The 72,089-nt window shown below is 35.5% G+C and overlaps 3 protein-coding genes across 3 annotated transcripts; 2 read left to right on the forward strand and 1 right to left on the reverse strand.

The window, feature by feature from the left end:
* Positions 1-21,382: 21,382 nt before the first annotated feature.
* LOC114185971 (trypsin inhibitor A-like) lies at positions 21,383-22,155 on the reverse strand. Its single transcript, XM_028073961.1, has one exon. It carries the CDS (start codon positions 22,110-22,112, stop codon positions 21,516-21,518), a length of 597 nt encoding a protein of 198 aa, XP_027929762.1. The 5' UTR covers positions 22,113-22,155; the 3' UTR covers positions 21,383-21,515.
* A 5,082-nt stretch (positions 22,156-27,237) lies between these two features.
* LOC114184423 lies at positions 27,238-30,417 on the forward strand. The gene has a single exon (XM_028071733.1). It carries the CDS (start codon positions 27,238-27,240, stop codon positions 30,415-30,417), a length of 3,180 nt encoding a protein of 1,059 aa, XP_027927534.1.
* Positions 30,418-31,028: 611 nt separating this feature from the next.
* Positions 31,029-32,332, forward strand: LOC114184424. Its single transcript, XM_028071734.1, has 4 exons — positions 31,029-31,067; positions 31,149-31,385; positions 31,460-32,122; positions 32,207-32,332. Exons 1-4 carry the CDS (start codon positions 31,029-31,031, stop codon positions 32,330-32,332), a joined length of 1,065 nt encoding a protein of 354 aa, XP_027927535.1.
* The last annotated feature ends 39,757 nt before the right edge of the window (positions 32,333-72,089 follow it).

Genomic DNA, 72,089 nt, shown 5'->3' on the forward strand with positions numbered 1-72,089 from the left:
AACATGTTATGGTACACAGATGCTTAAAACAGATCATAAACATACAACAAGATAGGCAAACAATCATATTAGCAAACAAGCAAGACTCTAAGACTCAATTATCCGAATACGTATAATCGGTCGGATTCACTGGATGCTTGCACTTGTGGTGGCCTCTACTGCTCTACAGAGCCATTGCAAATGGGTTTCACCCTACCACGCACAAGGTTAGACTTCAAACATCTAAGGCCATTATCCTGCCAAAGGCTAGGGCCTCCTACTTCTCTCATCACTTGAGTCAGTCTGCTCACGTGAGACTAACCGACCCTTTAGAGTTTTAGGATGCAATCCTTACTTGAATCCTTACCTAATTATATACACTAAGGCACCACCACGAAACCTTATTAAGAGGTTCGTGGAATTATGTCCATCACACAAGGCATCACCATGAGGTCTCACCAAGAGGTTCATGGAATTACGTCCAACACATACCATAGTCATAACCAATTCCTTCCTTATATTGTGCATTACAATTAAGGCTGAGATTGCATTGATATTGCAAGGTGTGAGTATAAGTACGCACTCTGTCATGACCGAAAAAAAGGAGATTCTCTACACTTCTCTAATTCTTTCCCATCACCACTCCCACATACACACCTCCTTTTTTATCTCTATTTAAAAAAAAAAACATATTGAAGGAGGTAGAAAAAAGGAAGAAGAAAACATTCTCTACACTCTCTTTCTCTCATTACCACCCACAAAGACAATGAAAATTTTTTAAGGTACGTCACTCTCAATTCTTTCATCTTTTGATTTAGTTTTTTTTTTCAATTTTCATTCTTTTTTTTAAATCATAAAAAATATTTTTCCCCCTTTTTTTATTGTCTGCCCGGCCGCTCGCGTCGCATGACATCCAATTTAGACTTTCGATTTTTTTAATATATACAGATGATCTAAAAATAAAAAATAGCTTTCTTTGTTTACTCTTTTATATCTATTTGGTTGCTCACGTCGCAATGACATACGCAACTACTTTAAAATAACTTTAAGAAATATATTAAAAATTTATAAATGATTAAAAAAATAAAAAATAAAAGATTAGAAAAAAAGAATTTATTACAAGTGTTTATCCGGCCGCTCAGGTCGCATGAGACCAATTTTAAAATAATACTAAAATTAAAAAAAAGGTTTTCAAAATTATTAAACAAATTAAATCATTTTTCAAATAGTTTTCCAAAGAGTTTTTCATAAAGAACTACGTAACCCTGATTCTCCATTCACATGGAGATACGTAGGAGCGAGGATTAATCCTCGTCGGGCCCAAAAAATCAAAAAAATAGTTTTGTTGTTTTTTGTACATTCTTTTATTAATATTTTTGGGGAAAATTAAATATTTTGAAAAAACCACATAACTTTTGCACATTTAATTAAAGGTACCGTCTTAGAACGGGCGTTGTGGAGTGTTAATACCTTCCCTACGCGTAATTGACTTTCGAACCCAAATTCTGATTTTTCGCAGACCTTGCTTTTTTTTATGGTTTTCCATAGTTTCCTATAATAACTATGGTGGCGACTCCAAACTCTATTTTTTACAAATTTTATTTTTTTGGTTCGTCTGATCGTCGCGATTTCAGTTGCGACAGATGGCGACTCCACTGGGGAAGTTAGAGAGTTAGACCATTTATTTATATGTGCAAGATTGATATGGTTTTTCTTCATATTTTTTATTTCTCATTTTTTTTTCTTTTTGGGTATGTGTATTTTTATCTCTTTTTATATTTAATAATAATTGTATGTGTATATTCTTTGGTATTTGGAATAATTATCAGGTAGGGGCTTGGGTATACATTGTATTATCCCTTCACACACACACACATTTTGTTCATTACATGAGTGAGGCCCTATACCAGGGTCTGAGTTGCTTAGAATTAGAGGGGATTGTGTAACAGTGTCACAATGGATGTACTTCCCAAGTGGTCATTGTGAGAACCCCAGCTAGAGTTTGTTTGCTTCATTGGTACTTCCACTTCTTGTTGTTTACCAACTGTTGTGGGAAATTCCATGAAGTGGACCATAGCTCTAGTGACCTTGATATTTAGGTATTAGGGAACTATCCTTGTGAGCACATATACTTTCCCTTAGAACTTTAAGCATCAAACCCATGTTAAATAAAGAAAGGCATTAAAGGGAGACTATTTGCGTCCTTTACCCTCACCTTTCCTTGTATATAATAATAAATTCATCACAATCACACCATTATAAAAAGAAAAGAAAAAAGGCCTTTAAAAGTTGTACCGTACCTGGCCAACTTAACCAAATAGTAACAATAAACAATCACCACATATATACCGGAAACAACCCAGGTACCCGGCTCAAGCCGACATAGGCCTAACCGGCCTAAACCCATAACCAAAGTTGCTAAAGGAACGACCAACCTAGGACAATACACGAATAAGGATGACATAAGCCAACTAGAGAAGTAACCAGATCATACCATTCTAAAAGACTTAATGAAATCAAAGCCCACAACAGTCGATACTAAGGGCCTGGGCCAAAGTCTAGGCCCACCTATAGCGCAAACCATGGCCCAACCCATGGAATAGGCAAACATAATTAATAATCTATAAATACACATGGACCCCACGAATTAAAGGTATGCATTCATTACTCCATTAATCACCTGATTTGACTTTTTGAGAGCTTTGGCTGACTTAAGCTTCAGAGTCCCTTCTGTAGGTAACCCCTCCCGGGTCCAAGCCGATATATGCTAAAGGGGAAGAAGCCAACCGAGGAGATAGCGGATATGGGTAAGGTCATACTTGTGCCTAACTGATCTTATTTGTTCTCTGCAGGAACAATTGGCACCCACCGTGGGGCACGAGATAACACCTTACTACCCGTTTTTCTCCGAAGATTGTTTCAACCCATAGTAGAGCTAGAGTTAACAAGCAAGTTGACGCTGGCCCTTCAGGACCCACTAACATCAACCCGGATCTGGCCGCCATCCTCGACGGTCAAGCCAAGATGCAATAGGAGCTGGCTGATCTGAAGAAGCACAGCGCTAATGAGATGGAGGCACTACGACACGAGAACTCTCGCCTCAGGCGAAAGATCGAGGCCGATCCCACTCAAAAGGGAAAGGCCAAGGAGGCATCTGAAGCTGCAAGGTCCCCAGCCTTCCAGCCCACAGAAGAAGAGAACGAGTACAATCCTAACCCGCACACTTTCACCACCACCCAACAAACTCCCATTATCTCAGCCCATCTCACCTACTACCCCTCCACCCTCCCAGGACACGCCGCGACCCCCACCCCTGCCGCTACCCTCCCCACCACTCAAGCTCCATACAACATGCCCACCACCCTACATGCTACTCATATCCCACCATACAACCCACACTACTTCCATACAACCCACATCCCCCCTCACAACTTCACCTCCACCTTTCCCACCCTTGTCCACCATCCTATTCCCTCCCACCCACTACCACCCCACCAACCCAGACGTCGCCACCCCTTCACCGACTTCGCCAACACCCCCCTTCTTGCCCAGTGGGAACCCTTCACACTGGACCGTTACACTGGTGAAACCAACCCCGACGAACACCTTAAAGTCTACATCACCCATGTCGCCCTGTACACCTCCCAAGACGTAGTCTTTGCAAAGCCTTTCCCACCACCCTCAAAGGCCCTACTCTCGAATGGTTCACAACCCTCCCACCCTACTCTATCGACAGCTTCGACGCCCTCTCACACATGTTCTCAACCCATTTCGCTGGCAGCCGCACACATCAAACTACTACAATCTCCCTCCTCGGCATCAGGCAAAAATAAGGTGAGCCGCTCAGGGCATTTATTGATCGCTTCAGTAAGGTAGCCCTTCGCACCCCACACCTCAACCAAGATATGATTCTCCAATGCATGGCTCTCACCCTTCAACCTGACCCTTCGCCAACAATGTCTACCTTCATCCATCTGCCTCTATACACGAGCTAAAGTTGCGTGCCGCCGACTACGTTCGCATGGAGGAAATGCAGACCCTCCATACTAAATTCTGCAATGATTATGCACCCACTACTGCCAACCCCACCCCACCACCCTCCCGCCCTGATCCGAGACCACGGGAGCCCCGGTAACCCCGCTTTACCATATACGCTCCCCTCAATGTCCCCAAATCTCGTCTCCTTGATGAGGCCTTATAAGCCGACCTTATCCCGTCGCCACGCAAGACGACCACTCCCCCCAATGCTGATATGTCAAAATACTGCCGCTACCACCGCAATCATGGCCACACCACGGAGGATTGCAAAGCACTCCAAGATAAAATTGAAGAATTGGTGCGTGTTGACCACTTCCGTCGCTTCATCTGCAGAGAGGATCATCCCTCTCGATCCCGCTATCCTCCTCGTTTCGACCATAGACGCCTTTCCCACGACTCTCGCCATGATAGACGCCCCAACCAACCCACCAACCAAGATCCCCAACCGGTTCGCACCGATGTTACCCCTGTCGACCCCTCCTTACGCGGCACTATCAACACCATCTCTGGTGGTTTCGCTAGTGAAGGATCCACCTCTTCCGCCAGAAAGAAACACCTATGCCATATCCAATCCATTAACCACATTACCCATTCCCATCATAGACGCCGCATGCCTCCCATCACCTTCACGGACGACGACTTTCACGGCCTAGACCACCAACAAGACGACCCTATGGCCATTACAGTCAAAATAGAAAACTACGCCGTTAAAAAAGTCCTTGTAGACCAAGGCAGTTCTATTGACATACTCTACTGGGCAACATACCAAAAGCTCTAACTCCCAGACACAACCATGGTCCCATATTATGAACCAATCTATGGCTTTTTTGGCGAACAAGTTTCCACCCGCGGCTACATTGACCTTCACACAGTCTTCCGTGATGGAGCCCAAACCAAAACCATTCTTATCCACTTCCGCATCGTTGACGCACCCACATCTTATAATGTCCTCCTTGGCCGTCCCTCGCTCAACACCCTTGGCGCCGTCGTCTCCACCCCTCACCTGGCCATGAAATTTCCCTCCCCTTCTAGCGACATCCTCACCATCCATTGCGACCAATGCTTGGCACGCGAATGCTACATGGCCAACCTACGCCCACAACTCCCTATCCAGCAAACCAATCACATCGAGCGGCCACCCGACTCTGGGATCGCTTTGCCGGGTGACGATCTAGACCCCAGAGTGGGCCGAGATGCCCATCTCGAACCTGTCGAAGAAACCACCCCCTGGAACTTTCGAATGGCCACTCCATCAACCTTGGCACCGGATTAAACTCTGACGGGCATGCCATCATCACACCCGTTCTAGTTGGCAACACAGACCTTTTTGCTTGGTCAACTACTGACCTACCTGGAGTAGACCCTCTAGTAGCATCCCACAAGTTATCCATCTACAAAGAAGCCCGTTATATCTCCCAGAAAAAAACGCAAGCTCGATGAGGAACGACGCCTAGCGGCTAAGGCTGAGGCCGATAAGTTACTGAGCGCAGGATTCATCGAAGAAGCTCATTACACCACTTGGCTTTCCAACGTAGTCCTGGTGAAGAAAGCCAATGGCAAGTGGCGGATGTGTGTTGATTACACAGATCTAAACAAAGCCTGTCCTCGAGATGCCTTCCCTTTTACCTAACATTGACCGACTTGTTGATGGCGCAACGGGAAACAAAGTTCTCAGTTTTCTCGACGCGTATTCCGGTTACAATCAAATCCCCATGGCCGCATCTGACATGAACAAGACCGCTTTCATCACAGACGATGCCAATTATTTTTACAGAGTTATGCCTTTTGGCCTCAAAAACGTCGGAGCGACCTACCAACGGTTGATGGACAAAGTTTTCAGTCACTTGATGGGAAAATGTGTCGAAGTATACGTTGATGACATGGTTGTCAAATCTCCAAGCCATCACCAACACGTGCAGGACCTCTCAGCAGTCTTCTCCGCATTACGCCAATACAAACTTCGCCTCAACCCCGACAAGTGCGTATTTGGCGTCGACAGCGGTAAATTCCTCTGATTCATGCTAACCCAGTGCGGCCTGAAAAGTGAAAAGCAATCATCGAAATGCGTAGTCCCACCAACGTCAAGGAAGTCCAACGCATCATAGGATGCCTTATAGCCATTTCTCGCTTCCTCCCCAAACTAGCTGAACAAACCCAACCCATCATACAACTCTTTAAAAAATCTGCCAGGTTCACGTGGACTGACGACTGTGAACAAATTTTCCAAAAGCTGAAAACCACCCTTACCTCACCACCTATCCTCCACAAGCCGGATACTCATCAACCCTTGCTGGTTTATATCACAGCCACCGACCACACCGTCAGTGCCGAGCTGGTTCAAGATGTAGGCGGCACGCAACATTCTGTTTACTTCGTCAGCATAACGCTGCAAGATCCTGAAACCAGATATCAAATGGTGGAAAAGTTGGCCCTATCCTTGGTACATGCAGCCCGCCGCCTGCGCCCATACTTCCAAAACCACAGCATCATCGTCAAAACTGATTACCTAATTCAGAAGATATTGCAAAAACCATACCTGGCAGGACGGATTTCATCTTGGGCCGTTGAGTTGTCCGAATTCAACATTCGTTATGAACCTCATGGCCCCATCAAAACTCAATGCCTCCTAGACTTTGTCAATGACCTCCAATAGACACCCACAGAGGACCAGTGGACACTTCGTGTAGATGGTTCTTCAAATCCAAAAGGTGTCGGCGCTGGCATTGTGTTGGAAGGCCCCAACGATATCCTCATTGAGAAATCCCTTCACTTCGCCTTCAAAACATCCAACAACCAAGCTGAATACGAAGCCATCCTCGCCGGCCTTTCCCTAGCCCGCAAAGTTGGCGTCAAATCCCTAACATGCAAAACCAACTCCAAGCTTACTGTAGGCCACCTGAATGACGAATTCCAGATCAAGGACCCCACCCTTTTACAATATTACCATCTAGTCCGTGCAGTCATTCAATCCGCTTTTGATCAAGTCCGCATCGAACACATTTCTTGGACCGACAACATCAGAGCCGACATCCTATCCAAATTAGTCTGCACCAAATTGAAAAGTCGCCACCGATCCCTATTGCAACAGACACTATCCACCCCTTCCATCACAAACACTTGCCACAACCTAATCCACACCTCAGCCGACAATCTAACCCATTCCCAAGCCCACAACTGGACCACTCCTTATATCCAATATCTCTGAACTGGCAACCCCCCACCAGATACTGACAAAACTTGGTTGGCTAAGGCCGCCAGATATACCATGATAGGCGATGATCTTTACAAACGTGGATATGGCCAACTGCTTCTCAAATGTGTCACTGTAGAACAAATGTTCTTGGAGAACTTCACGTTGATCTTTTCGAATCACCTTTACAACACGTGTGCCTTACCTTCATTCCTTCCATCATGTCTAGACTTTGGAATGCCAACCTCATCTAACATATAGTCTATAAAAAAACTCAATTGTTTCCTCAGCTATATATCTCTCGATAATTGATGCTTCTGGGCAATATGGAATTTTCACATACCACTTCAATATTTTCATGTATCTCTCAGCTGGGTATATCCACTTAAAAACATTGGTCCACATATTCTAATTTCCTTTACCAGATGAACTATTAAATGGACCGTGATGTCAAAAATGAAGAAGGAAAATACATCTCTAGTTGACATAAGATAATGATAGCTTCATTTTCCAAGTCATCTAATGTGGTAGGCTCAATTACTTTGTGAAAAATACTATTAAAAAACATACAAAGACGAGTGATGACATATCTAACACTTTTAGGTAAGATGCCACAAATAGCCACAAGGAGAAGTTGTTGGATGAGAACACGACAATCATGAGATTTTAAACAAACAAATTTCAAATCTTCCATTGACACAAAATTTCCAATACCTGAAGAGTATCCTAGTGGTACTTTCGTTCCTCCTAGACTATCACAAAAGCTTATTTTCTCAAGTTTAGACAGAGTATGACAGGCAGGAGGTAAAAATGTCTGTTTACCGTGACCTTCTAGTTGTAACTCCAAATGAAGACCCATCTCAACTTGATATTTACGAGAATTAATATTGTCCTTGGTTTACCTTTGATGTTTAGCAATGTTCCACATGCATGACATCTATGCAATGCTTGACATCTAATATAACTGATTCTTTCTTCCAAATGCTTCTGCCAACAACTTTCTTCTGTGTTTTTCCAAACGCTCATAAACTTGTTCTCTAGTTAAGGGTGGCAGTAGGATTTTTTCCTCCTGACATCCATTGAAAGCATTTTTCAATCGACGATATGGGTCATTACGTCTCAAAAGTCTTTGATGACCAATGTAACAAGTCTTCCTCCCATGTTTTAGTTGATGATAACTTATGTTTTCTTCACATATTAGACAAGCATAATGTCATTTCACAGTATAATCGCTCAAATTTCCATAATTTAGAAAGTCATTAATGGTGCAAAATAATAAGGCTCGCAAATTCAAATTCATTTTTCCATATGTATAAAAAACCTCAACTCCTTCATCCCATAACAATATCAAATCTTCTATCAACGGAGTTAAATAAACATCAATATCATTTCTAGGTTTCTTTGGTCCAGATATTATCATAGATAACATCATGTATTTTCTCTTCATAGCCAATCAATAAGGCAAATTACAAATGATTAGCAAAGTCAGCCATGAACTATGCTTGCTACTTAAATTACCAAAAGGATTCATGCCATCAGTTGCAAAACTTGGCCTCAAATTTCTTGGATAACTCCCAAACTATGGGTAGAGGGTATCAATTTTCTTCCATTAGGGTGAATTAATTACATGTCGTAACAATCATCACCTTTTCTTCCCTTTGCATGCCACTAAATGTTTTTAGCATTATCAGCATTAGTAAATAAACACTTAAATTGAGGTATGACATGAAGATACCATAACACTTTTGTAAGAGGACTCTTTTTCATGTTATCTTCATCATCGCCATCATCCTTAACTTTGTATCATGATACTCTTCATCTTCGACACTTAGTCAATGTTTCAAACTCTTTTTTATAAAGAATACAATCATTGGGACAAACATGAATTTTTTGGTACTTCATACCCATTGGACATAATATCTTTTTCTCCTCATATTGACGGGTTGGTAATGTTTTACCCTCTGGAGTATTACATGCAACTCACTAAAACTTCTATCAGTCCACCCATTTTTAGCTTTAATGTTAAATAATCTTAATGTCGCTGACAAACGAGTGAAACTCATACAATTGGGATTTAAAGTCTTTTTTGAACCATCTTTCAATGAATCATAGACGCGTGGTGATATTAAATTTTCATGTCCAATATCTTAATCATATCTTCCATGAGATCCTCACAGTATGGATTAAACACTTGACTTTGAGATATGGTTGGAAGGTGTAACTTCACCATGCTATGTCCACGTTGTATAACTCTTTAGGATACCATCACATAGAAGATGTTCTCGTATCAACTTAAGTTCTTGTCGTCTCCCGTTCAAACAATTAACCCAGGGACAATAATATTTTATTTAAAGCAGCCCCATGTCGTTCAACAAATTGTAGAAAATCTTCAACGCTATTCTCATAGACATCACTTATTCAAATTGCATTCATCCAACTTCAATCCATTATTACACAACATGAGAACTTGGTTTAAGAAAATATTCCATATCCCCAAACTACTTAAAGTAATCATGTTGTTTATAGGCATTCACTTTATGTAATGTAATAAATTCTCATTCTCCAAAAAATATTATTCTAGAAAGTAATCTAATACTTTCCAGACAAAAAATATTCTTCTCTAAAAGTCTTGATTTGACCTTCCAATTCTCCTTTTCTACAATATTGTATATATTAGAATATTAAAACAAATCTAGAATGTGCCAAGTTACGGTCATTTTCCAACTCGACATTCCAAAGTTTTTCTTATTAAATCAACTCTTTTTAAGGTTTTAAGGGTGATAAGTCCCTTATCTCTAGATTTTCTTAGCCAATTGCATTGGTTTGGATAGGTTTAAGTGGTTAATTAGGAGTTATTAGCATAGAATTAGTTTAGTTTGGTTTTTACGCTAGTTTTGCAAAAGTAGCTTAATTAGGTGTTTTTAATGCATTTTTAGTGTATACCTTAGAAGTAACAATAGTTAGACCTAGTTTAGCATATATGTCTTAAAATGTAGAAGGGATTGTGAGATGAGGTACTAATACACTAAAAATGGTTTACATGTGGATTTCCTTAAAATAGAGCAATGGTGATACTGTTATGCAAAAAGTATTGGGTGAGTCACCAATTAATATGTCAGTGGTCACTAGTAATTAAATCCAAAGTTTACATATATGTGAACTGAATTTGGTGGACCAATTATCTCGCATAAATTTTTATTATGTTCAATATACCTTCCACATATGTTATGAAGGTCATGTAATTCACTATAACTGGTTTACATGTTCAGTACCTAACAACAGGCTACAGTTCATATTGTTGTGCAAAAAGTAATGGGCAAGCCACCGTGTAATACGTCAAGGGTCATAAGTTAATGAATCCATAATTATCATGTCTATGAGATGGGATTTGTGGGCCAATTAAGCCAGAACAATTTTTATTAGGATTGAATATACCTTTCGTAAATATTGTTAAGGTCTTCTAATACACTAAAAATGGTTTCCATGTGGACTTCCTTAATATAAAGAAATGGTGATACTGTTATTCAAAAAGTATTGGGCAGGTCACCAGTTAGTATGTCAATGGTCACTAGTAATTCAATCTAGAGTTTATATATATGTGAACTGAGTTTTGTGGACCAATGCTCTCCTACCAATTTTTATTATGTTCAATATACCTTCCACATATGTTATGAATGTCGTGTAATTCATTGTAACTGGTTTACATGTTCAGTCCCTAACCACAGGACACAATTCATATTATTGTGCAAAAAGTAATGGGCAGGCCACCATGTAATACGTTAGAGGTCACCAGTTAATGAATCCATAGTTATCATGTTTGTGAGGTGGTTATACTTTTATTCAAAAAGTATTGGACAGGTGACCAGTTATTATACCAGTGGTCAATAGTAATTCAATCCAAAGTTTACATATATGTGAATTGAATTTTGTGGACCAATTCTCTCCCATCAATTTTTATTATGTTCAACATACCTTCCACATATGTTATGAAGGTCATGTAATTCAATGTAACTGGTTTACATGTTCAGTCCCTAACCATTGACCACAATTCATATTGTTGTGCAACAATTGATGCGTAAGCCATCGTGTAATACGTCAGGTGCACAAGTTAATGAATCCACAATTATCATGTCTGGGAGATTGGATTTATGGACCAATTAAGCCAATGCAAGTTTTATTAGGATTGAATATACCTTTCATACATGTTATTAAGGTCTTCTAATACACTAAAAATTATTTACATGTGGACTTCCTTAAAACAAAGTAGTACTATTATTCAAAAAGATTGGGTATGTCACTAGTTAATGTGTCAGTTGTCACCAGTAATTCAATCTAGATTTTGCATCTATATGAACTGATTTTTGTGGATCAATTCTCTCCCAATGAGAAATACTTCACAATCCAGGTAAGAGAAATTAGATATAGAAATTGAAACATTCAAGTAACTATTTACAAAAAGTGTTTGTGTTTTACAAAAATGAAACTTGCCACCACACACAACCACTAGGCTAAATTGAACTAATGGAAAGCAATGACAACCCTAACACCACTCCAAGGACAACATAAATCTTATAACAAAATGGGATTTTTTTTAGGTTTCATGAATAACACCAAAACTTGGACATTTCGTCTTCCGTTTAAGGCCCAAAGCCCATGTCAGCAGCTCCTCGCCATAGAAATCACCGAGGGTTGATGTGGCACAAGTTGAAGAAACTGGTGCGGCCTCCGTTGGGCGTGTAAGAATCGAGGTGGCCCTCGCGAACTACGTACGTGTTCTTTGTGTTCTACATAAGAAAGAAACCCTAATTGTTTGGGTGTGGGTGTTTGTAGTCTGCACGATAGACAAACCCTTTCTCCTTTAACTTTTCATCCGTTGCCATAGTGTCTCTTGCAAAACAAAACATAAATTAAAAAATTAAATCCAAAACAACTACCAGGTCAAGTAATAAGAGAAGGAGTTAAAATATTGGGAGTCAGAAGATCATTTTCCTTATCAGAGGTCGAAGGCATCAAATTGAAAATAAAAATAGCAAATTTGTGAGTCAATGCATAACATATGCTAATTTATTTATCTGCATGGAAACTTGAAAGCCTCCCTTTGTAGGAATGATGCCAAAATCTAGCAACTAAATAAACCGCTGAAAGGTTCATGAATGAGACTATGTCGTGCCTGTAGAGAGTGCAAGCAATTGAACTTGAAGCTTCTTATATTGTTTATGATGAGCTACTGGCCCTTGTAAAATCCATAAACCATTTCGAAAATTGATGTTTATATATGTAACCACGTTAGTCAGAATGAAACGACTTTATTATTAACAGAAAATGAAATGTGATGTTTCCTAAACAATAAAATTGCCCCGTAGCAAAATTCTAAACCTAACACAACCCTTTTTGCTTGAAAAGGATAAATCATTGGAGACACCAAGGAATCTAATTGCATCTAATGGATCCAACATTAATATTAAACAAAGAAAAAATGTTTGATTGCCCATTTAAGAGGAGTGTACCTTTGACAACGACCATACATTTCCTTTCCAAGTAAACAGTGCATGGATTTGTAATACTCTAGACGGATATTACTTGATAGACCAAAATATAATTAAAATAAATTTTCATCATCTTATACATTTTCCAAGCGCGGTAAAATTTAAATTTCATTAACAACTTATAAAGCAACAATACTTCATAATTCATTTAATACAAATCCAAAATCCAAAATCTCTTAACACAAAATACGAAATATTGCAAAAAATTATTTCGCTAATAAGATTCTTCAAGCTAGCCCTCACTTCGACTTTATTGATAAATTGAACACATGTTAGTCATAATTGTTATATACTAATTGTGTGTTAGTTGTAACACTACGCTTGTACTAAGGTATTTAGTTCACTATTGGGTTTCTTATAAATAAAAAGAAGTAGACAATTACAGACCCTTCATGAATGAGGACTACTAAATTCTAATGGGACCTACAATGAAGGAGAAATGGTTAGTGATAGAGGTCGTGCCCCAACAAATTAAAAAAATTAAATGCAGTATGCGAAAGTTCAATTCCCAGATTCAAAAACAACACTATAATACAAGGGGGGTTTGGCAGATTCAGTTTCAACACAAAATTTAATTCACAAAATTGTAGAGAAATTTAACAGTGATATGAAAACATAATGATTCCTTGATTCGATTGAAATTCCACCAACCACAGATTACCAACTTAATTGTTCTATTCGAATTTGCTCTCATGAACCCTAACTAATCAACTAAGCGAAAATTACCATGGATTCATTATGTCATTAAGCACAACAAGTTTCAGGCAGTTAAGACCCACAGATTGAAGCAAGCTATGACAAAACCATAAGCATTAAGCATGAATACGAGCCATTAATGTGCACACATGAACCCTAACTAATCAACTAAGCGAAAATTACCATGGATTCATTATGTCATTAAGCACAACAAGTTTCTGGCAGTTAAGACCCACAGATTGAAGCAAGCTATGACAAAACCATAAACATTAACCATGAATACGAGCCATTAATGTGCACACATGAACCCTAACTAATCAATTAAGCGAAAATTACAATGGATTCATTATGTCATTAAGCACAACAAGTTTCAGGCAGTTAAGACCCACAAATTGAAGCAAGCTATGAAAATACCATAAACATTAACCATGAATACGAGCCATTAATGTGCACACACGAATTTGAGATTAAGCATGCATAAAAAGCGTGTTTATCATCAAAACGCAACCTGAAAACAGATGCAATTTCGAATACAACCCAAAAACGACCAACAATCTCATGGTTTCATTTAAATTTCATCAAGGAATCAATGTAAAATGTAAAGTCCACTATTATTTAGTGCCCTAATGTTTAAGTGCTACCACACTGTTGGGCCTAAAGGCTAGCCCATAGGGTGCAAAGGCCCCTAAAGCAGCCAAGTCCCTCATTTGCTGCTCAATCTGCAAAATCAGTACCCTAACTCTTCCTTCATTCTTTTCATAAAGCCTCTGATAGGGTTTGGTCCTACGTCCCATTCGAGCTAGCCCAACCTCGTTCTCTCTTCACTTAAGTTTTTCATGAATCGTGCTCTTCTCTTTCTAAGTTGGTTCTCGTGGTTCTGTTGAGCTCACTATAGTAATCTCGTTATTTCTTTCTTTGTCACTGTTCTCAACTCTTGAGTTCACTCTTGAAGCTGCTGGGTTCGTTGAGTCTAGTGTCGAAGTAATTTGCTACACCCTTTTTAGGTAAGGGAAGCTAGGGTTCACTCTTTTAATACGTTTTTCTACTTGAGTTACTGTTATTTCACCATGGTATGTCTTGTGTGTTGTTGTGAACTTGTGAAATGCATTATTGGGTTGTTTGGATCTTGTTCGTGGGGCTGTGCACAAGAGAACAGTGGTGAGCATTGGTTTTCTCGCCCAAACGAGCACGTCTTGCCTAGGCGAGACTAACAGGGGCTCGCTCAGGTTTTCTGCGTGAGCTGTCGCTTGAGCGACGAGTCTCTGTTTTGAATGAGGCATAGTCTCGCTCAGGCGAGGGGGGCTCGCCTAAGCGAACGCATGAAGCCACTATTTCCCTTTTCGAGCCCTCGCCTAGGCGAAGGGAGCTCGCCTGAGCGAAAGGACTCTCTCGCCTGAGCGAGACCCTTCTGCCTGAGCGAGGAGCTGGGCGAGGAGTGCGTTTGTTCTGTGGTTTCTTTGTTTTTGGATGTTGGTCATATGTTTGGACTGATTATACATTTTAAAGCATGAATTGAGGGATTTGGTATGAGAAAGATGAATTATGGTTTGTGAGTTGTGAGTTTAACATGATTTGGGTGTGATGCATGTATGGAATAATTCATGGGCTAAAGGTGATGAATTTGGCATGGTTTTGGAATGGAAAATGATTGAAGGGTTGTTATAAATGTTGGCATGATAATTATATGCATGGCCAGTACATATTGGATGGTTAAACATGATTGGTATGTGGTTAGGGCGTAATTCCATAAGTCTCTAAGTGAGACCTCATGGTGGTGTCTCAGTTGGTCGGGACGTAATTCCATGACCCCTGTTAGTGGGAGTTCATTGTGGTGCCCTATCTATATAATTTAGTAAGGATTCAAGGTAAGGTTGCATCCTGACGCTCTAAGGAGTCAGTTAGTCTCACATAGAGCATACTAACTCTTGTGGTGAGAGTAGTAGGAGGCCTGAAACCCATTAAGGGTTAACCTTGTGTGTGGGGGTTGGGACATTGTAACATTTAGCTTGGGGAAGAGCAGTTCGATAGAGTAGGGAGTGTCCACCACAAGGCAAGCATTCGCTGAATCTGACTAATTATATGTATCTGGATGAGTCGTGTCTAAGTCTTAGTGTATTGTTTGCAAGTCATAACATGATTGATTGGCACATGCATCATGAACTATAAAATTGTATGTAACTATATGATAAATCGTTTTCTACTCTAGCTTACCCCTTTTGTTTGTTGTATGTTCTGTGGTGTGATTTTCTCTCTTTGCGATAATCATCAATTTATTGATGTGAGCAGATGTGAGAGCTCCTCGTGGTTGGGAGGAAAATGATGATTCTGCTGCTTAGCTCCTTTGGGATGGTCTTCGTTTCTCCGAGTCTTGTTTAGGGCTATGGCCCGTGTACTACCTTGTTTGTTTTTAGTATCAATTGTTTACTGTCAATTCTTGTACTTTGTCTTGTATTGGCATCTTGGTGTGCCGTGGATTCCTCTAAGTATTTCTGGATATTGTAAGGAGTGGTGTTTATACTCCAGGACTTGTCTCTTATATTATCATTGTGACATGTCATTTAAATTAAAGTAATTATTTAAATGGGGTGTTACACAAAAAGCTTAGCTAGACATGAAAATGGAGCACACAAGCCCTTCAAAATGAGATTCACAAAAATAGGGCATCAAACCCTAACTTACAAAATCTCCAAACGCGATTTCAACATCAAAAGACAAATTTTAGAGCTTCAATTGAACGAAAAACATTGCTATGGTATAAAAATCGAAAACCCTATCAAGGAGTGTTGTTCCAAGTCAATACAATCCACAAAATGAGATGCCTAAGCTACCAAATGAATTCAAAACGTAAATCTCACATTGGGTGTTGTCAAATATGCATAAAAACGGTAAAAACTAGTGCAAAAACGTGAAAAACGAAAAATGCAATGTATCCATAAACATCATCCAAGCAATTCAAAACATGTCAAGTACTCAGTTCAACTCAAAGAGAGAATTGAAAGCAACATAACCTCACAAAATATGCACTGTATCACTTAAATCTCTAGGCTACTATTTACTCTCAAAGCACCCCTGAAAAACAAACATCAAACAAACTTGGCGAGCCTCTAGAACCAACAACTAAACCAAAACAAATGCAAATCAAGATCAGAAGGACTTTTCAAGGTTGCAATGGGGCTGAGGACAAGGTGTGAATCATATGGATAAGTAGCTAAGCAACAAAGGAAATACAGGAGCAATGGGAAATAAGTCACAATCAAGCATGAAAGTAATCCCAAACGCCAAATCTTCCGAATTCGGTTCTCACACAATGCTCAAATCCAAACTCCTTTTTATTTCTTTTCTTTCTTTTCTTTTCTTTTCTTGTCTCTTTTCACTCTTTTTTTTATACAAATAACATGCAGACAAACAACAATTTTGAAATCCCATCTGGGTATACAAATGAGAAATTCCAAGAATCAATAACAAGTGTGCGCACAACCACACTTATTGTGCACGACCACACTTAATTGAGCACCCATTCCCAAAACAATTCCAAAGCTCTAAAATTTCCTAAGGTAGGAAGAACATGGTTTTTTAGGCTAAGGGCTTGTAATGAGCTATAAATCAATGAAAAAGGGTACGCAGGCTCAAAAAGGGCTATCAACGGAAACAGTCCAAGGTAGGCTCATCTAGCTGTAGGCGTATCAGAATAGAATTGCCTAAATTATATCAAAACATGCATGTGAATCATAAAAGCATCAAAAAGAGTCAAGCCAAGGCCATTGTGCAAGCATTCAAGAGGCATATATCACACGACAATGAACAGAGAGTGGCTCAAATCCTCACACAGGGTAAAACAATTCAAAAGCAACTTGACATGCAAAGAGAAATCAAGATTATCAGTCCACAGAACAACTAACAACTCATCCTCCAAAAGTGAGGGAAGTGTCTCAAACAGAAAACAAAAATATAACACAAATTAACAAAAAGGAAATAACAACAAACAAACCCCCCACACTTAAAGTACACATTGTCTCAATCTAACTCAAACACAATATCAAACAATAAAAAATCATCAGATGGACCTAGACACATGAAATAAAAGTAAGGAAGGAGAAATAAAACTCCTTAAATCATGGTGAAACAGAAGTGGGGTCAAGCAGGGAAGTCTCTTTTACAACAATATCCACCAAGGCAGGGTTGCTGAGGAATGGCTTCAGATGATGCGCATTCACTTTGAAGCTCTTATCGGTGGACTGGATTTTGATTTCAACTGCACCATAAGGATAAATAACAATGAAAAAAAAAGGACCAATCCACTTTGACCTTAACTTACCACCCATGAGTCCAGGTCTGGAGTTGTACAATAACACTTGCTGACCAACAATGATTTCTTTTCTAGTTGTGGAGCTATCATGGAATCTCTTAGTCTTTTCGTTATAGATAAGAGATTATTGTAATTAATGTGCACACACGAATTTGAGATTAAGCATGAATACGAACCATTAATGTGCACACACGAATTTGAGATTAAACATGCTTCAAAACGTGTTTATCATCAAAACGCAACCTGAAAACACATGCAATTCAGAATACAACCCAAAAACCAACAATCTCATGGTTTCATTTCAATTTCATCAAGTAATCAATGCAAAAAGCTTAGCTAAACATGGAAATGGAGCACACAAGCCCTTCAAAACGAGATTCACAAAAACAGGGCATCAAACCTTAACTTACAAATTCTCCAAACGCGATTTCAACATCAAAAGACAAATTTTAGAGCTTCAATTAAACGAAGTCAACATCAAAACCCTATCAATGGGTGTTGTTCCAAGTGAATACAATCCACAAAATGAGATGCCTAAACTGCCAAATGAATTCAAAACGTAAATCCCACATTGGGTGCTGTCAAATATGCATAAAAACGGTAAAAACTAGTGCAAAAACGTCAAAAACGAAAAGTGCAACTCCATGGACAACCACCAAAGTTTAAAACGTGAAAATGGAGGTTGGAGAAGAAGCTATGCGGTTGCTGCATGCTAAAAGACCTAATTCTCATGGTCAAATAAATTATGCCACTAGTATTTACAAAAATGTCATTCTGCCACTCATAATTACAAAAATGCTACTATGGGATGAAAATGTTGGCCCAATGACGTGGACGGGCTGACTGGCATGGCGTAGACGTGGCAATGATGTGGCAACTCTCTTCAACTGAATATTAATGTCCAAGCTCCAAAATTGCTTCACCCAAATACCTAAAAATAATTAAAAACGAAAATTAGGCTAAATAATGTGAAATTAACCCAAATTCGGAACAATCACCCAATAAAGCCCAACAGATGAAAACACACTACAGATAAACAATTAAGCACTGAAAAATATCAAATGGGTACACAAAAGCTAGTGGAATGGAGGAAAATAATGACTCATCAGTTAGTTAAGCATAACTTAAAAGAAAGTTACACTAAGTATGACTAATGCTTCAATATATGGAGCTAAGTAAACATGTCTTAGTGAGATGGTCATCCATGTTGTAATGTGAGCCTTTATGTTTCCAAATCTTTGAATACTTTTAGGTTAAAAAAATTCATGCACCACTGGTCGACTTAGCTCCACACTTGTTGCATCCATTTACCTAAGACAATAAATTATAAATTAAGTGCAATAATTTTAATAGAGTAAATGTAGAAGAAACATTACTACTTACATACACCAAAGTTAGATTATCTATTTATTAATTATAAAATAGGGCCATACGTAAATTTATGTTTGACATGTAGGTAACAAACATATAATTACATCTTAAATGTAGTTAATAGACAAAAATTTACATCTAACCTATAAAAATTAGATGTGAAAACCTAATTTTACGTTTGGCACTTACAGGACAAACATAAATTTTAACCACTTAATTACAAAACTGTCATTGTACATTTTTCCCGTTTATTTCCCTTATGTCAAACGTAAATTCAATGACTAAAAGGAAGAAGATTCCACCTAGTATTTTTTTTTTTATTTCTTCTTCATTTGGTAAAACTTATAAAGGTGTACATTTCCTTGTAATTTTTTGGATTTTGTATAGGCATTATTGTGCTTCCATTTTGGCTAGCTTAGGGCCTCAATAGAGCCATACCTGAGATAACCAAGGCCTTGGAGTTAGGCCTCTACAAGTTGAAGAAGAATTCGAAGAGAGGCATGGATGGAAGTTCAACATCCAAAATAAGCCATTTGTAGGCTAAAATAGGCACTAGTTTTAGACCTTGTATGTGACGCCTTCAATCTTCTTAGTCATGCATCTCTTAGATTGATATGCAAAGGGAGCTATTGATAAGCACCTAACTCCTACCAATGAAAGAAAGTGTTTAAGGAAAATAAGTAGGATTAAGAGGAAGGTTTCTTTATTTTTTTCTATTAGTTTGTTTAGTTTTTATTTTAAACAAATTCTAAACTCATGTCTGTGTCTTGTGTTGTGTATGTTTGCTAATGACACTTTTTTTTTGAAATTGTTAAAAGAATGAAGGGCTTAGGAGGAGCTAGTCCAAAGAAAGTGCACTCACCACATTTTAGTGTGCATGAATGTTATGCAAATACAAATGACAATGAACGAATGAGTTTCAGAGATGAAATTACAGATGAAATTAAAGCCTTATAAAAATGTAAACAGTAGAAATAATGGTATAGATGAAACTAGAGGTATATTTGCTCAACTTATGCAACAAATAGGAACGGTGACAGTTCAAATAAAGAAAACCACCTCTCGTCGGCACCATCATACGCCTATAACCTAAACTTATCCCAAGGAATCTCCGATTTTGACAACTTCTATTATTTGACTTGATATAATTTTATTATAATAATGTACTATTATTATAATAATGTAATAATATACCTCTAAGTAAGATAGTTTTAAATTTTATCAATATATTACTAGAGGAGAGTTTTAAGACTAATGATTGATGGACACTTAATTTCTTTTCTATATTAATTTACTTTACAACTTTATGAATTAATATGTTATTAAAAAGTAGTTGATAATAGACATATTTTTTATATATTTATTTTGCAAGTTATAAAATAATATTTTATTGATATATAATATTTTGTTAAAAGATAGTTGTATAATACATTTAGGAGAATGCTAACTAGTGCCCTTAGGACACTGGTTAAGGAATCATTAATGTGCATTGGTACTATAATTTTTACATTGAAAACTGAAATAATTAAATACATTAATTAAAATAGTATAAATGTATATTACATTTTTTTTAAAGACCAAAATATCCTTTTAATTTTTAGACAATATGTTTTTGATACAATTAGGACTTTGGAATTTTTAAAGTCTCTACTCAAAATTGATACTTTAATTGTTTTTTTTTTATAATTTTAGATGTTTAACACATTTTTTTTCCTGATATTTTTGTTAATTTCAACTTTTTTATGTTTAATTATATTTAAGCATTAAAATACATTTATTTTATTATTTTTATTAATAAATATTAAATAAAATATTAAATACATATGTACATCATTTATGGGTATTTTTGTCCTTTAATTAAAATAAAATTACATTAATAGTTGTTAGGTCAGATTTTAATTAATATCACACTTAACTGTGTACTTTTGTAAAATTTCGTGTATATTAACTATCCTTAACCGGTGTCTATGGACACCCTTTAACAAGACCCATACATTTAATAGCAGTGTTAAGACGTATCCATTTGAGTTTTAATTGATTGGGACGAAGAAAACGAGTTGTCATTTCTCATTTTAAACACTGCTTTCTCTGTTGAACAGAGGGACGACAATACGCGAGGAACTATATAGACCCGTTCGCAGATTTGTAAAACAAAGCATGGCATTCCCTACCTCAATTAAAAAGAAGACTTTAATCAGACCATTGGCTTTAGAGCGAAAGGGTGAAATTAAAACAAATTCTATGGACTTAGAAATATGAACAAGTTAAAAAAGCAGAGACATAAGTTCAGGATGTTTTATTTAGTCTGGCATTTATTTATTTATTACACCCAAAGCATAAACACTTCTCTCACAAGGAGGAAAGTGCGGGATTTTTGGTGCACAGTTGTTCATTTAGATGCAGCAGATGAGGATGGAAGTTGCTCAAGAACAAACTCGTATGGGTGTTTCTGATTGACAGCCAAAAGCCTGTTCTTTGCTTCATCCTCAACAATCGCAACATTACCGCAGAGGCTGCTGCCAAGTGTACAGAACAAAAGCTTAAAGGTATTGTCTCGGACTCTGTGAATAGAGAAGGAACCTGGGAGTGTATGTGGGTAGCCTCTAACTTTAACGAGGGTTCCTTCAGGCAGACCCGGAACAGCGGTCCACTCAAGAGGGGATTCATCGTTAGGAATTAATTCGAAGCTAATGGACACTGGAGAGCCGTTAGGGATAAATAAGGATTTGAATGGGGACGTAATGGTCAATGGAAGCCCTGGATCGACCTCGATGAGAGATTGCACAACACTGAGTGGGGTAGTTTCGTTTCCAGTTTTGGTTCGTCGAATTCCACCGGCTACTGTAAATGGCGGCAAAATAAAGAATCTGCCACCATTTCTAACGATGTTACCATGCAAGTCCGTGACAGGTTGAGCAGTGGTTGAAGGAGGGTTGAAGGTTAGGACTGAAAGAAGGAAGAGAGCTAAAATGGTTGTACTCGCCATTTCGCTATGGAACAAATTAAGTCTTTTCTCTTCTTTGTTGAGTTGAGTTAACTTGTGAGAAGAAGCGAAGATGGGAAAACCCATTTATAGACCTACGATGGTGGTAAGGTGAACATATTTTATTGATTGAAATAATTAAAAAATCCTAAGACTTTTAAGCATGTGAAAAAGATGAAAAAAAGAAATAATAGTTATATTTAAATATATGTTTCGATTTTCTGTAAAATAAATTTATTAAGGTTTGGTTCTTTAAAAATAATTTATCTTTTATCTCTTTAAATTTTCAGTTATATTTATATAAAATGTCAAAATCTTTTTCTTTATTATTTACATAAAAAATTATTTCAAGATGAAATATCTATTTTAAATATTTAAATTTTATTATAAAAATGAATAAATAAGAAAGACTTATTTAAAATTTTTATTTTTTTGCTAAATATATCAATTTTGATATCAAACCAAAAACATTATTCATTTTCACAAACGATATTAATAAACAACATTTGACGGCTTTTAAATAGTAATTGTAACATCCCAAAAACTGGATAACCTCAGATTAATAAAACCTCACATACATGAATATTCAGAGACTATAGAGTTTAGAGTATGAAGATACATAGTACACCAAACATACCCATTTTACATGAAAAGAGGCCCCACATGGCCTAAAACAAAGTACACTAGTGAAATAGTAGTTTTAGGTCTTGTACAGACAAGAGAATCATAACTAGTCAACTTCTTCAGCGATGGGCTCCATAGTGAGCCCAATACCCGTCCGTAACCATCAAGCTGCAGCATCCCTATTATTGATGATCATCGCAAAGGAGAAAAACCACACACAAACATACAAGCAAGCAGAAGGGTAAGCTAGTGCACAAGATTTTTACATCATAACACTCAACATCCAATCACATAGTCAAGCATAAATAACGAAAAACCACACATGAGGTACCAAACCATTTAAAACTCCAATACTAGACTATCCGGATACGCATAATGAGGCACCACCACGAGATAGTGGAATTATGTCCTAGCAGTGAGGCATCACCATGAGGCCTTCGCAGAATTACATCCTTACTTTAGGCACTACCACATGGCCTTCGTGAAATTACGTCCTGGCCTTGAGGCACCACCACACTACCCTCGTGGAATTACGTCCTCCCGTTGAGGCACCACTATGAACTCTCACCTCGAGGTTCATGGAATTAAGTCCAATAGATGAGGCACCACCATGGACTCCCCCTAGGAGGGCCCATGGAATTACATCCACTGGGTGGGGCACCACCATGAGCTCTCACTACAAGAGTCATGGAATTACGTCCTACTCACACTTTGTACATGTTTCACCAACTAATCAGAAAGTTCCTATAATACCGACATCATGCATAAGCAACAAATCATACATCTCATGCTTCCCAATTCATACAACAAGCAACCATATCAGTGGGCCATTCACACCATAGAACAAAAATTGCCCCAGTCTCGCTCAGGCTAGAAGACCTCGCTCAAGCGAGAGATCCTCTCGCTCAAGCGAGCCCCTCCTCGCCTAGGCGAGAGCTCGAGCAATAGAATAGTGGCCCCTGCGGATTCTCGCTCAGGCGAGATCACGCCTCGCTCAAAATAAAAGTCAGTCGCCTGAGCGATAGTTTGCGCAGAAAAGCTTGGGCGAGCCTTTGCTAGTCTCGTGTAGGCGAGACACGCTCGCTTGGGCGAGAAAAACAGTGCTCACCACTGTTCACTCACGAAAACGCAGAACAAAAAAAAATCATACTTTCACCAATATCAGACAATCAAACCACGAGCATACTTCAAGCATATGATTCAAACTCAGAAAGCATACCAAAAATGCAAATAACTATAAACCCTAACTTCCCTTACCTGGAAATAGCTAGAGAAAAGGTTCGACTTCAACAGCAGGGACACAATAGTTCCAAGAACAGATGAACGAGCTGGAACAGAAAAACAGAGCGAGTTTTAAAACATCTCACAACGAACCCTAGCTAGAAACACGAACATACGAACTGAAAAAGGGATGTAGGAGTGGTAGAACACTTACACGAATCAAGAAGATGGGACATGGCTCACTGGATCGAGATTGGGGTTAAACCCTTGCAGAGCTCTGGGGAAGGAGATATGGGCTTGACGGCTGCGATTTCTGTAGAGTGAAGTGAATGGGTGAGACTAGGGCATATTAAGTCTGAATCCCCTTTTTGGGCCAGCCCTTAGGCCCAATCGATTGGGGCAACCCTTAAAATAAAAGGCAGAAAATAAATAGGTCTTACAGTAATGCTTTGGCATGACCATGACTTGCATGTAATGAATAATTTTGAAGAAAATAAAGTTTTATTTGCTTTATTTTGGTTGGTATTGTTTTTTATATATATTTTGGATTAAGTTGATAAGATCTAAACTTTTGAATACACATATAATAAGATTGTCTTTAGTTTGGTCTAACATTACTAAATGGTGTGATATTATTTTTGATAATATACTCTTTGAACCTTGAGAAATGAGGAACATGGTTAACTTAACAATTTATGTTTTAATTCATGTTTCCGAGTTAAATGGAATTTCTTATAATTAATAAGAATCTACGTCTTACTTCTAAAGTTGTTCATGCTTAGAATGATAATTCTTAGTCTTTGTCATTTTCTTAACAAACCATTCCAGATTTGGAAACCATTCAAAATTTGATTCTCACACACTTGATGTTTCTAATTGAACCTTGGATGGTTGTGGTACCCTTAATAAGAAAGTGGCTAGGAATTTCTTTCACGCTTCTCATTATTTATCTGATTGCAGAAGTTTGATTTGGAGGATTATACTCCTTTCGCAAAGATCTTGTTCTTTGGAAACTTTTACATCATAAAACTCCCTTAGATAAAGAAATTCAATTTAGAGGAAATAATATGTGCTCCATGTGTAGCCTCAACAAGTCTTTTGAGGTTCGGATATTGCAAGTAGCCCTTCTCTGAAACAAATTTGTGTAAAGTTATCATTTATATTCTTTGCAGGATATGAAAATTAGTTATGTTTGAACAGAGTCTAAATTTAGATTTTACCATACATATAATTTAATTACTGCTATATCAAAGGTTATAACTAATAGTCAGGACATGACGCTTTCTACTTAAGAGTGTTGCAACTTGACTTTGATACAAATTTTTCGATTAAGCATTTACCACTAGGTAAAAAGATGTAGTTCATAATAACACATGCATTATGATTCGATTGTGACTTGATTCACCTAACCTTTACTATGGGACAATCAATGAACCCAACAACAATTTCAGGATGTCAAGTAATTCTTCTAAAACAAAGTATGAGTAATAATCTTTTACTAACATTGTTATTTTTAATAATTACAACCACTATAACATTGAGAAGCTCTAAGAATAATATAATTGATTATACTAAGATCTAACTAATAACTTTGAAAGCTTTTTAAGCTTTTATTGTTATAATCGATTAGTAATTAGTGACTATGAGTGTGCTTAATTGATTAAAAGCACATATAACTGCTATAACTGTTATATAATTGACGTAGCAAGTGTTTTTCAAAAAATAGTTATTGTACTACACCTAGGCGGCTTAGCCCGACTATAGCCATAAGATTCGTCTACATAGCTGCCAAGGACGCAAATAATCACCATACGTATGCCGAGCAAATGAAAGTAACCAACCTAAACCACTATAACAGCAACCGGCCTAAGCCGTTAAAGAAGTAACCGACCTAAGCCGGTAACTTAAGGAAACTAAGCGAGAACTTGAAAAAATCTTAACATTACCAGCAAAACCCCTAAGGCCCGCGACAATCGAACTAAGTGACTTGGACTAAGGCCCAAGCCCACCTACCACTAACACAAAAAAGGCCTTTAACGTCACTCCAATAACGTCTGCCTAAAAAAAGCCCAACGTTAAAAATGCGCGGTGGCATTTTTGTAAATAATGAGACATTTTTAACGTCTGCCCGCTCCACGTTAGACGTTACTTAACGTCTGTTCAAAAACGCCCCGACGTCACTTAAAAAAGGACGTCGGCCCCCAGCTCGACAGACGTCAAGGGACGCCGGACCAGCGCGCGCCAGACGTCACTTAACGTCGGCCTCCCCCACCCCGGACGTCACTTAACGTCGGGCATAACACCCCCGACGTTAAGTTTTGCTTTATCTCTACGCGAAACGCAGAACCTTCGCGCTGTTCATCGTTTTCGCGAGAGTTCCCGCCGGCGACGCCATATCCGACCCCCTCCAGGTGAGTTTCGAAAGGTTTTGGCCATCAAACTTGTTAGGGTTTAATTATGGGTTGATTTTACGCGTTTTGAACCGATTATTTTCCGTTTTCATCCCCATTTGCAGCGTTTTGAGATTCGTCCCACTTGCTCTTCGTTCCCATTTGGCCAGCAGTGTGCGAAGACCCTAGACTTCCTCTCAAAGTTCGTCTTTCAATTAGAGGAGGTTAGTTTTTCATTGTATGTATATATTTGTTCATTGTATGTATAGAATTACTTGTATTAATTTATAAATGTCATTATAGTTTTAGTCTTAGACTATTTTTTTGTTAATTTTTTTGGCCTATTTTTATATTTTATTTAAAATTTTATAATAATATTTGTAAAATTAGTAAATAAAATTATATTTATTATTAGATATATGCATTTTAAATAATTCTCATTGCATTTTATTTTTGAATATTATTATTAGATATTATAGTATACAGTGAGCGAAACTTAGTTCCCGTTTGAGATTTAATACAAATGATTAAATTTTTAATCGTTTGTATTAAATCTTGAATTGTCCGATTGGACAGTTTGAAAAAATTATTTTTCATAATTTGCTACAATGTGTACATTGAAGTTTACGCATAAATTTCATAAAATTTCGATTGAGACTAATTTGTGTTGTTCTCTGGATGCATACTTGATTGTGATCATGATTAATCACTTTCATTTCGTGTACTTCAGAGACCAATGCGAAATGCTGTCGAAATTTTGTGAAATTTATGATGTTTGACTTATTTGTACATGTGTTAGCAAATTATGAAAAATAATTTTTTCGAATGGGTAGGGCCTCACCTTGTGAGAGTTAAAAGTTTGAGATTGATTGAGTTTTTTACGAACATATAGTATGGATCGAAGCTGGATGAATGAGCGTCGCATAAGTGAAGAGTATGAAAAGGGGGTTTCTGAGTTTTTGCAATATGTTCAAGAACACGCAATCTCAAGTAACGGGACATATTTTTGTCCTTGTGTTCGTTGTCTTAATCAAATACGTCATGACTTAGGAACAATGCGTGATCATCTATTCATCTTTGGTATAATGAGAAGTTATACACTTTGGACTTGGCATGGAGAAGTATTAGACAAGCCTACAACGTCACGAGGAACAGATTATGTAGATGACAGGATGAATGATCATTTAGAAGATATGGTACGTGATGTTGGGGAGGAGAATTTTGGAAAAGTTCATTTATATGATTCTCTTAAGTCCGATTCAGAGGAACAATTGTACCCAGGATGCACTAACTTTACGCGACTGTCAGCAACTTTGAAATTATTCAGTTTAAAAGCAAGGCATGGATGGACGGATACAAGTTTCACAGAATTGTTGGAGTTGTTAAAGGAGATGCTTCCAGAAAATAACACGTTACCTATCCGTAATTACGAAGCGAAGAAAGTTTTATGTCCAATGGGTTTGGAATATCAAAAGATACATGCATGCCCAAATGATTGTGTTTTATACAGAGACGAGTTTGCTTCACTGAAGGCGTGTCCAACATGTGGTTTATCGCGGTTTAAAAAGAAAATTGATGGAAATAGTGGCGATGAAGACAAAGATGGTCCACCTGCTAAGGTGATGTGGTACCTTCCTATAATTCCTAGATTCAAACGACTATTTTCCATTAAAGAAGATGCAAAAAACCTGAAATGGCACGTTGATGGAAGAAAGTGTGATAATCTTCTTCGACACCCAGCTGATTCTCCACAATGGAAGAAGATTGATGAAACATATCCAGAATTTGGTGCTGAGCCAAGAAACTTAAGACTTGGACTTGCTACAGATGGTATGAATCCTTATGGGAACTTAAGTAGCAAACATAGTTCGTGGCCAGTTTTGCTGATGATTTACAATTTATCTCCTTTGTTGTGCATGAAGAGGAAATATATGATGTTGTCTATGATGATATCGGGTCCTAGACAACCTGGAAATGACATTGATGTGTACCTAAAGCCGTTGATCGATGATTTGAAACTATTATGGGAAGAAGGTGTCGATGTGTATGATTCATATTCTGAAGAATTGTTTTGTTTGCGTGCAATGTTGTTTTGCACCATAAATGATTTTCCAGCATATGGAAACTTGAGCGGTTACAGTGTTAAAGGTCATTTTGCATGTCCCATTTGTGAAAAAAACACGAGTTATATTCAATTGAAGCACGGTCAGAAAACTGTGTATACAAGACATCGAAAGTTTCTTCCTCGAAATCATCCTTATCGTAGAATGAAAAAAGCATTTAATGGAAGTCCTGAGGATGAAGTTGTAGCGAGACCCCGCAATGGTGAAGAAATATACAACCAAGTGGAAAACATTGACATTGTGTTTGGGAAACATCCAAAGAAAAAGACCACGGAAAAAAGCATTTGGAAGAAACGATCAATCTTCTTTAATCTTCCATATTGGTGTAAACTTGATGTACGACATTGTATAGACGTGATGCACGTTGAAAAAAATGTATGTGATAGCGTCATCGGGACTTTACTAAATGTAAAAGGAAAGACTAAAGATGGAGTTAAAGCACGACAAGATTTGGCTGAAATGGGCATCCGTTCTGAGTTACATGCACAATCAATTGGAAGACGAACCTACCTGCCTCCAGCTTGTCACACTCTTTCTAGAAAAGAGAAGCAAATTTTTTGTGAGTGTTTAAGAAGTGTGAAGGTTCCCCAAGGTTACTCTTCAAATATTAGTAGCCTTGTTTCTATGCAAGATTTAAAGTTAGTCAGTTTAAAGTCTCACGATTGTCATGTGTTGATGCAACAACTTTTACCAGTAGCTTTTCGAGCCATCTTACCTACTTTTGTCAGAGGTATTCTAACACGTTTGTGTATGTTCTTCAATGCCATATGCAAGAAAGTTATTGACCCTCGAGTGTTAGACGATTTGGAAAATGAGGCCATTAGACTATTGTGTCAATTGGAAATGTATTTTCCACCTTCATTTTTCGATATCATGGTTCATTTGATAGTTCATCTTGTGAGGGAAATTCGATTATGTGGGCCAGTTTTCTTGAGATGGATGTACCCAGTGGAAAGATACATGAAGATCTTAAAGGGATATGTCAAGAATCAGTATCGACCAGAAGCTTCTATTATAGAGCGGTACATTGCAGAAGAAGCCATTGAATTCTGCTCAAGTTATATGCCAAGTTGTGAACCAATTGGAGTTCCTAAGACTAGACATGAAGGTAAATGTGAAGGTAAGGGTGTGCGTGGAGTGAAGATTCAAAGTGTTAGTAGAAAATTAGTTGATCAAGCCCATTTGTACATCTTAAACAACACTGTAGAGGTCATTCCTTACATAACGCAACACATTGATGAAACGAAATCAACACATCCACGAATGAGTGAAAAATGGGCACTTAATGAACATAACAAAACATTCTTATCATGGTTTAAGAAAAAGGTTTACGCGACTCCAAATGTTTCTGAAACTCTATTGAGGCTAGCTCGTGGACCGAACAATGATGTCATTACATATGGCGGGTACTACATAAACAATCATTGTTTTTATTCAAAGATGGAAGATGACAAAAGTAGAGTTCAAAATAGTGGGGTTACACTTCAAGCTGAATCTATACATTTTGCCAGTTCTAAGGACAAGAATCCAGTTACAGCATCCATGAGTTACTTTGGAATAATACACGAAATATGGGAAGTTGATTATGTGACTTTTAGAGTGCCAGTTTTCAAGTGTAAATGGGTTGATAGTAATTCGGGTGTTAGCACAGATGACTTTGGCTTTACTTTGGTGGATCTTAACAAGATGAGTGATACAAATGAACCATTTATTATGGCTAGTCAAGCAAGACAAATTTTTTATGTCATTGATCCAGCCAATCAGAAATTGTCAGTTGTATTGGAAGGAAGAAACATGCACGTAAATGATGATGAAGATTGTCTAGACATACTTGATACAACGTCTTTCTCATCAAGAACCATTCAAGACAGAGTTGATGATGTAACTGATGACATCCATGCTATTCGAAGTGATCACAATGAAGGCATATGGGAGAACACAATTTCTTGATAGGTGTTTATTTAATAATATTGTCACATTTACTTTTTTTTTTATTTTTCTTCCTGTTTTAATATAATAGAGGTTAATTGAGTATATTTTCATTGTTAACATTTCCTAATGATATGTTTCAGGTATGACAAGCTCCGGATCAGACCAGGAGGGACCTGGTAGATCTGTGACTCGGTTGCCGGATGTCACAAACCGACGAGAGAGGATGCCAGTCCACATTGATCCTCGATCGGGTGAACCCAGTGGCTCTTGGGAAAAAAAGTACCGTAGCTACATAGGAATGTTGGCCAAAACGAAAGTTTCTATTGCAATTGCATGTTGGGATGACGTCGCGGAGGTCGAGAAGAACCTTCTATGGCAGGATCTTGTGGTATGTTTACTTAAACCAACTATAGTATTTTTTTATGTTACTGTTAACATAACATATTTTATGTTTTAAACAGCACAAATTTGAGATTACTCCGAACACTGAGCGAATTAGAAAGAAAGTCTTATCTCACATAGCCACCAGATAGAGGGACTTCAAGGCAAGGCTCACACGTTTATATGTGTTTGGAGATAGACAACATGACACTCCTTGTGAGAAGTACAAAATCTCGGAGGAGGAGTGGATGCAATTTCGTGCATGTAGAGAGTCTGGAGACTGGCAGGTTTGTTTGTTAAATTTGTTTATAGTGACACTAGTCATACATTTCTGTATTCAAACTATTAAATAATGTTATGTGTGGCAGGAAACAAGGACAGCAGCCCAACAAAGACAAAGACTTAATGATACACCACATGTACTCTCTCGAGGTGGTTATGCATTATTGGAGAAAAAATTGAAAAAGTCGCGTGCACAGACTCTGGGACTTGAGTCCCCTGACCTAGTGGATGCAATTCCTAGGTACGAGATGTGGAAGGCTGCTCGGACTAAGTCCGATGGGCAAATGACATCACAATCAGCTCAAATCATATCTCAAAAAATAGTAAGTACAAATCTTATTTGACTATCATAGTTCATATGTTTCTCCTTTTGATTAAACTTTCTTTTGTGGTGTAGGATGAATTAATTGAGCAAGAGACTCAGGGTTCGTTTGTTGGCCATGGTCGGGACGATATACTCACAACGGCAATTGGAAGGCCAGAGCACCCAGGACGTGTGCGTGGTGTTGGAGGTGCCATTGGTCTTCGAGATTACTTTGGTCCTCCACAAAGAAGTAATGAATCGTTGAGTCAAGAGGCCTTGAGGAAGATGGAGCAACAAATGGAGGAAAGATTCAACCAACGCATGGGAATTATGGAGCAACGTTTTATGGAACAACTTCAACAGCAACAACAAATACAAAGAACACTTGAAGAAAAGCTTCAGTCCATGCAGCAACAGAACATGGAATTACCCACTCAAGCTCCAATAGGACAACGTGTGAGTACAAAAGGCTCATGCTCTGGTGTAGATCATACTGACTACACAAGTCAGTATGAGCTATTGGTTGATGAAGACCCCCCGCGCGTAGTGGCCATAGGACGACAACTTCAGGGTGGGGAGACTATCCATGGTGTTCCTCTATTGCCCCATCATGTGCGTGTGATGATTGATGAAGTTCGAGATCCCCATGCCCAAGTGCCTGTGCCAACTTCAGAAATCCAATTTGTTGGGGAAGCTTTAGGCACATTTATTGCTTGGCCTAAAGCATTGATCATGCCATACTTTAGCCCACCAAAGGTATTATGACATCATGTTTTTAGTAGTTCAATCTTACAATTTATAAAACTTTTAACGTCAAACCTTTCTAAATCTTTATTTCAGTCCACTCGTCCTGAAAAACAGCCGGTCCGACGTCCACGTGTTATACGTGAAGATGATGAAATGGCGGAAGCAGAAGATGATCCTCTAGGAAAGCTGCTTCTGAAATTACACAAGTTGAAAAGATGACCGGTAGAGCTAGAGTGGGAGTTAAGAGTATTTGGCCTCCATTGTCATGTCCCATTGTACATAAACCTGAATGATGCACTAGAGATCATTACAGGAGACAAGATGTTAAATATTTCAGTCATACAACTATGGTGCATGTAAGATTTTTTTTATTGTATTTCATATTTAAAGCAAGGAATTGGTACCTTTTAATATTATACCTAACTGTCTTCTTGTAGGTACATGGACAAAGTCATTGTGGACCAAGGTCGATCTTCCGTCTATGGATTCATTGAACCTCAAACAATTCAACCTTCGGGAAACTCACCTGACCAAATCAAACTTTATTTGCAAACATGGATGGTTGAGTCAAATAGAGAGATCTACTTTGCGCCATACATTGATTCGTAAGTGTTTTTGCTAATAATATTTTGTGAAGTATTATTAATTATTTTGGCTAAGTACTTGTGATTGATGGTAGGTATCATTGGCAACTTTGTCTCATCATTCCAAGACAATGCCTAGTTGTATGGTTTTGTTCATGCCATAGGAAGATTCCACCAGCTTTTAAAAACATGTTACAAGAGTAAGTATTATTTTTTTTCAATCCTAACCTATGTATCTACTTAGTTATAAAAACTTATATATGTTTTATGTTTCCAAAATTTCATTAGAATTGTGGGTAAACCTAGAGGCCAACAACTTAAAGTCATATATCCAAAGGTTAGAACTCATTCATTTTAAAGTTATTAATTTCTGTATGTCAACTTATGACTTTGATGTGTTTATTTTATTTGTAATGTTCAGTGTAACAAGCAAGAAGATTCATGGGAATGTGGATATTATGTCATGTCTTGGATAAGAACAATCATTCGAGCTGCAGTTAAAGATGAATGGATAGAGGTAATTATATATATCTTTCACATATTATAAATCATATCAAACTTTAAAGAATGATATTCATACATAATGAAATTGTATTACTTTTTTAGCGATTCAAGAATCCATCACCTCTACCAAATGACATTATCCACACACTAAGACAAGAATGGGCAGCATATCTATTGGAGAGATGGAGTTGATACCACATGAATTAGAACTCGTTTTAAAAACTTTATTGTACAAGAATTTCATGTTGAAACTTTTAGTTTGTTGTTATTTATATTAGTTTAGAATATATATTGAAACTTTAGTTCTATTATATATAACTGTAACTCTAAAATTGTGCTGAAAGTTTTATGAAATTGTTCTGGGAATTTTCTGATTTTCAGGTGTGTGGATATTGTAAAAACAGTCAAATTTTTTTAAAAAAATGGTGCAGTTTGACGTCTGGTGTGCCCTGACAGACGTAATTTAACGTCGGACTGTACCAGGGCCGACGTAATTTAACGTCTGCTGTTGCAGGGCCGACGTTATTTAACGTCTGACAGTCTTTGACAGACGTTAAATTGCTCAGTTTTTTCCCTCTTTCTGGTGCAAAAATTGACGTCTGCTATTACTGGCCCCGACGTTGGATAACGTCGGACTCCCAAAAGGACCGACGTCAAGTGACGTCTGCTATTTTACCGACGTTATTTTGACGTCACCCGATACGACGTCGGTGTTTGGGCAGACGTCAAAGGTCGAAAATGTCGGACGTTAAAAGGCTTTTTTGTGTTAGTGTACAACCCAAACAGGGGCGCAACCCATGACGTGGCCAGACATAATTAATAATCTATAAATATGCATGGACCCCAACAATTAACGGTACACATTCATTACTCCCCTAATTACGAGATTTGACTTTCTGAGAGTTTTTGCTGACTTGAGCGTCAGCATCTCTTCCGCAGGTAACCCCTCTTGGGTCCAAACCGAGATACCCACAGATAGCATACGCCAGCCGAGAAGAAGCCTACTAAGGAGATTGCAGATTGAGATAAGGTAATGCTTATGTCTGACATATCTTATTTGTTCTCCGTAGGAACAATTATAATAATCAATTATTGTCTAACATAATTAATTATATGCATTAGTTTTTGTGTTAAAAATTGGGTTTTCAAATCTCTATAAAAGGAATATTAGTAACTTTTTAAGCAATAATGGAAGTGATATAAAATTGTTTTCTATAATGCTATTTCGAAGTGCTCAAAGGATTTAAAAGATTCAAAAGTGTTATGTTGAGTTGTGACAAAGTTTGAAAGTGCTTGTATTTGGTAGCTTCTTTCTAAAGTTTGTTTATGGATTGTATCAAGTTTCATTTATGTTATGCAATCTACTGAATGTTTTGTATGATGTTTTGCATGTTGCTTTGTACAAAGCTAATAAGGATATACACCTTATTGGATAGTCAACCCTACAAGATAAAATGTAATTATCCATAGTGAAAATTTGTAAGTAATAATCAAAATTTGTAGGTAATTTCGATTTACCTTCAACAAAAAATTTGCGATAAATTCGTTATAGATAACAATTACTTGAGTATTATTATATCTGTAGATATTTCCTATGGATATTGTAACACCTCATTTAAATAAATATTCTAATTAAATGACATGTCACATAGATAATATAAGCGGCTAAGATTCGGAGTATAACGTCACTCCATATAATTATCCAAAATACTCAACGAGGAAAAAGACACACCAAGATGCCGATATAAAAATACGTACAAGGATTTAACAGTAGTTGATAATATACCAAAGGCCAAAACAGTACATGGGCCATAGCCCTAGGGAAAAGCCCAAATAATAGGAAGTCCAGTCCAGGTAGACTATGTAACGGAATCATCCCTTCCCTGTTGACCTCGAGTACCTCTCGCATCTGCTCACATCAATAAATTGATGATCATCGCAAAAAGAGAAGAACCACATACAAAGCAACCAAACAAGCAAAAGGGTAAGCTAGAGTATAAAACAGTTTATCATATATATACATGCTAAAATGATAAAATTCTAACTGTGTTCCCCGGCAACGGCGCCAAGTTTGATAACGCTGTGGTTGACGCAATCAAATTAATACTACTTATCTATAACAACTTCATTATTGTTAAGAAAGTAGTCAACAAAATAGAAAGGGTAAAGTAACCCAAAGTCGTCTACCAACGAACACGGAATTGATTTTTAACAAATTAGTTCTTATAAAACTATACAAATGAGTTTTAGTCAAATAAAATAAAAATAGAAGGGATTAAGATAAACAAAGATAGAAATAAAATTTAAAAGATAAAAAGAAATAAAAATAATAGTAAAGAAAATAGATTGATTCCATTGCTTTTTCAAAATAGATTCATCATCTGTTATCTAAAGATTATTGCTCAATTAATTATTGTTGTAGATTTACAAATTAATCAATGTAAAGTCTCAATTAATTTGTTGGCATTCTCACTTTTAACCAAAGTACAATCTCAATTAAAAGTGAGAACTTTTAGATTATCCACAGTAAATTCAACCAAAGTACAGTCTCAATCAAATTTACTATGCCTAATCATGTCTATTCTTTTATCTCCTCACCAAATAAAAAGCTTAATTAATCAAAGTAAAGTCTCAATTAATTGTAGTTAGAGTAATTACCTTTAACCAAAGTAAAGTCTCAATTATTGGTAAAAACTCATTTAATCATATCAAAGTTTCTAAATAAGATCAAAGTAAAGTCTCAATGCAATTTAAAACCCCTTGGACTCATATGACCAACATGCATATAGATTTAAAATCATTACTTCTTACGTGATTTAAAGATAAAAGACATAGATGAATGAAAACCTCAAAAATAATAAAAAGAACAAAGAAATTAATTGATCTAACCTCAGAATCCAATTAAGAAATTACAATGGAATCAACCCAAGAATGTTTAAAACTCCATGAATGCAAAATAAAAATAGAAGAATAGAGAGAGAAAGGAAAAGAAATTAGGACCCCCTAAAGGGTTCCTAAACTCCGAAGTCCCGAGCTTGTTCCTTCTGCTTCTCCCTTGGTGTCCTTATATAGGAATTGGACTGGGCTTTTCTGTTGCTAAAATCTCTCAAATATCTTTTAAAATAAAGATAAAGATAAATATTTAAAGATACTTGGAGAGATATAAACTATTTGACAAATATAGTTGGTTAATAATTTATGATATAATTAAATAAATTAATTATTTAAAGATATCTGATAAATTATCACCAAATAATAATTGTATTAATTTTCTAAATAACCCATTTTCAATCCTGTAGTCCAATTTTGCAGAGACATCCAAAAATATCAATATTTGGAAATAAACCCCTTTTCTTTGACCGGTTTTTGACTGTTTGACCACATTTGACCAGCTTTGCTGCTCCATTGACCAATTTGACTTGTTGACCAGTTTGACTGTGCAATGAGAAGATGACACGTGGAAGCCTTCTCTTTCTCTCATATCAGAATCAGGGTTTCCTCTCACACTCTTCTCCCTCACTTGGCTGCGCGGCTGACGGTGGCTGCTCTGGCGTGGCTGCTCTGACGCGGTGGTGCTGCTGCTATGGTGGCCGTGACTGCAGAACGCTGGTGGTTGCAGGTGTTGCGCGAGGTGCAGAGATGGCTCGCTGTCACGGTGCAGTCGCGCGTCGCAGGTTTCATTGGTGTAGATGTGTTTGCAAGGATTAATGCCATGTGGCTTGTTCTGGTTGGCCAATTTTAAAAGTTGAGGATTGCCACATGGCAGTATCTGGTTGAGTGGAGTTTAAGTGGTAAGAGGGGTGTAAATAGACATATTAGGGGGTGCAAAATTAGTTTTTGGTGAGACCCATTTAGAAAGAGGGGAGTGTATAAGTAAAAACTGGGGTACAAAAGTGATTTTTCCAGAACTTGCTGATTTTAGCCTTATTCAAAGGTGGTTTGTAACTTCAATCAATTTATTTTCCCACCTTTAAATGAGTTTAAAACTTAACTTCAGTTGCATCAACAAACGTTCAAATATCCAAAAATAATTTATGTAGCTAAAAATCACTTTTTAGCACATTTTTATCGCACAAGTTCAAATAGCCTAATTATCAGAATTATCAATTAAATCACTCTTTAAGCACATAAATTCAATTAAATACCCAGAATTAAACACTGAATGAGGGTAAAAATACGCACTCCTCATACCCACACACTTATGCTTTTGCACTCCTGGGCAAAATTGAGCAATTCCAAAACTTGTTTTGAGGTATTTTATTTCATATCAACAATGGATCAAAGGAAAGAACCTTACTTGAGACAAATCAATATCCTAGAAATCAAGTTACCATGCATAAACAAACGGAAAGATTCTATTTTTCACACATGAGTTAATCTTTTGAATTCACAAGACAATCAATTATGAAAGAAAGCACTCAAGTTAAATGTGTATTTTCTCACCAAAATTCTCTCAACTGTTTTGGCTTGTGTTTTCACTCAAAATACCCATGCAAGTAAACACTCCTAATACTTAACAAGACTCTAATATTCACAAACTTTCAGAAAATATGCAATCAAAGATCATGAGGATTCTTCACAGGTTATAACGGGGTCAAGGCAAAGGTAGGAAAAATTTTAGGACTCTTGGCTTTTTGAAATAGTAATGTAGGGAGAATAATGGAGCATAATTTCAAAAACAACTCTTTTTCGATTATTGCTTTGTTGCTCTCTCTCTCTTTTTTAGAAAGCAATTATTTCAACACTTTTTAATCAACAATTTTTCCTTTTGCCATTTTTATTAATTTGTGGGTGAGGTACTCACCCACACACTTTATTCCTCAACCATTCCTGAACATAATCCATTAGCTCCTTCTTCCTTCCTAAGGTAGAATATGGTCTTTTTTCTTTTCAAGGTTATGCAATAGGCTTAAAAAAAGAAAAAGAGGTTTAAAGCTCAAAGGGGATACCAATGGATTAATATCAAGGGTGGCTTATTTGGCCAAGTAGCTAAAAACAAGAAATGCCTCAGTCATATCAAATCATGCATATTTGCCTAAGATGCAAAACTAAAGAGTCAAGCTAAACATTTAAGTATAAACAAACATGAGCAAGTCACTCAAGAAAAAATAGGAATGGCACAAGGCAGACCATCCTTTGCATTAAGGCTCAAGACTTACAAGGTCAAAACTCTTTCACAAAAGATTTAATCAAGAAATTCTCAAATTAACTCAATTAGCAAATCATAGAAAAAATCCACTCATATCAACATGACTTTTATTTTTCCAGAATTATGATCATCCCAATTATTGAATCAAATCCCAAATCCCAAATCCCTAAATCCAATGTCAATATGTTTTATTGAAAGCAGAGAAATATTTTTGGTGGATTTCTTATGAGACATATTGTTTAAAAGTTTCACTTAGTAAAAAGTTAATACTTTCACAATTTTCTCAAAAAGAAATCACAATTTTTTTTCTTTCTAAATGAAAACAAAAACAAAAAATAGAAAAATAGAAAAAAAATCCTACCTACATTTTGTCTCCCCCTCACTTATTTGAAAAAAAAATGTCCTTGATGGACTTATTTTGGGGAGGAAACGAAAAATTGTGACTTCTGGCTCAATTTGGCCACATGTCAAAATTTATTTTCTTTAATTTTATAAAGTACAAGTCAGCTTGTACAATTTTATTAAAGAAAACAAAAACACATATTTTTGAAACTTTTTTAATATTTTTAAAATTAAAAATAGAAACAGAAAACAAACATGCATGCAAATTAATTTTTTTATCAACAATGTTTTCAAAAGAATTTGAATCTAAGCTTTTTACCTGTTGCAACAACCTTTCTTCTTTTTCTGCAGCCATGTCAACAAAGATAACCACTGAAAACTTATTTGCATCATTCACATCAACAAACTTGATGTGTGGAGTGTGTGGCTTCAACTCAACTTGAGCATCATCAGGTGCATTCGGATGGTTAAGCGGATCATCAGTAATCCTCATAATTTCATCTTCTGAGCAAAAATTTTCACCTGGTGTTGTTGACTCTACTGCTTCATCATTAACCAAGTCAGTTGCAATAGTAGATGCTTTAGCTGCATCTTCGATTACTGTTGGCTCTTCAACTTCACTTGGTTCCTCTATTGTATTATCCTCACAACTTTGCTCTTGAAAATGATCACTTGTACTCATATCCTCATCAATGGGTACACTTTTATATTTACATTGAGCAGCATCAACATATCCATCAGTAGATATGTTTGTGTGAGAATCTTTAATTTCCTCATCAGCAACATCTTTGGCAAAATTGATATGTCCATCAGTAGACATATTACTATGAGCATCATTATATCCATCAGTAGATATATCAATGTGATGTGATTCCGCTATTGGTTTTTCAGACTGACTCTGTAAGCTTTGTGTGGCGGCATTCATCATCTCTTTCTGATATGTCTGATTCATCTTCATCATTTCAGTCATCATTTTCATCATATCTTCCAAAGTGACCTTTCTCACTGCATCATTCATTAGCTGACTCAAATCTTCAGACATTTGTTCAACTCTGATGGCCAACATCAGAAGCACATATTTGATTTCATGACGAAGTTCGTTAAAATCTGGATTTTCAGGAAATCTCTGATGGGGTTGAGGGGTAGTATTAACAGTTACAATTAATTCTATGAAGTTGTTCTTACTTGCATCCCTCAACATATCAAACAATATTTGCTTATTTTCATACCACTCTTGCTCAATATTTCTGCATCGTTGATCAACTCGCAACCTTTCATCCATGGACTCTAATTTCTCTATAACTTCACACGATCAAATTAATACTACTTATCTATAACAACTTCATTATTGTTGAGCAGTTTGACTGTGCAATCAGAAGATGACACGTGGCAACCTTCTCTTTCTCTCATAATAGAATTAGGGTTTCCTCTCACACTCTTCTCCCTCCCTTGGCATGCACGGCTGACAGTGGCTGCTCTGGCGTGGCTGCTCCGACGCGGTGGTGATGCTGCTATGGTGGCCGTGATTGCAGAATGCTGGTGGTTGCAGGTGTTGCACGAGGTGCAGAGATGGCTTGCTGTCACGGTGCAGTCGCGCATCGCAGGTTTCATTGGTGTAGATGTGTTTGCAAGGATTAATGCCACGTGGCTTGTTCTGGTTGGCCAATTTTAAAAGTTGAGGATTGCCACATGGCAGCATCTGGTTGAGTGTAGTTTAAGTGGTAGGAGGGGTGTAAATAGACATATTAGGGGGTGCAGAATAAGTTTTTGGTGAGACCCATTTAGAAAGAGCGGAGTGTATAACTAAAAACTGGGGTACATAAGTGATTTTTCCAGAACTTGCTGATTTTAGCCTTATTCAAAGGTGGTTTGTAACTTCAATCAATTTATTTTCCCACCTTTAAATGAGCTTAAAACTTAACTTCAGCTTCATCAACAAACGTTCAAATATCCAAAAATAATTTATGCAGCTAAAAATCACCTTTTTAGCATATTTTTATCGCACAAGTTCAAATAGCCTAATTATCAGAATTATCAATTAAATCACTCTTTAAGCACATAAATTCAATTAAATACCCAGAATTAAACACTGAATGAGGGTAAAAATACGCACTCATCAACGTCCCAAGCAACTAAAGCACCACCATGAGGTATCACTTAGAGGCTCATGGAATTACGCCCTAACCATACTGATAACATATTCCATCCAATTATATCACATCTCAGGCTCATGCCAAACCCATGTCACTTTTATGACCAACCATCCCACTCAAGTTACATACTGAGATCATATCAAACTTATCATTTCAAAACCATAATTCACTTAACACATTTATACTTAACCCATTCATGCTTTAACACGATAACAAAATCATACAGTAAATCATCAATCAAAAACACGAGGCATAACATGCACGAAACAAACACTTGCGTTAGTCTCGCTTGAGCCAAGAACCCTCGCTCAGGCGAAAGGGTCCTTTCGCTCAAGCGACTGGCTCTCGCTTAAGCGAGACAACCAATTGTGGGGGTTACTGATCATGCAAGTTCTCGCTTAGGCGAGCCCTTCTCGCTTGAGCGAGGCCACCCCTAGTCCAAAGGTGAGGTTCCTCGCCTGGGCTGAAAAACTACAGCGACGTGCCAAGGTCTCAACGCGTTCTCGCTGAGGCGAGGCTCTCTCGCCTAAGCGAGATGTCACCTCGCTCATTGTTTCCCTACAACAGTCACAAACACGAATCCAAACCAACGTACCAAAGCATTTCATGCGTGTACAATATTTCACCAATCATAGAATCGAAAAATGACAGCGGAACAAACAAAAATCAAAATATACGAGTAAGCCCTAGCTTCCCTTACCTGAAAATAGCTAGCAGAAATCCTGACCCCTAAGCTAGTGAATACGACAGACCTTGGAGCAGATTCGCGAACTGGAAAGATGGTAGAACAGATTCAAATCGGGTTACTAAGGTGAACCCTAGCTGGAATCATGACAATAGAGCCAAAAATAAGGAAAATGTGGTTAGAGGATTAACTTACGTGAGTAGAGCTGAGCTTAGAGCTATCTTGACCAAGAGAGGACCAAACCCTAGCAGAGCTTTCTGTTGCGAAAAGGAGAGAGTTTGATAGTTGTGTTTCAGTAAAGTGAAGTGAATGAATGAGATTACGGCAGATTAGGTCTGGATTCCCTTTTGGGCCAGCCCTAGGCCCAATCGATTTGGGGCAACCGTTTTAAAGTTAGGGCAGCAATGTAAGTGAGCCTTACAAATATATTCGTAAGTAAACACTTACATATTACCTATGAATATAGTCTTTAAGTAATTACATATTGATTTAATTCGTATGTAAATTAACTATGAACCACATCTACAATTACCTACGAATAAAATTAGTAGATATTTATATATAGAGAAAATCCCATTACAAAAAAAAAAAGTCATACTTAGAGGAGGTCATTTACTAGAGGTTGAGATAGTGAAAGATTTGAAGTAAGGTTCGGGTTTTGAGGTTGGAATGGAGAATGAAGGTAAACAAAAACTAGTTTGAGAATGACAAAATGAGTTCGGATTTTGAACTTGGGATCAATATCTAAGAATTAGGAAGTAATGTTTATCATTTTCCTCCTCCTCCAAGAATAAAGTATTTTAATGCATAATGCATACTTTAAATATATTTCAGAGACAAATACAAATGATGTCAACACCAGATTCCATCATTGTATGGCATTGTAATAAAAAATGTTTTCAAGATATACAATCCTATTTCTATATCTCTCTATTGAATGTGGGGTTAGCATCATTTGCAAGTTGTGTGCTTAGTTTTTTTACTGCTCTGCATGTGTTCAAACAAAGTGTATATATTACAGCTACTTCAAAGTGTTATGAAAGTTTAGTAAGTTTTATATCATGAATCAATAGGAAATGCTAGACTTTGATGCTAGCTAGTTCATGGATACTGATAGGGTGACAAAGATCAGCGATTGGTTGGCTAGCCCAGGCTACATCTGTTAGGATTTTGTTGACTACTTGTGTAGGGTTAAACAAATCCCACCAAACATGAGTTGAAGCTTGATTACAACCTATGCCCATGGAGATGCACCCTATCATGGCACCATTCAAACCAAGTCTGCAACATGAACTCTTCACGTCTTCAAAACCTGTATAAAGAACACTTGGTATTGTTTTATTTGATATTCCTCCACCATCTGTTCCACTTTTCTTTTTCTTTTCCTCTTTTTCTTTGCTATATTTTTAGAATTAGTCTTAGCTCTATTACTATTTTTACCACTGCTCCAATGCTATTTCAATATTGTTTTTGCTTGTGTGCTTTGTTGTGGTGCATGAATAGGTGCAAGTTTGAGCTCGTTGTAGGTGTTGTAGGTTATTCAATAAATCCTAGTCCATTTTCAATCATTCACTTCCCAACACTTGATGAATAACTATTGTTGCAACAAGAAAGTACTATGGACAAGCACAAACGCACCTGGTAACCAACTACGTAACACTATACTTATGTCTATCATTATGTATTAATTAAGATAATAGTCCTCACGTCTGATAACCACCTTGAAATGAAATTAGATTAAAGAATTTTGAACCTAGAAGAGACTAGGCAAAGCCTCGAGTGGAGGTGAATCTGCATAAATTCTTGTGTGCATTCTTCTCTACCTAACTATACAAACTAAACACTTAAATTGCCATCTCCTTGGGAACAATGCCAATTTGTTAAGGCCTATGTCTTACCAAGGTTCAGAAAAATACTTTATTTCCCTACTAATGTAATGTAGTGGTAACAAAGGTATCAAATCCAATTATATGGCTTACAAATGAGTGTTCTCCTTGTGTAGCCTTAGTCCAAAATATAAGAAATGAAAGGGTAGGGAAAATGAATATGAAATGCATCTATTCTATAATGCAAGAACTAGCCTTAATATGAGGATGTAATGAATTGTACCTAATCTCTATAATTGTTTGATCGACATTCTATGCAAACTAAAATGCACTTTATGCAAATATATGAGTCTAAACATGTTTACAATGAGAGGAATGAATGGAAAATTGAATGTTGTCACAAGTTTTTGAAATGCTAATGTTATAAGCCTTATTGACCTACAATTTGATGCAAATGTGATCAGTTAACCAAGTATGGAATGCATAGGAATATGCAATTAGCCTACGAGAACTACATACAAGATAAAAATTCTCAGACAAAACAATCACAATGGCTAAAACGACAACAAAGAACAACCAAATTGTGAATGAAAGATTATGTAAGTAGTGAAATAAGTAATTAACCAAGAAAAAGGGAGGAGGGTTGAATTGGCTTATTGAAAACTTTGATTACTTTTAATTTCTTAAAACACTTTTTGATTGAATCAGACAACCCATGAAACCAAAATGTAATTACTGTTGAATTGTACATTTTCAATTGATTAAAAGCAGAAACATCATATTAATTTGTTTATGTAATATGATTCAACAGATTAAAATGTAGAATCGAACAACTAACATTCTGGAAGATTATATAGAAATGCGAAAACCACCAAACTCACTCAAATAACATGCATTAACATACAAGATTGTTTCCAATTGATCTATTGAACTCAGTTATATTATCAAACTATGTAAAAACACATGCACATAATACAAAGATTGATTTAATGAGTTTTCTTGAGATGTAAATGAAGAATAAGATAAGAGAGATAAAATCACACACTAATTTTTCTACTGGATCACTCAATAACTGAACTACATCCAGTTTAGCAAGACAACTTGAGCCGGATCATGCACTATATAAAATGTTTTACGAAATCCCTCAAAGATTACACTTTTGAATAAAGCATAACTCTAAGATTCTTGAATCCCACAAGAACCTGAACCCCTACACTATAAGATCTCACTTACAAACCTAGAATCACACCAAGAACCACAAAGAAGCAAAAGAACAACGAAACTTGAGTGGTTGCTCTTCCTAACCAACCAAAGCATGTGTTCTTCTAGCTTTAACACAAGCAAATTTACTCTATGATTCAAAAGATCTTCAATCACCAGCTGCACACTATGTAATCCAAAGAGAGAGAGTTTTTCTAAAATTGTATCACTATTTTTTGCACTCATAAATCTCAAGTGTTGTTCCACTCTCTAAACAACCAGCTTATATAGCTTGGTCATCAATGTAGTTTGTAGACTTCTAATTATAATCTTCTATTTTAAGGTACAACAATGAATTTTATTTTGAATGCAGGCATCATTAGCAACTACTTGTGGCTTCCATGAAGGACAACATTGTTGTGTAGCTTTGTTCCTTGCATAGGACTCCTCTAACCATCTCAGACAAATTATAGATTGATAAGAACCTCAATTTTATGAACTTTCTTTCTTATATAATTGTATCTTAACACCTTACCTTTTTCATAGTTCAATTGTTTGACATAGCATGTTGGTAGGGAAATCAACTACTATGACAAAAAGGCTAACATGGTTAGCCCTCCAGGTTTGGTATTTTGGTCTACAGTATTATAATTATTCAATTTACAAACCAACTCATATGAGTGTGGTTACTATGTAATGTAATGGATGTCAACTGTTGTACGTGCTTGTATCACAAGTGGTTGGGAAACGATAATAATTTCACTATATAAAATTCTTATTTGCAATTTTGTCTTAGTTTATATACTAATTTAAATTATTATCTTGTGTGTAGAGATTCAATACCACTACATCAATCCCCGCCAAGTCCATCAAATATTTAAGGATAGCTTGTACAAAGTACACTATACAATTGTACAATAATACTTAGTATAAGACCCATTAAAAATTAAATAAATAAACAAATATTTATTTAACAATAATTATGGATTGGAAGTATGTCTAAAAGAATTAGTTTGTCAAATTATAATAATAAATAGTAGTAGCTCAATTGGTTGAGAGTACTTGGTGGTGTTGGGAGGTCTTGGGTTTGAATCCAAGGGAGTTGTACTACGTGTTTATTTTCCAAACTCCATATTTTATATGGTAATTTTGAACATGTGTGCTTTTTCCATTCAAATTTTTTTTATTAGGTCGCATTTTCTAGGTTCTACCCAAAAAGTACCAGGTGGTGTTCATAGCTTGCCAAGCGACGCATGGAGCGTGGTGGTTGTTTTCTAGGTTCTGCCTAAAAACTGTCAGGCGGTTTTTATGCGTGTTGGTTTTTATGCGTGTTGGTTTGTACTGTGGCGCAGAGTTGGTTCTTTTGTAATTTTATTCTAGGTTGCATGTTCATTGATATAAAATGTTGGAAATGCCATTGTGGTGATGATACCTTGGTAATTTGTTGAATGAATGTGTAATGATGATGATGATGTTTATTGTCTAGTTTTAAAACGGTTGTGATTGTTGTGTTGGTTGAATTTAATTGAGCATGTATAGACGTGTTTTTGGTGTTTAGGGTATTTTTTGTAGGTGAAGAAATTTGGGTTCTGCTCTTGAAACTCTGAGGTCTCCTGGTGGCAGGTATGCACCGCCAGGTGACGCCTAGTGTGCAGCAAAAAATGTGTTATTGTTGGGTGAGGGCGCGAGTTGGGTTGCTTTGTGAATGTTCAAATTATGAATGCATATGATATTGATGTAATAAGGCCGAATTTCTACTGTTTTGGGGAGATTAATGTATAAATGAAAGTTGGTTAGTTAAACTTGGGTTGGTATGAGGGGTGGGTTGGATTAAGGGAACTATAACAGGTACTATTTTGGGTGATTTTATGATTTTTTAGTGCGTTGTATGAATTGCTTGGTTTATGTTTTGAGTTCTAATGAGCATGAATTATCCTTTGATAATTTCATGTGTTGATAAGAGCCAAAGTGGTGAATGTATGTGTGGAATTAAGAATGTTGCACATGATGTGTGGTAGAGTGTTTTGAGTCATGTTGTATTGTGTGGATTTGTGTTATTGTATTCTGGAAGTGTTCCTTGGATGGTTGGAATATTTGAATCTATTTTGGGACACAAAACAGTAGTGTGATGCTACTAGTATAGCGTCTCAAAATGTTGTTGGATTGTCAGGCGATAGACGGGATAGGAAGGCCACAAAGAGTGTGGAGCTAGGTGATGTTATTGAATCGTCAGGTGGTCTGCAACGGAAAATCACCAAGCAACAGTTATACTCTGCCACGGGAGGGTCCAAGGGCTGGTTGTAGGTTTTGTTTGTTGTGCATGAGTGGGTGTGACGGTCTAGTGATCTTGTAGTGTGAAATTAAGGTGCTTGTATGCTAAGTGTTATTGGTGGTATGGGATGAGGTATGAATCATATTGGTTCCTAATGCGGGGTTATGGATATGCTATAATTGAATGTTACGAATGGGGAGGTTCGTAAGTGAGGATTGGATGCATGATAAATACAAACGGGGAGGTTTGTAGGATTTGTGCTGAAACTTGATTATTTTATGAGCGGGGAGGTTCATAAATTGGTTGGGTTCATGCGTGTTAGGCTACGAGCGGGTAGGTTCGTAGAGGTTGGACTACAAGCGGGCAGGTTCGTAAAAGGGTGTGACATCCTTAAGGCTCTAGTTGGATAGGATAACGATGTGGTTGGATGTGCTAATCTTATATAGATTAGTAGACTGTGGTTGCATAACTACCTTGTGATACAAGGTCTCTAAGTATGGGAATATTTTTAAGTTAAGTTGTTATACGATGATCGCGTCGCTTGGTCATATAGGAGCACATGTGGTTTCAGGTGATGCTAGCGAAGCATAAGTTTGGCGAGCTTGGGAAATATTTGAAAGAACTATATTATTGAATGTTTTATTTTAAAGTTGGTTTTGAATTTTAAGTCTTGTAATGGATTATTTATGAGATATTGGTTTTGTATTTAGACCATTGTTGAAGATTTGAATTTTTCTGCGTTTGAAATGGTATCAGATGTTTTTATTTTAAGTATTTTTATTGTACCAGGTAATATCCGCCCAGGGTGTTACACTTAATATATCTATTTATGGTAGCATATGAGCTTGTAATGAATAGTACATTAATATGAATAGTATTTAAGTATTTTGTCATCTTTTCTGCTTAAATAGCATTTGGCTTCTGTTTCTGGCTGGTTATGGGTTTCTAGTTGAAAATTTGCAAGTTTAATGTGTTGGATATGAAAGAAATAGAATCTGTATTTAAAAAGACAACACATTTATGCCTCGGTTGTAACCAAAACTGAGGCAAAAGGTTATTTTGATTTTTTTTTATTTTTAATAGCTAATGTGCCTCGGTTGGGACGTAACTGAGACAATATATCTCACTTTCTACCTCGGTTGTATCCATACACGAGGCAGAAAGTACATTTCATTTTCCGTTTTTTTAATTTCTAATTCCCATTAGGCGTCAGTTCTGGAGGAAACCAAGGTAGTAACCCACAAATATGCCTCGGTTCATAACCGAGGCACAAACAACTGCCTTTTCACCTCGCCTGCATATGCCTCAGTGCGAACCCTAAGCCAAAAGACTAAAATAATTGTGACCATTTCCCTTCCCTACACTAGTGCATGGAAATTATATCATCGAGGAGTGAGACCTAGTTTCTACAATTATAGCTGCAATACAAGAAGGGTCCTATCAGTTTCACCATAAATTGGGTAAACAAAATTCAGATTAAACATTTCACTGCTTCAAATGAACCAGACACCAATGATCCAAGAGTGGGAAAAGTTGTGAAATTTTATAGCTCAATTATCTCAAACCTAATATCAAGAGAGGCAATTTTATCACTTTAATTTCCCTATCTTAGTTTATCATTTTAATTGAAATTTTTTTGAGATGAATTAAGAGGTATTAATTAATTTTAGAATTTAAAGAAATAGTTATATTTAGTTGGAAGTGTGACATCCCATTTAATAAAAATTTTCTAATAAGTAAAACATCACATATTATAATAATAGAGCAAACGTCGGAAAATATATTAGAAGCAACCATTATAGTCATCCAAAATATACTTGAACAAAACTATCATGGGCGTAAAACAACCCAATAAATAAGGGCATAAATGTTGTACAAAAGGTGCTTAATAGAGCCTAAAAGGCATAAAACATATCCTCAAAAAGTAGACAAATGGACAATAACTAATGTGCCTAATTTAAACGGCAGCATCTCCACCATCTTAACGATCACCAGAGGCTTCCTCATCTGCTCACACCAACATTGGTGATCATTGCTGTCAACACCCAATTTTGTTTGGATAAATAAAAATTATTTTACCAAAATAAAATAAAATAAGTGTCCCATAAAAAAGGGTAAAACTAAATTTTCTTTAAAATGTTTAAAAAAAAAGAGAGTTTCTTTAATTTTGTTTAAAAGGAATTTTAAAAAGCGGTTTTTTCTTAGATAAAAAGTAAAAAGTAAAATACAAAAATAATAAAAAATATAATTATTTAAAAAATAATAATAATAAATAATTTAGTTTTGAATGTTTTCGTTTCTATTATTTTCTTTTTCCTGTTTCTTTTTATAGTGAGTTGGTAGCCTAATTAATTTGTCTTTGAACCCTTGTTTTTAGTTTGTTTACCCCTTGTTAACCAATTTGGGCTCAATGGCCCATTGTTTTTCTTTCACACCATTGTTTTGCTTTATATCTTAAAATAAAATTAAAAAAAAAATAAATAAATAAAATTCTTGTTCATGACACAAGAAGTGGGAACAGTTGAGTATTTGATAACTGCTTGGTAACTTCTATGAGTTTTTTTTAAAGAGAACACGTTAATAAGGTTTGGCACCTTAACAAAGGTTTGACACCTAATGGATCTAAGGTAAAATACATGCGCTCACCGAGATGATTTCCTAATACCTAAATGTCAAGGTCACTAGAGCTATAGTCCACTTCATGGCATTTCTCATGACAGTTGGTAAACAACAAGAGGTGAGAGCGCCAATGAAGCAAACAAACTCTATCTAGGGTTCTCACAATGACAACTAGGGAAGTACATCCACCGTGGCACTACTACACAATCCTCTCTAATTCTAAAGTTACTCAGACTTAGGTATAGGGCCCCATTCATGTCATGCACACAGTGTGTGTGTGTGTGTGTGAAGGGAGGATAATGCATAAACCCCTTCCTACAAACAAACAGGAAAAAAAAAACAGGTAAATATATATATATATATATATATATATATATATATATATATAAAATGTCATCTATCCTAGGATTCAAAACTCAAGCATAAAAATAAAGCAATATGAACACAAATTTCAATCATCCAAAATGAAAAAAAAATATACAATAATAATAATAATAAGTGAAAAAAAAGTAAAAATAAAATAAAATAAATATAAGAAGAAAAGAGGAGTGAAAAAGAAAAGAAAAAAAGTTAAAACAACCACATCAATTTTGTATATTTAATTAAATGGCCTAACTCTCTAAAACCCCTAGTGGAATCGCCATCTGTCACAACCAAAATTGTGACGGGATGACGAACCAAAAATAAAATATTAAAAAAGAGGTTTGGAGTTGCCACCATATTTATTATAGAAAACTATGGAAAACCATAAAAAAGAGAGCAAGGTCTACATAAATAGATTTTGGGTACAGGAGTTGGTTACGCGTAGGGAAGGTGTTAGCACCCTACAACGCTCGTCATAAGACGGTACCTTTAATTAAAATACAAATGGATGTGGTCTCCTTTAAATGTTTATTTTTCAAAATAATAAAATGAGAACATTCAAAAGAAAACAAAAAAGATTTTTGTTTTTTGGGCCCGACAAGGATTAGTCCTTGTTCCTATGTATCTTCATTCATAATGGAGAATCAGGATCACGTAGTTCTTTATGAAGAAAACCTTTTGAAAACAAATTGTTTGAAGACGTTGATATCACTTTTTTTTATATTTGAAAATTTTGTATTTTCTTTAGTAATCTTATAGATGAGTGAAGGTATTAAGTACTAAGACGACGCAAGCGGTCACGCGAGCACTTATGCCTTTTAAAATTTAAAAGTATACTTAAATTATTTTTTTATTATTTATTTAAAAAAAATTCAAAATAACATAGGATACAAAAAAAAACGTGTGACTATTATATATCCTTAATTTATAAACGTATTAAAAAATTAATAAAAGAATATGAAATAACGTTTAGGATTAAACATATTATTTTATTATTTGTAAAGGTTAAATAAAAAGTTAAAAAAAAACTTAATATGAAAAGCATGGCACAACATATTCATACAATGTTCAAACATGATATCTTTCACTTATTCATGCAACAACGTTCACAACCCAATGCAATCAACAAACATTAATTACAAAACTAATGAACCCAAAAATGTATGACAATAATGTTTTTTCCATATCAAAAAGAAATAGTGAAAACATCAAATTCAACCAAGATCATAACCAAATCTTAAGAAAGACTGTATAACACGACAAAAAAAAATTGAACCTAAACGAGAGATCGAATTTACAATAGTTGCGTTGGAACACCAAGAAGCACGTGGGGGTGGCGATCGAAGGTGAGTGGGTTTTTTATATGCGAGGGTTAAAAGAAATTGTGTGCTTAGGGTGAGATAGAGGTCTTCACAATCCCAAGAGAAAAAACAAATTTGTCCTTATTTTTTTGCTTGATGGATTTATATACATAACAATATATATCTAATGTGAACTCGTAATAAAGTCAGTCTTGATTACAAAGAAATTTAAAAGGTAAGAATTGGTCTTAATATTATCATATTATGGGAATCAAATCACAGAAAAATTAAAGTACAAAATCAAACGTGATCAGGAAAATTGATTCGAATTAGTAAGAGATATTACTTAGAATCATATTACTACTTTCTTTATATGGGAAAGATGTGTCATAAAATCATAGCACAAAATCATTTATCCTTGGGAAAACATGATCCTAAATATTAGAATAGATTCTGCTTCTAAATATTAGAATCTTATCATTAACTTCTAGATTTAGAGCATAATAGACAAAGCATAGAGTGGGGGTGAGAATATAAAATTTTGGGCTGTTGTTAGTTGCAAGAAAATGCGGTGTGGGTGAATATAGTTTTTTGGGCTAAAATAAAAACAAGGCGTCAAAAGGAAACATATAAAAGATTAAAACAATCTTTTTCTTTTTATTTATTACTACAATAAACACAGACGCGATAGCGCCTCTATGTACTGATTTTTTAAATATGTGTGATATTATATTAGTATGTGATTATATTGTAAGGTTATTAAGTTAATATTTAAAATAAAATTATAAAAGTAATGGTCAATTTTCAAAAATTTAATAAATAATTATATTTTAAAGGGTAAAATTGGTATTTCAAAATATGGACACAAAAGAGGGAATCCTCTTTATATATTGTTATAGATTATAGGGTTAAATATGTTTTTGGTCCTTCAAGTTTCAAATTTGGAATTAGCCCCTCTTCAAAAGTTTTGACCAATTTAGTCATTCAACTTTAAAAATGTGTGAATTTAATCCTTTTAACCAAATTTTGTTAGGTTTGTTTGATATTTTAAACACATTTTATGATAATATTTGAGTTAACATTGAAGAAAAAATGTGTCAAACGGTGTAAATAATTCAAATACTATCATGAAGTGCGCTTGAAACGTCAGATAAACTTAACAAAATTTGGTTAAAAGAACTAAATTCACGCATTTTTAAAGTTGAAGGACTAATGGTCAAAAAGTTTGAAGAGGGACTAATTCCAAATTTTACTGAAACTTGAGGGGGCAAAAACATATTTAACCCTAGATTATATCATATTAATATTATTTAGAAAAAGAAAAAAAATACTTATTTTTACTTTTATATTATATTTTTTTATTTATTATTTTTTAAAATATATTTTTATTAAATCGGACGAAATTGGATGTTGAAAAAAAAAAAAATATATATATATATATATATATATATATATATATATATATATATATATATAGTATATTTTACATGAAGCATTACTTAATCCTGGTATACGAAGTATGAAGATTAAATTAATTGGGTGCATGTTGAGATGACGTATATGCAGAAAGTTAACAAGTTCATTTCATTTCAAAAAAATTTCAAACACTTTCCTTCATGAACTTATTTTACGGTTGGCAATCTAAGTTACAAATAATTGAATTAAACATGATCAAGCTAGTGAAACCAGTTTACAAACTATTACAAAACTAACTTTACAAAAGCTTATTAGTATATTATAAGAAAACGACACATGAAATTTTCGTATCAAAATTTACTTTCATTTTTTTATGTATTTTTTTCTTTAAGAGAATTATGTTTTTTTTGTCTATTTTAAGTTCAGATGTGATACTAATCCTAAGTGTTTTTAATTCATATTTATTTTAATTTTCTTATACTCAATATAATCAAGTTATCATCTGAAAGCAATATGTATATGTTTGCCTTCCGAAAATAGGTGTGATGGATGATCTGAGGACTATATAATAAAAGCATATGAAACAGGTCAAACAGGCTTGACCTAAGGCTAACCCAGCCAAAGCAATTGGGTTCAAAAGAATGGCTAACTATCAATTCTAAATGGGAGGTAAACTATGATGAAAATGGAGAAATTGAAAAAAAGCTCTACAACAAAGACGTCAAGGAAGAGAAAATTCCGTCAAGGGTTTTATACAAGCAGTTATGCCCTATGGCTAAGATATGGCAACAACTGTGCAACAAAATTCTTCTCCCAAAGAAAGCTCAAAGGACTATGGTAAAGAGCTACGGAAATATATCATTTATCACCTCCAAGCAGGTATTCCATTTAACCTTCCACATATACTTCATTTATATTTGCCAAAGGCTATCTTGAGGATTGGAGAAAATATGCCTGCTCCATATTCTCCCGGTAAACAATATTCTTGTGGAGACATGGAGTATATTACACAAAGCTTCCTTGACAAGATAAATGCGAACATTGAAGAGAGAGTAAAATTCAAATAAGTTTTGAGCTCATTCAAGAAAGAAAAGAAAATATTCTAAAGAGCGTCAATAGATTTAGAATTGAAATCTTAAAGAGTGACATTTATGATTCAAGCTAAAAATCAAATTGAAATCTTAAAGAGTGACTTTTATGATTCAAGCTACCAAATGCAACAACTATATAAAGTATGTAAAGCTATATGAGAAGATTAACGAAGCTATTACAAAAATATCATAATGCTGAGAAATTTTCATATGAATGGTGATTAATGAATTTGGTTGAAAGCTTACATATCGTAAACCCTTCATTTTGTGACGTTGTAACTTGTGACCTTAATTATGCCCTTCTACTATGAGAGTGTTTTTCCAATTATTCATTGTAATTTAGAGTTGTTGGTCTTAGGGGAGATTGAAAAGGATACTTAGAGAGGTTGATATTCGGTATAGCCTAGAGATATTTGTACTCATGTGTCTGGAGTCACTAGTGCAGTTTTGGCCTTTTAACTCGCGTTATAGGTCTCGGTTATCCCTTAACCGAAGCATAAAATGGCGCAGTGGCACTTTTGCAATTTTTTTCAACTTTTATGCCTCGGTTCATTAGAAAATCGGTGCTAAAAGGTCTGATATGCCTCGATTTTGAAGACTCGAAGCCTAAAAGTTTGCTAATATTTCAAAAATGCCACTACAATAGTGATATTTGGCCTCGGTTGGAATTGAACCGCTTCCAAAAACTGCTTTCTGCCTCGGTTAAAAATTTAATCGAGGCCAAAAATCATTTTCTGCCTCGGGTGGAATTGAACCATTGCCAAAAACTATTTTCTGCCTCGGTTAAAAATTGAACCGAGGCCAAAAGGTTCGTTAGGGTTCAAAAATCGCGAATCATTTTTTTTCTTCTTCTTCCTTGCGTGCACGTTTACTCTCTCAACCACCCACCTCCACTGCTACTGTTGCGCTCCGACCACTCATGACTACTTGACGTTTGGCTCATTCGTGTTCTGGCTTAGCGAAGTGCGATTTGAGGCTTGTGAAGTGGGACTCATTTTGTTGTGTTGCAGGTGCGTGGATGGAGATTTGTCGTTGATGGTGGCGAGACGTGTAGGTGGCAGTAGTGTGAAGAAACTTGTCGTTGCGACAGAGGTGGTTTTGCGATTTGGGGGAAGAGACGCGATTTAGGGTTTGTGATTTGCTGCAGATGGTTGATTTTTGTTTGCATTTATGCAAATGTGATGTTTAGATTTTCATGTATGAAGAACATGGGGGTTCCATGAGGGTTCCATCTTGGTGGCACGATTCACAAATTGCTCTTATGATGAAGGAAAAGATTGTAGTGGCTGCGGATTTCTGGTTCTGAGTTTCGGATATGGCGGTGGTTGACGGAGTTGTGGTGGAACCATGGTGGCTACCTAGGATTTCTGGTGGAGAAGATGGGATGTTGAAAAGGCATAAAGGCACATATGGCCTCGGTTCTTAGCAGAACCGAGGTAGAATATGAAGTTTCTGCTTCGGTTGAGACCCGAGGCAAAAAGCTAACCTTTTTGGCCTCGTCCTAATATGCCTCGGTTCTAGAACCGGGGCAAAATTACAAAAATAACCGCTGTCAAAAGTCCTTCTTGCACTAGTGAGTGTAACCTGTAAAGCGTGATACTTGTTACTGATAAAAGGTTTTGGTTAGTGGATTTTCTTAAGCAGGTCGCTTAAGAGACCGGACATAATCTTAGGTGGAGGTGAACAAACATAAATATCTTATGTGTATTTTCTCCATCCCTACTCTTTATTTTTATTTTTACTTGCTTGTGCACGTAGTGTTTAAATTTGTTTACATACTCTATTTACCCAATTCTAGAGCCACATTATACCTACAATCAATTTGTTATCTAGAGACAATTTATGAGTTGTGTTTCAGTTCAGTTATGTAAAACACACATTAAAGCGCCCAGGAAACATATTCAGTTATATCATATCAAAAGCCACATTGCATCAACAATCGCTTTATTATCTATGGACAATTTATGAGTTTTGTTTCAATTTAGCTACACAAAGCACACATTAAAGCATTCAAGAAACATTTATGCATTTATATAATATAAAAACTAACTCATAAGTGAGTTATATTGTCGTCTAGTGGATTTCAATATACTAGACTCTCTAATTAGACTGTTTTAGTTGTCTAATGCATTTCATCTACCTAGAACATTATTATTGAACATGACTTAAAAGTTTGACTTTAGTACATAATATCATTTAAAACTCATTTTATCTCACTTGGACAATTGACAGTTAAAATACTGGATTTATAATCAATTATATTTTTAATAAAAAACTAAGATTAAAAATTATATATATATATATATATACTACTCAATTGAGTCTCTATTCTTTAAAAAAAAACACAATGTGGCACCTTCTATTAAATTGACATTATCATTGTTTAAAAGTGTCACATGTCAAGATTTAAGTTTGTCATGTGTCATAATTTTGGTTATCTGTTTGGAAGGTTTTACATGTCAAAATCAGAGGGGTTCAAAGATAGAAGATGACTCTAATTTTGACACTTGACAGACCCAAATTTTGACATGTGAAATTTTCAAACATTCTTCTTGTAAATTTAATGAATGGGGCCACATTGAGTCTCTTAGAAAAACATAGAAACCCAATTGAGTAAAAAATATATATAAGGACCAAAACGAATCAAAGAGCTAAATATAGGGACCGGATTACTAATAACATTATTAATTTAATTTGTCTTGGTATGGTAGATTATAATGATAGTAATTAAAAAAATGTTTCTTGAACAACGATTCGATGTTAAAAAAGAAAATGTGAAAAGAGAAAAACAATTGTAGTGGACGAAGGAGATAGGCGTGGATGAAGGGAAGAATGTTGATGAAGGAGATGAGAAGAATAATGTGAAGGAAGGAGATGTGGAAAATGATATGAATTAAGGAGATGAGGAGAAAAGTGTGGATGAAAACAATGTATTTGGACGAAGTAGATGAGTATGGGTAGTTGATATAATTTGAAATGAAAGAGATTAGTACGAGAAGATATATATTAAAAATGAGAAAAGATAATACCTTTAATTTTGATTTTTTAGACTAAAACTAATTTACTGTTACTATCCATTTTCATAGAGATGTACAAAATTTATAACATATAGACGCTAACATAAATAAACTAAGATACTAAAAAATTTAAGATTTTCTGTTACATTAGAGTCGACTAAGCAAACTCTATTAACATCGACTAAGCTTGTGGTAATCTCAACACTAACACATATATTTATTTATTAAAAAACGTTTAACATTAAGAGTCGAATAAACCAACTAACAAACATTAAGTAGACTCTATTAACTACTAACATAAATATTTATTTATGAAAAATTTAAAAATTATTTTTCAATCTTTTAATTGTTTCTTAAATAAACTTTTATGTCACGTTAGCTCACTAGTAACATTACAATTTGTTTGATATTAATATTTAAAAGTTAAATTTATATTTTTTTAAGTGTATATGAAATTAATATTTTAGTTTAAGTTTTGAATTTAATATTCTTATCTAAATGCAAAAGACACATGTCCTCGTTATTAAAATAACAACAGGATAGATGAGTTATTTTTTTTAACGCAACAATAATTTTTAAAAATAAAAACAAATAGGGTCGGTCGAAGACAACGTGAGAAAGATGCTAACCAAAAAAAATAATTATTAAAAAGGTTCATTAACACATATTAGCATATGCTAAATCAATATATTAAATCAGTATTCAATTGCATTAATTAACTTAAGATTCACCAAACCAACTCTATTAAAATCGATTAAGATGAAGCTAATCTAAGACTAACACGTTAAGCTGATGCTACTCTAAGACTAACACAAATATTTATTTGTGAAAACATATAAAAATAATTTTTCATCTTTTAATTACAAAAAAAACTTTTATATCACTTTAGTTCAATAATAACATTACAAATTGTTTGATATTAATATTTAAAAGTTAAATTTATAATTTTTTATAATTGTGTATGTGTTTTTGATACGAATTGGCAAAACACACTAAATTGCACTCAACTATTAAAAACTGTACTGAATTAAAAAATAATTCACCTGTACTAAAAAATAATTCAGAAAAACTGAACTAAACTGTTTTTTTTTTCCTTCAAACAAACTGAACAGTACTAAAGTATGAAACCGAACTGTTATAAAATGAACTATTTTACAAATGAACTATGTGAATAATAATTTCAACAATTCTTTTATTATATATATATATATATATATATATATAATAAAAGAATTGCTGAAATTATTATTCACATAGATCGAATTTAAATAGAGATATTTTTTAAAATAGAAATAAAAAAACATTAATATCTTAGCCATATCCATGTTTAACAAAAAGTTTTTTATTTTGCAGAGGAAGCCAATCCTTTACAAATTCGTCAGCAACTTTAATCATTTCTTCCAAAAAGAACATCTATCCAAATTGATTATTCTCCTGTTAAAGTTTATCATTGCCCAAGATTTGTGAGCCTTGTTTATTAACTTTGAAATATAAAAATCTCAGCTTTTTTTTACTGTGACAGTGCTGATTGAAACAAAAGAATCGGAGACTATTCAAATCGTGAAAAGGAATGTTCAGATAGTGAAGAGGAAGAGTAAACTAAAATTCCACGGTTCAGTTAATACATGGAATAATTAACTGATATTTGGTTTCCTAAAACTCAACTTAAAATGAAACTAAACTTAAAATCAATGCAGTGCAGTTTTAAATACACACAATTCAGTTTTTTTAGTGTAAAACAGTGCAGTTAACTATAGATCAGTATAGTTCAGTAAATTATGCCCAACCCTAGTTTTTGAGTGTATCTGAAATTAATATTTTGGGTTAGTCTTGAATTTGATACTCTGATCTAAATGCAAAAGACACATGTCCTCATTATTAAAATAACATCAGGATAAATAAGTTTTTTCTTTTTAAACCAATAATGATTTTTAAAAATAAAAACAAATAGGGTCGACCAAAGACAACGTGAGAAAGATGCTAAGCAAATAAAATATATAAGTACTATTAAAAAGGTTCATTAACACATATTAGCATATGCTAAATCAGTACATTAAATCAGTTTGCATTAATTAACTTAAGATTGCCCGAACCAACTCTATTAAAATCGATTATGCTGATGCTTATCTAAGATTAACACGTTAAGCTGATGCTAATCTAAGACTAACACACATATTTATTTGAGAAAACATATAAAAATAATTTTTCATATTAATTTAAAAAAAAAAAAAACTTTAATATCACGTTAGCTCACTAATAACATTACAGTTTGTTTGATAACAATATTTAAAAGTTAAATTTATAATTTTTTATAGTTCTGTATGTGTTTCTGAGTAGTGTATATGAAATTTATATTTTACTTTCAGTCTTGAATTTAATACTCTCATCTAAATGCAAAAAACACATGTCCTCATTATTAAAATAACATCAGGATAAATGATTTTTTGTTTAACGCAATAATAATTTTAAAAAATGAAAACTACTAGGGTCGACCAAAGACAAAGTCAGAAAGATGCTAACCAAATAAAATAATTATTAAAAAGGTTCATTAAAACATATAAGCATATGCTACATCAATATATTAAATCATTGTTGATTGCATTAATTAACTTAAGATCCATCAAACCAACTCTAAATATAAATAATAGTTCATTTATCACGTCCATTTAATAAATCACAATCATCTGCCTAGAACCACGTTCAATTATGTTAGTAGCCAGCCAACATACCTCTACAATTGTCGTTGAGTCTGAGGCAAAGTTGACACGATTTTGCGAATAGTGTGGGCTTTGAGGTTTTGTGTAAATTTTTAGTTGACATTAATAAAGTATCTTTCTTTGGTCTTAGAAAATGTTATCGCTTTTAAAAGAATCATTACGTGTATGACTGAATTTTCTGAAAAAAAATATCTGAGTATTATGTGAGTAAAGAGATATTATAAAAATATACATCCAATTTTACGCTCTTTTATTTATCTTGAGTTAGATCTCGATCCAGGGAATCCTAGAAATGTGCTTGGTATCCATTATTCCAAAAAAATAATATTATTCCCTGTTTTTATTGAAAATATGAATACCTTTGATCTATTTATATGCTCATCGTTGGTTTTTTCTTCCTTTATTATACCATCTCTAATAAATTTACAATGATAAAAAAACTGAAATCAAATGAATTTGATTTTGATAAGTTTTTTTTTTAAATAAATGAATAGAAAAGTTACCGGAAAAAAACCTGGCTATTATGAAGCAACATGAAGAGACGACATGGTTGATTTGTGAAAAGAATAGGAGAAATATGCACTACACAAGATTTTTCGATGTTCAGTCGGTAAAAGCATAAAATATATAAATATATAAAGTGAGTATAAATAAAATGGAGTAAATATTTCTTATAAGAATGTGTTGTATTTAGAAATAGAAGTGATAAAAAAGGGTTAAATATGTTTTTGGTCCCTCAAGTTTCAGCGAAATTTGGAATTAGTCCCTCATCAAAACTTTTGACCAATTTAGTCCTTCATATTTCAAAATGCATGAATTTAGTCCTTTAAACCAAATTTTGTTAAGTTTATCTGACGTTTCAAGCGCATTTCATGATAGTATTTAAATTATTTACAATGTTTGACACATTTTTGCTTTTATGTTAACTTAAATACTATCATGAAATGTGTTTGAAATGTCATATAAACTTAACAAAATTTGGTTAAAAGGACTAAATTCACGCATTTTGAAAGATGAAGGACTAAATTGGTATAAAGTTTTGATGAGGGACTAATTCCAAAAATCACTTAAACTTGAGGGACCACAAACATATTTAACCCGATAAAAAAATGTAAAGGTAATGAATTTACAAATAAAATCAATTGGCGAATATTTTGATTTATTATTTCCATATACGTGTTAATTATCATATTTAAGGAGATTGATGACATATTATGCTCATAATTATAGTGTAATATTTTGTGATATATTATAATTGTATTTATTATAAGAATAATATGTAGATATTACAAAATATTATGAGGATAATAACATTTACTAGTGCAAAAACACTATTCCACGACGGTTGCCACGCAGGTGTAGTAGAAAGGAATGTGGTGGTAGAAACATAAATAACATGATGCAAATTGACGACATTACACATAGCCATCGTTATTTTGGCTCTCTACAACATCAATGACGACTTTATTGATGCTTGTCAATATTTTTTTAATAATGACGATGATCTCTCTTTTAATCGTCGTGGAAATGCGTTTGAGGGTTAAAGAAACAGTTTCACTTTTCTCTTTACTATTTTCTCTTTGTGACTTAGTCCACCATCTACACCGTTTGCGCACCGCCACCGTCAAACTTGCTGGTGCCACCGTTTATTGTTGTCGTTGGGTGAGGGCCTTCCCCCTTGGAGCGTTGTCGTTGGGTTTTCACTGCCACCGTCGAAGTTGTCGTTGGGTGAGACACTGACACCGTCAAAGGTTCCACTGGTTTAGGTGCTGCCATCTGCGAAGCTGCCACCACCAATGTGATTCGCCATCCTGTCCCCTTATCGCACCCCAACTCTGCTCTAGTTGCCACCACTGGTTGCATCGCGAGGCCTATAGTTGCTTGTGTCGCGAAGCCCACCCCTGTTGCTCGAATCGCCACCACTAGTCGATTCTTTTCGCGAAGCTACGACCACCACTGCTTCTAGTTTATTGCTCCTCCCTCCCTCATTTCTTTGAGCTCGATTCCTCGTGGTAGCATTCTAAATTTCCAAAGGTAAGTTATTTTTTAATTTGTTTTAACTTAGTCTTATTCATAATATTCAATACCAACACGTTTAACAAGAGACCTATTCATAATATTCAATAAAACACATATCTATAGTTAGTGTTGGAATTGTCAATATTATGAATATGTGTCTTGATGAACGTGTTGGTATTGAGTTTGGGGGTGTCCGACCCTCGATAATTATTATTTGTATTTAGTTGGAATTATTTCTCGTTGCAGAATAATGATGGATCGTAGCTGGATTAATCTATCACGTATAAGTGATGATTATGATAGGGGTCGAGGAGTTTATAGAATTTTCTCAATGTCATGGTGATAGTGCTAAAAATAGAGGAAAGATGAGGTGTCCTTGTGTAAATTGTTTGAATGGAAGAATATTGGATGTGGTCAAGATTAGAGAACATCATTTATGTGATGGATTTATAAAGAATTATACAACATGGATGTGGCATGGTGAATTGGTAGAGACTCAAACTCTGGTTGAAGAACATCGATTTGTGGAATCAACAATGGAAGATAGATTAGAGGACATGATTTGTGATGTTGGAGTACAAACATTTGCTAAAGCTGTGTATGAAAATATGACTACAAATGCAGAGACCCCATTATATCTTGATTCAACTAACTTCACACGATTATCAGCAGTGTTAAGGTTGATCAATTTGAAGGCATTGAATGGGTGCACTGATAAAAGTTTCACAGAATTGCTTTAGTTGTTGAAGGAAATGCTTCCTTAAAGTAATACATTACCTGATCGAATTTATGAGGCAAAAAAAATACTTTGTCCGATGGGTATAATGTCATATTTTCTAACATTGATAATTTTAACTTCAGTTCTTTTAATGGACAAAGTATATTGAGTGGTAGATCGACTGCCAATACTAAAAGGGTCACTTGGATTTGTAACATCCCGACAGGATATTACGGATTTAAATAATAAACAAAGAAATATAATTAACCTCATTTAATAAAACATCATTTCCCAAACTCAGGGAATTTAAAACTTTATTTATAAAATTAAAGTTCTCAAAAGAAAAGCAAACCATAATTACAAAACTGGAAAATTTATCAAACAAGCCATAAGCCTTTACAATTTATTCCAATCCAAGGTTATAAAACTTAAACTTAAAACATAAAACTCCCAAGCTATCCCCGCTCCGTAGCTAGGCCTCACCAGGACCACCTACAATATCATCTGCTCCCATGTACCGCGTACACGATCATCGCTAACCACAAGCAGATAGGGTGAGCTAATATAATCAACACATACATATATCAATCATTTACATATAACAAAACACATCAATAGAAACTCTTCTTCCACATGGCCACAATCATGTAATATCAATGCACATCAAGGAAACTCGTTCCCTTCCTTCCACATGGCCACAACCATGTGATATCAAAGCACATCAAGGAAACTCGTTCCCTTCCTTCCACATGGCCACAACCATGTAATATCAATGCACATCAAGGAACTCATTCCCTTCCTCCCACATGGCCACAACCATGCTAGCAGTGTTCTACATCTTCTAGTGAGTATCTCAAGGCGTCTTGTTGCCACACCTATCGGCCACAATCGATAGAGCACGTGCGAGAAACTATGCTACGGATCACACACCGTAACGCCAGGTGGAGTTCCCAAATACGAACATAGTCTGTAACGTCCTAGGACTACCAAACTCGTCAGCAAAATCACTGAGGAGGGAAATCCATCTGGACCCATCCGTACTGGCCACAACCAGCACACTCACACCAGCAACACTCGCCAACCCGAGCCACAACTCAAGAGTTTCTCGTGTTCATCCGCTATCCCGAGCCACAACTCAAAGGAAGTCATTTTGGGCCACAACCCATAGAATGCCACGTGCTTAACCCCTATCCCGAGCCATAACTCAAGGATATGTTCCGGGCCACAACCCAAGGAACACCAGCAAGCCCATCCTTGAGATATCTTTAGAAGCCTTATAGACCACGCATCACCATTCAAACACCAATCAATCCAATGCCGCAAAATTGATTGCCTTTTAACACACAATCTATCCATCCTTTGCTTAAACTTCCAGTTTTCGCCTAAGCACTCTAGTTCATCTCACTTAGGCTAGGTTACCTCGCCTTAGCGAGCACCACGCACAAACAAACCTTGCACTCTCGCTTGGGTGAGCCTTGCTCGCTTGGGCGAGACCACCTTTCGCTCAGAGGCCAAAATCTCTCGTCTAGGCGACGAGTTAAACTTAACAGCAAAACCTCCCTCGATTTCTCGCTTAGGCGAAGGACTATCGCCTGAGCGAGATACTCCATCGCCAAACAATTCGAACTTCGAGCCTGAGTGAGAGAGACCCCTAGCACAACATCTGACACTCACGGATTCTCGCCTGGGCGAGATCCACTCGCCTAAGCGAGATGGTCTGTCGCCCATAACCATATTTCTTCGCCTGAGCGAAATGCTCGAGCAACAACAATATTCGAGTTTCTACTAATCTCGCCTAGGCGAGCCTGGCTCGCCTGAGCGAGAAATGCAGACTCCTACCCTGTTTACGCACGCAACTCCAACAACCATGACCAATTCACACTTCAATCCATACTAAAACAGTTTGAAAACATTGCACCAAATATCTGAACATAATTTTAAACCCAATATAAGCTCCAACAACCCCAAGTTCACATAACCACAGCATATACAATGCATATCCCCAATATATTAATAGATTTAGGTCAACATTTCAATAAAACAGTACCCAAAACCCACAACCCCTAATTCCCTCATGTACAACACGAAATTCAGGCATAGCTTCATCAAAATCATGCAGGACAATTCAATTAACACAGCGTTTCGGGTTCAGCTCCCCTAACTTGAGATTTTCCTTTGCTTAGTGTTTGAATTATGCGTCTCCCCTTGAAAACCAATGCCTCTCTTTGATTCTTTCCCAACTCAGCTCTCAATTTCCTCAGACCTCACAATTCACTCTAATTTTCGTATTCCTTTGCCCAGGCCATAATCACAGATGCCAAAACCCCTATTTTCACCTGAATTTACCTTTTAAAGGGTGCCTGAATGTAGGTTAATGCAAAAAAACGAAAACTGATTTTATTGTGGATTTAATTGTTATTCAAGGGCCATTAGTTGATTGTTTTTCAACCACTGCCCCTTCTGCTAGGGTTTTCTCCACCCTTTCATATTCAGCCCAAAACTAATTTTAAGCAAAAAAAGTTAAATCTGGCTCACCAAGGTTTAAACCCATGACCATACTAACACCAATTCAATACACCACCATCCAACCCACTCATCTTTAGTGATAATTCACATAATTGTATAATTATGTGAGCACTCAACATATTCATTCATATTATTAAAATAAATAATAATAAAAAAAACACAAAAATGGCATACATAGGACTTGAACCCAAGTCCTCTCACCCAATCAAAGTACTCTCAACTAATTAAGTTAGTACATTTCCACATCACACTAATCAATATTTAATGTCTTAAAGGCTCCCACTACCCACATTTATTAATTAATTAATTATTTAATTAATTAATTTCCATGGTTCTTACAGGATTTCCCTTCGGGTACTTATACGTTATATGTCATTCATTTACTTTAGTATTGTCATGTGTATTTATAATTAAATACAATTACTATAAGTGTAGTGTAATAAACAAACTGGGAGCTTTGAGTGTGGCTACTATGTCATACTAACCTATTTCATGTACTAATTTTAACTTGAACTAATTTACATATGTATTGCTAATAATTCTCCTACATTTTTGCAGAAATTCAATGACCTAAGTCCGATGGATTCAGGAGGAATATCTTATGTTCAACAAACCTGGGCGAAATACTTTTTATCTAGAGTTAGTGAAAGTTAGGTTTAGGCAAACTTAGAAGTTTAGACTTATTTTGTCATATTATAAGTTATTTGTAACTTTGTTAAAACTACCTGGATTGGAACTGTGTTGACATTGTTTGTTTGTATTCAAATTGTGTTGAATGCTTTTTTGAAATACAAGTTCAAGTTAAGACAAAAACAAACTTGGTGTTTTAAAAAAGAATATTAATGACGGTTATTACCCAAATCTTCGTTAATTTGAGAACATCCACGACGGTTATGAACAAAACCATCGTCGTTATTGGCAGTGAGTTCTAGTACAATTTGAAGCAAAAAGCGATTTCAATAACAACTTTTGAAATGTTGTGGAATACTGTAATATTGACGATGGTTTCTTCAAACCATCATTATTATGAGTTACTTTTAATGATGACCTTAGCAATGACGGTTTGAAAGTTGTCTTCTAAGGCTTTCAATAGCTGTTGTTAATAGATGGTGTTACAATAGTGATTTATTTAATATTATTTTTCAATTCAGATTGTGAGGGAGTACAATGTGTTAACAAGTTAATCTATTCGTGTAAAATGTTAAATTATAATTGCTTATAAAATTGATAAATAGTCTAAAATTAAATTAAATATTATTATTACTTAATATTTCATTAATTATTTTATAAACTTTTTTTATTCTTTAAATATTTAAAGGGTTAAATATTTTTTTAGTTTCTAAACTTTGACATGAAATTGAAATTCGTCCTTAATTGAAACTTTGACGCATTTTGATTTTCAAACTTGAAAAATGAATGGATATAGTTGTTTTAATCAAATTATGTTAAATTTTTTTTTTATATGTCAAACACTTTTTATGCTAGCATTTGAGTTGTTTACACCGATTAATACGTTCTTACTGCAATGTTAGTTGAGAAAGTTTGACATGTCATACAAATTTACCATAATTTGGTTAAAAGTATTATATTCATTTACTTGTAAAGTTTGAACACTAAAATGTATCAAAGTTTCAGAAAGATACAAATTTCAATTTCATGTCAAGATTCATGCTAAAAACATGTTTAACCATATTTTAAACGAATAAAAATAATTGAAAAATTTTCTATTATAGAAAAGTATTTGACAACCTTATTCTAATAAGTGGTCAAAAATCAAATTTCTGACAAAGATAACAATCGCTAAAATTACATAAACGCTTGTATTAAAACTACTACAAAATTTATTCTTATTTTATAATATTTTAATTATATATTTACAATTAAAAAATGCCATAAAAATATCACTTTTTAATTATCGTTTAAGACTTATTGAAGGTTTAAACCCAAAATAAAATTGAAATACTTTTTAAAATGTTTAAAAATTGTAAAATACATTTATTAATTATTTTTTATTAATTTTATAACAAATGTTTTTAATTATTTTTCATTTAAAATTATTTTAGAAGATAATAAATTATTACTTTGACTTTTTAATAATTATTATTTTCTTGAAACAAAATAATATGACAAAGTATTATTTAAATGTGTTACAAATCACCACATCTTAACTACTAATAAAATGTTTCTAAATGAAAAATATTAAATTAGTTAGTAGGTATAAAAATATCATAAAATATATGTTAAATCAATTTATTAGATCCAAAAATATAACAAGATATATGTCAAATTAATTTAAACTAAATCTTGAATTATCTCAAACTTATTGTTAAATTTCATAAAAATTAACTATTCTGGTATGATGAATATGATGTTGCTACTTGTCCTCTTTTTTATCACGAGAAATTAAAAAATATATAATATTTAATACACCAAAACGTGCTACTGGAATTTAATTTTGCAGTTTCAAGACCTAAATCACAGAATTTCCTTTTTATGCAATATAATAAAATTATTTTAGCATCATCTATTACAGCTGCTTCCTTTTTATAAAAAAAAATTCCAAACAATAATTACCAACATTCATTTAACTTTTAAAAATAAATCACAAACATAACATTAATATATATATATATATATATAAAATTATACATACATATTTTTATTATTTTATAATACATTCTACATAATCAAAATAGATTTTAATCTGTGAGCTAATCTGGCTCACTACGGGTTCAAGCGAGTTGGATTGAGAAGGTTTTATTTTTTTTTTTCTAAAGTGGGTTTAACTTAATTTGACTCACTTAATACACGTGTTAAATGGATTCGAGTCGGATTGAAGGTGGGTTAGTTGATCACAATCTACCAACAAAAATAATATTAATTTGTTTTTCAAATTTTATTACTTTTATAATTATTTACTACTTCTAATTATATTGGTTCACAATTTGATATTCTTCAATAATATTTGAATAGTTTGAATGTTTAATTTATTTGTTTATCATTTATATATGTTGATACTTTAATTTTGAACTACTACCTTTGAAATAATGTTTTGAGAATTAGGTGAACACTTTAATTCCACTATTATAAAAATAAATCATATCAATAAATATGTAAAATAAATTGCAATAGAAAAAAAAATCATAAATGAACAAAGTCACTAACCCACCAACCTGTAATGAATCAAAACAGATTGCAAAATTTCTAACTCACCGATGAATCGATTCACTAACCTATCAATTTTTTAGCTCATAGTGAACCAACCCGTATTGATACCCGAAATTATATACAACACCAACACATACTTCATTTAATTTTGTATAGAAAAAACTATACAACAATACATATAAAGAAAACTACAGCACAAATACATAATGTAAGGCCCACTTTTTCTGTCCCTAGTGTTTAAGTGCCTAACCTTATCTAGTAGGCCTAAGGCCAGCCTATAAGGTGTCCCAAAACCCTTTTCCAGCCCTAACCCCCCTCACTCTGCCCCATTCTCACAAAACAGGAACCTTTCGCCCTTCCATTACTGAAGCAACGAGCTCTACTAGGACATAGTTTTCCCCCCTCCGAATCTACTAAACACTACCTCACCAAGTAAGCAGGACTTGAATCTCAAGCTCTCTCGTGCTCCTTTCTGTTTCCAAGTTTTGATTTCCACGTTGTTCCCCATCGTAGTCTCATCTTTGTTCACGAACATTCTGTTTTCAGCTTTGTAAGCTGCTACTGTTTAGGTGTTAGCTCGCTAGGGACCTTATTCTACTCACGTTAGCGTTTAACCAAGGTAAGGGAAGCTAGGGTTTCATGCTTTTAAGTTATTCTTGCCTGTTGTTTGACTATTTTGTGTTCTTAAAGGCTTGTATGGTGTTGTAATGGTGTAAATAATGTATGGTGTGCTTTTTTTTATTGAATCTGTTGGTTGCACGTATCAGAGCAGGTGAGTTCTGCTGAACTCGCCCAAGCGAGCTAGGTGATTGTTCAAAATTCAAAAATCTCGTTTAAGCGATGAGCTCTCGCTTGAGCGAGAACAACAACAACCCATCCCCCTCTTTGTTTCGAGGGCTCGCCTAAGCGAAAGCCACTCATGTAAGACCCATGAAAATTAATTAACTAAATATTTAATTAATTAATAAATGCGGGTAGGAAGCGCCTTTATGACATTAATTATTTAATAGGGTGGTGTGGAAAAGTTCTAGCTCATATGGTTGATAGTACTTTAATTGTGTGAGAGGACTTAGGTTCGAGTCCTATGTATGCCAATTATGTGTTGTTGTTTTATTATTGATTTAAAGATAAGTATGATGATGTGATTTGTATTGTAAACTTATGTTGATTTATGTATATCACAAAATGTGAATTGGCATAGTGGTTGTGTTGTAGCATTGTGAGTGGAAGGTCATGGGTCCAAACCTTGTTGGGTATAAAGAAGGCTTTATTTTTGCTAATTCTAGCTTAGAGTGGAGTTGAAAGGGCAAAGGTAAAAATCAGAGGGAGAAGTAGCCAAAAGGGATGAAAAACCTTAGTGAACAATGAATAAGAAATTAAAAACATAATTAAACCCATTTTTTCGTTTTACCATTTAAACCCTTAATTAAGACACCTATAAAAGGCCATTTTAAGGGAAAAGAAGAGTTTTGGCAGTGTTGGGAATTGACTTTTGAGAGGAGCACGGGTTTTAGAGGGTGAATTGAGTTTGGGGGGGTGCAAGGGTTGAAGCAAGAAAGGATTTTGAATCAAGGGGGTTCTGTCTTGACAATTGTTGAGCACTCATTCCAGGTTAGGGGTGTTGAATTATGTGCATTTTTATTTGGTTTGTATTCCTGCATTTTATTCTCAATTGGGATTTTATGTGTTGTGGTTTTTGGTATAAAGTATACTGCAATTGAGAATTTGGAAGAGAATGTGGGTGCCAAGTCTTTTGGGTACGAAATAAGCAATGTGATGAGGGTTTCGGGTACTGTTGTTGAATCATGGTTATTTTATGCGTTTTGGGAATTTAAGCTTGTGTGAAATGTGTTTTTAGAGTTTGATTGATGGTACATATTGAATGAAACCTGAAGGTATTGTAAATTGGTATTGGTGTTGTGTTTTTGGTGCGCTAGCAATGGCGAAACTCTGTAGGTTTCGCCCAAGCGACTCCTTCTCGCCTAGGCGAGAGTTGCATGGTTTTGTGTTGGGTGTTGGTTCGCCTATCCCGCCTAGGCGACCCAGTATTAGAGTTGAGCGACTTGCTTCTCGCTCAGGCGAGAGACACTCGCCTAAGCGAGGTTGTGATGAAGTTGCGCGTGTTGAGCGCGACTTCTTGTCCAGGCGAGGAGCTTATGGATTTTGAGCGAACCAGCGTCTCGCCTAAGCGAGATGTCTTGGTCATGTGTGGTGCTTTGCTTGTATTTTAGCCTAAGCGAGATTGAAATGGGTGTTTGGGCGAGAGACGATCTCGCCTAGGCGAGGGGATCTCGCCTAAGCGAGATGACGTGCTTTTGTTGCTGATTTACAGGTGAGGTGGATTAGCCTAAGCAAGACTGAGGGTCTAGCTTGGGTGAGAGGTCCCTAGCTTAAGCGAGTTTATGCGGATTACTATGTTTCTTTGTGCTTGTGAGTGTGTTTTGGATGTTTATACCACGGTTAGGTTGTATATGCATGTGGTGTGATGTTTGGGCTTGAAGGACTAAGTCCACTAGGGGTCTGGGATGTGCTCGGTGGTTGGACACATGATGGGCATGGAACTGGTTGAGTTTCTGTCGGCTATTAATGGGCAAAGAGTCCTTAGTATGGTGATTGCATGTGTCAGGCGCACGATGGGCAACGAACTGTGATGTTCCCGTCGACTACTATTGGGCCAGGAGTCCATAATATGGTGATTGCGTGCGTGCCAGGGTCCAAGTTATGAGACTTGGATGTTTATACTACAGGCGGGGAGTCTGTAGGGCAGGACTATTAGCAGGATAGGCTCATAGGGTTGAACCACGAATGACTTAGTTTCTTGGGAGCACAGGGAAGTCCCAAGACCTAGTTCATGCATATGACTCATGAAGGACTATGAAGTCATGGTTGGGTGATTTGGAAAGTATGAGGATTTTAATTATGTATTTTTGGGTTGGGGATAACATATTTATTTCATATATCTGTTCATATTATTATTGTGTATAGCTCACCCTATCTATGTGTGTTTGGCGATGATCGAATAATTTGTTATCCGGGAGCAGATGATGTGACAGGTGAGCCAAGAGATACTTAGAGACGGAGAGCATGGGCTACTTGGGATTTTGAAAGGAACTTTATAGTTTTTATTTTGATGTAAATATTTTTTATGATGAGTTTTAATAACATTTCTATTTCACGATATTGTACATTCGGACTATGCATGGTACCATTTATAGTTTTAAATTTCCCGCGTTTTTGGGAAATAGTTATAATCAATGCAGTATTTATATTAATTGTAATTTTATTTATTAAAAATTAGTAATATTCCTTAAGGATGTTACAATTGGTATCAGAGCAAATGTTTTGAAAATATTTTTAAAATATTTTGGGGCTTTTGGGAAGTGAGCTTACCGTTTGATTGTGTGTGTGATTTAGTTGTATGTAAGAAAGATATTAGTGGTTTTGTTAACTAAGTGAATTGGTTTTAACAGTTGTAATGTGGCGTATCTAGGCTATGGTTGCTAACAGGAGGAGGAGGAATAGTGGTGTTGATGACATCACGGAGGCCATTCATCGGATGGTGGATGCGATGCAAACACCGGTGGCAGCGCAGTGTAGGGCGGCAATGGCACCAGTTAGGGTGCCACAAGCCAGCCGAGTTTACTGACAAAGTATCTCCTGATGAAGCAGAGGCCTGGCTTCGCAAGTGTGAGAAGATATTCACGGTGATGAGTTGCGCAGATGAGCAGAAACTCCTGTTTGCCACCTACCTCCTGAATGGTGATGCTGAGTATTAGTGGGCGGGTATGCAACAACAGATGCAAACCCGAGATGAACAGGTGGAGTGGACTAGCTTCAAGACGCGGTTCATGGTGGTCTTGGGTGTGATGGACAAAATTCCATGAACCTCCTTGTGAGATCTCATGGTGGTACCGTATGTGATGGACATAATTCCATGAACCTCTTGGTAAGGTTTCATGGTGGTGCCTTAGTGTATATAATTAGGTAAGGATTCAAGTAAGGATTGCATCCTGAAACTCTAAAGAGTCAGTTAGTCTCACGTAGAGCAGACTGACTCAAGTGGTGAGAGTAGTAGGAGGCCCTAGATTTTGGCAAGATAGTGGCCTTAGATGTTTGAATGCTAACCTTGTGCGTGGTAGGGTGAAATCCATTGGCAATGACTCTGTAAAGCAGTAGAGGCCACCACAACTACAAGCATCAAGTGAATCTGACCGATTATATGTATCTAGATAAATTGAGTCTTAGAGTCTTGCTTGTTTGCTATCACATGCTTGGATGATTGATGTGTACTTGCTTTTCAATTGCA

The sequence above is a fragment of the Vigna unguiculata genome, chromosome 5 (genome assembly GCF_004118075.2).
Source record: "Vigna unguiculata cultivar IT97K-499-35 chromosome 5, ASM411807v1, whole genome shotgun sequence".
In the NCBI taxonomy this organism is placed as follows: domain Eukaryota; kingdom Viridiplantae; phylum Streptophyta; class Magnoliopsida; order Fabales; family Fabaceae; genus Vigna; species Vigna unguiculata.

Bases quoted from the DNA above. Each gene is read 5' to 3' on its own strand.
- LOC114184424 (XM_028071734.1), top strand. From the start codon at position 31,029: ATGCAATTTCGTGCATGTAGAGAGTCTGGAGACTGGCAG. The intron at 31,068-31,148 runs GTTTGTTTGTTA...TATGTGTGGCAG, and splicing joins GAGAGTCTGGAGACTGGCAG to GAAACAAGGACAGCAGCCCA. The intron at 31,386-31,459 runs GTAAGTACAAAT...TTTGTGGTGTAG, and splicing joins AAATCATATCTCAAAAAATA to GATGAATTAATTGAGCAAGA.
- LOC114185971 (XM_028073961.1), bottom strand. From the start codon at position 22,112: ATGGCGAGTACAACCATTTTAGCTCTCTTCCTTCTTTCAGTCCTAACC.
- LOC114184423 (XM_028071733.1), top strand. From the start codon at position 27,238: ATGGATCGAAGCTGGATGAATGAGCGTCGCATAAGTGAAGAGTATGAA.